This window comes from Cenococcum geophilum, assembly GCF_001692895.1.
Source record: "Cenococcum geophilum 1.58 unplaced genomic scaffold K441scaffold_22, whole genome shotgun sequence".
Taxonomy (NCBI): Eukaryota; Fungi; Ascomycota; class Dothideomycetes; order Gloniales; family Gloniaceae; genus Cenococcum; species Cenococcum geophilum.
Genome location: NW_027137580.1, coordinates 1122003 through 1192735, shown reverse-complemented (window position 1 = coordinate 1192735; position 70733 = coordinate 1122003). Strand labels below are relative to the sequence as shown.

General features: G+C 38.6%; 10 protein-coding genes across 10 annotated transcripts; 5 read left to right on the top strand and 5 right to left on the bottom strand.

Annotated features, from left to right (window-relative positions):
• Nucleotides 1–11162: 11162 nt before the first annotated feature.
• Nucleotides 11163–13446, bottom strand: K441DRAFT_636770 (WD40 repeat-like protein). Its single transcript, XM_067646489.1, has 4 exons — nucleotides 13328–13446; nucleotides 13185–13273; nucleotides 12955–13132; nucleotides 11163–12834 (listed from the first exon to the last, which is right to left on the bottom strand). The coding sequence occupies exons 1-4, from the start codon at nucleotides 13341–13343 to the stop codon at nucleotides 11291–11293; spliced, it is 1827 nt and encodes a 608-aa protein (XP_067503880.1). The 5' UTR covers nucleotides 13344–13446; the 3' UTR covers nucleotides 11163–11290.
• Nucleotides 13447–13875: 429 nt separating this feature from the next.
• K441DRAFT_696567 (uncharacterized protein) lies at nucleotides 13876–14675 on the top strand (the record flags this gene model as incomplete). Its single annotated transcript, XM_067652898.1, has 2 exons — nucleotides 13876–14390; nucleotides 14579–14675. 2 exons carry the CDS (start codon nucleotides 13876–13878, stop codon nucleotides 14673–14675), a joined length of 612 nt encoding a protein of 203 aa, XP_067503879.1.
• A 745-nt stretch (nucleotides 14676–15420) lies between these two features.
• K441DRAFT_561610 (uncharacterized protein) lies at nucleotides 15421–15666 on the top strand (the record flags this gene model as incomplete). The annotated part of the gene is made up of 1 exon (XM_067643539.1): nucleotides 15421–15666. One exon carries the CDS (start codon nucleotides 15421–15423, stop codon nucleotides 15664–15666), a length of 246 nt encoding a protein of 81 aa, XP_067503878.1.
• Nucleotides 15667–15837: 171 nt separating this feature from the next.
• On the bottom strand, nucleotides 15838–17995 carry K441DRAFT_677581 (uncharacterized protein; the record flags this gene model as incomplete). Its single annotated transcript, XM_067651081.1, has 2 exons — nucleotides 15838–17034; nucleotides 17753–17995. The coding sequence occupies 2 exons, from the start codon at nucleotides 17993–17995 to the stop codon at nucleotides 15838–15840; spliced, it is 1440 nt and encodes a 479-aa protein (XP_067503877.1).
• A 349-nt stretch (nucleotides 17996–18344) lies between these two features.
• Nucleotides 18345–19321, top strand: K441DRAFT_677580 (uncharacterized protein; the record flags this gene model as incomplete). Its single annotated transcript, XM_067651080.1, has 2 exons — nucleotides 18345–18645; nucleotides 18702–19321. The coding sequence occupies 2 exons, from the start codon at nucleotides 18345–18347 to the stop codon at nucleotides 19319–19321; spliced, it is 921 nt and encodes a 306-aa protein (XP_067503876.1).
• Nucleotides 19322–19773: 452 nt separating this feature from the next.
• Nucleotides 19774–21287, top strand: K441DRAFT_720913 (uncharacterized protein; the record flags this gene model as incomplete). The annotated part of the gene is made up of 4 exons (XM_067654052.1): nucleotides 19774–20003; nucleotides 20086–20371; nucleotides 20764–21140; nucleotides 21278–21287. The coding sequence occupies 4 exons, from the start codon at nucleotides 19774–19776 to the stop codon at nucleotides 21285–21287; spliced, it is 903 nt and encodes a 300-aa protein (XP_067503875.1).
• A 579-nt stretch (nucleotides 21288–21866) lies between these two features.
• Nucleotides 21867–23945, bottom strand: K441DRAFT_636761 (AP endonuclease). The gene is made up of 3 exons (XM_067646488.1): nucleotides 23383–23945; nucleotides 23286–23322; nucleotides 21867–23224 (listed from the first exon to the last, which is right to left on the bottom strand). The coding sequence occupies exons 1-3, from the start codon at nucleotides 23822–23824 to the stop codon at nucleotides 22225–22227; spliced, it is 1479 nt and encodes a 492-aa protein (XP_067503874.1). The 5' UTR covers nucleotides 23825–23945; the 3' UTR covers nucleotides 21867–22224.
• Nucleotides 23946–24062: 117 nt separating this feature from the next.
• On the top strand, nucleotides 24063–25494 carry K441DRAFT_118126 (dimethyladenosine transferase). The gene has a single exon (XM_067639995.1). It carries the CDS (start codon nucleotides 24126–24128, stop codon nucleotides 25281–25283), a length of 1158 nt encoding a protein of 385 aa, XP_067503873.1. The 5' UTR covers nucleotides 24063–24125; the 3' UTR covers nucleotides 25284–25494.
• Nucleotides 25495–25540: 46 nt separating this feature from the next.
• Nucleotides 25541–27324, bottom strand: K441DRAFT_561148 (imidazole glycerol phosphate synthase HisHF; the record flags this gene model as incomplete). The annotated part of the gene is made up of 3 exons (XM_067643523.1): nucleotides 25541–25630; nucleotides 25678–27123; nucleotides 27202–27324. 3 exons carry the CDS (start codon nucleotides 27322–27324, stop codon nucleotides 25541–25543), a joined length of 1659 nt encoding a protein of 552 aa, XP_067503872.1.
• Nucleotides 27325–28150: 826 nt separating this feature from the next.
• K441DRAFT_660230 (uncharacterized protein) lies at nucleotides 28151–29817 on the bottom strand. The gene is made up of 4 exons (XM_067648673.1): nucleotides 29406–29817; nucleotides 29064–29342; nucleotides 28785–29010; nucleotides 28151–28726 (listed from the first exon to the last, which is right to left on the bottom strand). The coding sequence occupies exons 1-4, from the start codon at nucleotides 29674–29676 to the stop codon at nucleotides 28636–28638; spliced, it is 867 nt and encodes a 288-aa protein (XP_067503871.1). The 5' UTR covers nucleotides 29677–29817; the 3' UTR covers nucleotides 28151–28635.
• Nucleotides 29818–70733: the final 40916 nt, after the last annotated feature.

Genomic DNA, 70733 nt, shown 5'->3' with positions numbered 1-70733 from the left:
ACTATTAAAGGAAGATAAATTAAGATGTCTTTTGATATCCTACTATTAGGATAGGATGAGGCAGTATTAGGTATGCCTTAGTTATAAAAATATAATCTAAAGATTAATTAGATTATAGGTTAAGTCGATATTAGAGATACTTAACGCCGCAAAATACAATAATAAGCTAAGTTAGTATAGTACTAAGTTAGAGCGATATATAAAGAGACTAAGCGAGGCTTAAGTTATATACTAAAGAGATACTATAAGTACGGTAAGAAACTATAGTTACTAGAAAGTAAAAAGCTGTTAGAGTATATAGTATAGGACTATAAGATAGAGTTAGAACTAGAAATGAGTTTAAAGTTCTTCCCAATCTATAAGCTTACTAAAGAGAAAGGTAGAGTACTAAAAGAGTTTATTTAGGAAAACTTATAAAAAGGATATATTAAACCATTGTAGTTATTAGCAGGATATCTAGTACTATTTATACTAAAGAAAAATAGTAAACTAAGGCTGTGTATTGACTATAGATAGTTAAATAGCATTACTAGGAAGGATAGGTATCCTTTACCCTTAATTAGCAAAATCTAAGATAGGATAGGTAATGCGCAAATCTTTATAAAGATAGATCTGAGATAGGCGTACTATTAGATTAAAATTAAGGAAGGCAATAAATAGAAGGCAGCCTTTAGGTCAAAGAAAGGACTATATAAACTATTAGTTATATAATTTAGGCTTATAAACGCACTAGTAACGTTTTAGAAGCGTATTAATAATATATTAAAAGAATACTTAAATAAATTTGTTATAGTATACCTTAACAATATTATTATCTATTTAATGACTAAGGAAGAATACAGGGAACACGTTAAATAGGTCTTAAAGAGACTATAAGAAGAATAGATGCTAGTAGCAATTAAGAAATATAAGTTCTTCACTAGGAAGACCAATTTTATTAGATTTATTATTAAACTAGGCCAACTTAGTATAGATCTAAAGAAGATCGAGGCTATAGTAAATTAGTAAGAACTAGAGAATATTACGCAGTTAAGGTCATTCCTAGGGTTTTGCAATTACTGTAGAAGGTTTATAGTATAATGGTTAAAGGACATTAAGCCGTTTACGCGATTAATAAAAAAAGAAGAACTATAGGCATAGGGAGAGGAATAAAGAGAACTCTTTAAGAAAGTTAAAGGGTTATTCACCTAGGAGCTAGTTCTTAAGATCTATTAACTAGATTTAGAGACAGTTATAGAAATAGATATATTAGACTATATACTAGGGGCATACTTTATATAAAGGCATTAGGATAGATAGCACCTAGTAGCATACTATAGTTGGAAGATAACACTACTAGAGTTAAACTATGATATCTATAATAAGGAGTTATTAGGTATAGTTATAGTATTAAAGGAATAGAGAGCATTCTTATAAGGTATAAAGAAACTATTTATAGTTAAGATAGATTATAAGAACCTAATAGGATTCTTAATAATAAAGGAACTTAACTAAAGATAGGTTAGATGGGCAGAGATGCTTATAGAATACTATTTTAAGATTTAGTATACTAAGGGTATAGATAATATATAGGTAGACGCTCTAAGCCGTAAAGCTAAACTATAAAATAAGGAGAAGCTATTAGGGGCTTTATTGCGAAAAGATATAGATGGATTAATTAGGTATAATTATCCGAAAATTGCAGTAATTTAAGAAAACGAGGAACTAGAGAAAGTCTATAAGATATTAGAGAGCTTTTAGGAATAAAGGATTTTAAAAGCATAGCTAGAAGATCTATAGTTAGATATATATAAGAACTGAGAAGTAAAGTATATCCTAAGAAGTATAGCAGAGTAGTTTATAGATGAGTTTTATAAGGGATTAACTTAAGGATATAATAGAGCTATAGGCTTAGTATTAAGACTCTAGGAGGAGTATATTATTAACGGAATCTAGAGGATAGCTAGGAGGGTTACTAAGGAGTATCTAGATTACTAGAGGAATAAACTAATAAGGTATAAGCTATATAGAGGGCTATAACCTATTAAAACACTAAAGAGACTATGGGAGGTTATATTATAGGACTTTATTATTAAGTTACTAAAGTTAAGAGATCCTATTACTGGATAAGATTATAATATAATCTTAGTAATAGTAAATAAGCTTATGAAGTGGGGATACTTTATAGCATATATAGAAGAAATCTTAGCGGAAGATGTTGCTAGAATCTATATTAAAGAAGTATTTATAAGATATAAAGCACTAAGTAAGATTATATTGGATAGGGATCTAAGATTTATAGTAGTATTTTAGGAGGTATTCTTAGCGGAGTAAGGAGTTTAAGTAGTAACTTTTACCATATATTATCTACAGATAGACGGTTAAACGGAAAAACTAAATTAGATACTAGAGCAGTATCTAAGGCATTATATTAATTATGTATAGAATAATTGGGTATCGCTATTATTAGTTATATAGTTTGCATATAATATAATACCTTAAGAAGGAATAGGCATATTACTATTTAAGGCGAATTATGGATATAAGCTAAGAATATTATTATTACTATAATAAGTAAAGAAAACGAGTAGTACAGCTAAAGAAAAAATAAAGATATTAATAAATCTTTATATAAACCTTATAGAGTTAGTAAAGAAAGTATAAAAGAGAATAAAAAAGTATTATAATACTAAGAGATCTAAGGGACCAGATCTTAAGGAGGGAGATAAAGTATAGCTACTATATAAAAATTTTAAGCGTTAATAATTAAGTAAGAAGTTAGACTATGTTAGACTAGGACCTTTTAAAATTATATAGAGGATTTTACCGGTTATATTTAAGTTAAACCTACTAGCTAGAATAAAGATCTACCCTATATAGTATATTGTAATACTAGAGCTAGTATACGGGAATATTAAGCTACCGGTTTATAAAGTAGACATATATAGAGGATAAGAAGAAGACAAATAGCAAGTTTCGAAGATCGTTAGTTATAAGGACGTTAACGATAAAACGTAGTATAAGGTTAAGTAGATAGGCTATACTAAGACTACCTAGGAGCCACTAGAGAATTTAAAGAACGCTATAGGAAAGGTATAGGAGTATTGAAGGAGATTAGGTCAGGTAGTATTAATAAAGAAGGATTACTAAAGAATGAGTTACCTAAGGGGGACCTAAGAAGAGCAGTTACCAAGCTACTTAGATCTATTTCCTTCTTTATTAGAGGAGAATCCGTTCTTTTATTACTAAGTTCCTGTAAACCTTATTCTATAAGTTTCTACTCCTTAAAACGAACCTTTTTATAAACCTTCTTAAGATGAATTAACTAAGCGGACGCCGCAAGACGAGATTTAAGGGCCCGTTATTAAGTATTAGCAGCTTCTCGTTTAGCATTATAAGAACGGCGTAATTCCGCTAGAGTAACAGACAGTTTATTATCTAGCCATATAGCAGCAGATTAAATATAAAACCCTAAGATAAATTAATTAGGGAACCAGACAACTATTAAGAGTAATAGGTCGCGTATATTTAGCATTAGAGATAGAGCAAACGTTATAGGACGAATAAATATTCGCTTTAGTGCACTTTAAGCAAAAGGACGGTTATTATAAAGATAGGTTCGTTAACGCAATATAAACTAACCCCTCTTTTAAATAGCGAGAATATAGAGACGGTATAATCTTACTAAGAGATAATATCGCAGTAATAGTGCGAGCACGACAGACGGTTAAAGAAGAAGAAATTGCTTTAGGTATAATAAGCAATAATATTAACTAAATTAATTAGACGGATATTATACCTCTAGTAAACAACTTAGAGATATTTTAAATCTTTAAGGACGAAGATAAAAAGGAGGGAGATGGTGTTACGGATGCTTTAAGTATGATGTTATAACTACTTAGAGAAGAGTTAGAAGAAGCTAGTTAGTTAATTTAGGCACAGTCTAGGATAGAGCCAATAAAGCTATATAATAAGGAATAGTAACTAAGGTTATGTGGGGTAATTTATATAATCTATAGGATCTATATAATCCGTAATAGAGTAGATAGAGCACACGTATATTATGTATAAGAAGAATTTTATAGGAGTACGGTTATATATTTAAGGACCCTTAATCCCTACCTAGATAGTTCCTTCCTTATAGTGATTCTTAGAATATAATTAGAGTTAATTTATTAGGCAACTACTCCACTAGTTATTATTACGTTATCGACTATTGTTACCTGCATTTCCTATATACCTAGCCTAATAATAAGCCTACCGTAGTTCTTACTATAAGGTTCCGTTATATCTAGTAAGGGGGTAACTTATTAAAGGCCGCTTTTAAAAATATATCCTTATAATCTATATAAATAGTAAAAAGAAGGCGTTTAACTAGTTCCTCGTTGGTTTCCTTAACTAGCTTTTCCTCCCTATTATTAATAATTTGGTTAATTTTATATAGGCTTATTATAAAGACCTTATTATCCTTTTAGTATATATTAAAGTAGAATGCTATAGCGCTAATTATAGTAATGTTTACTATAGGGGGGTTATATAATAATAGGGGTGTACGTAACCTTAGGGGCTTCTAGGGTACTAGTGTTATTATTACTCCTTTTAGCTCCTATTGCATCTTTTAAAGGTTATCCCTTATATCCTATTAATACGTTCCTTTCTATACCGGTTAAATCTGCGCGACTTAGACGTTATCTATGTTACTCTCTATGCCGCTTTTATATATAGAGTCCTCTTTAAATATAGCGCTTTAGGAGAGTATCTTTATTAGTATAAAGTTCTTTCTAGCTTCGCGGTAGGCGTCTTCTTAGGTAAAGGCTAGGTTATAGGCCTAAATATCCTACTAGTAGGTAGGGTTAGCCTTTGCGGCTAGTGTCTTATTATAGTGGGGTAAAATAGGCCACTACTTAGTGCCTTAGCATTTTCCTATATATATTAAGCCTTCGGCTTCTCTCCTTCTCTTTATTACGACCTACTAGAATATATTCTTTCCTTTTTTCTTACTGACTTCTTTCCTACTAATTAATTATAACTGACGATTGACTAACCGACCGACCGACAGATAGACGGCACTGTGACTTTCCTATCTAAGAGTAGTCGTACCCTCCCACATTATAATTAGTTTAGATTTCCCTAATAAATAAGGGTAGTTTTGGTTTATCCTCCGGCTAAATAAATTATCTTTATTATATATTTAGCTAAATATTAAAATAGGATATCTATTTTTGGTTAAGGATTATATTATAAGACCCTAGGTCTAGAATATAAAAAGGGATACTATATTAGTATTGTCCGTTAAGAGCGATATATAATTTTAAGATATAGGTAACCGGCTAACTAGCTTAACTATTATAGCCTTTTACCTAAATAGGCTTCTCTAATTGGGTAGCTTCTATATTTAAATTTTTGGCAATATTATTTATATATATAGTTGTCTGTACGAGTAGAGGTTACGTAGTTATATCTCTAATTAGTCATCCTTACGGTGACTTATCAGCCCCCTATTTAGGCACCGCGATCCTTACGATCCTCGGCGAAAGACACGAATAAATTAAAGAACCTGTTACCTTATATTGCAATTACAGTACCCCCCCAGGTGATACCGACACTAATCAGTTGATATCACAGATCAGCTAGGTGTTATTACGAAGAGAGGCACCACGCGATCGCTCCTACCAAGGCCCGTCGACCACGTTGTGTTTGCTAAGGAGAACCCTTCCTATATAGGCCCTGGGAACTCAAAAAACCGACTCCTCCAAGGCTTCGTTTGGTTCGCGTCCATCACGCAAATCAACCCCATACGATCTCTTCACTAAGTGCCAGTACCCCCAATACCCAAGAGAGGCACCACGCGATCGCTCCTACCAAGGCCCGTTAACCACGTTGTGTTTACTAAGGAGAACCCTTCCTATATAGGCCCTAGGAACTCAAAGAACCGACTCCTCCAAGGCTTCGTTTAGTTCGCGTCCACCACGTAAAATTAATACCCAGTACGACCTCTTTACTAAGCGCCAGTACCCCCTAATACCTATTAACCGCTTAACACGTAAGACCACGACCTACACCACGATCTACGCTAGTCAATTATATCTAACATAGGAACCCAACGTCCAAACTAGAGTAATAGAATTACCTTAACCAACGAGACTACCGCAGAAGACATTACCAACTATATTAACTTTAAAATTAATAAGTACACTAAATATAACTTTAAAGATAAAAGCCTATGGGAATTATACTAAGAGGACTTTAATAATTTTAAGGTATAGACATTTAAAGATGCTAATAGGCCTACACTTATAGGACTTAAATAACTACTCCAACGCAACGAAGTATAGGTCTTTAATAAAAAGAGTAAGTTAGTACCATAAGTACTATATAATGTCGCCTATAAAGACAACCCTACGAAATAGTTAGATATAGAAATTAAGCTATATATTAACAATAAAGGACGCTTTAATTTATATATTATTAACCACCGTCTTAAATCACGTTTATTAACTCCCTTAATAGCACCTACCCTAACCCTAGCTGTCTTAAATAACCTCCCTATAGCCGAGCCTCCCTCACCTATAAACGTCATGGCTCCCCCTATAGACGTTACGGCCCCCTCTATAAATGTTACAGCTCCTTTTACAGAAGCTAAAGCCACTACTTATAGCAGAGATTTAGTAACCTTAGTAAAGATATATATAAAGAAAAGCAAGTACAGCGGAGAGGATAATAACTTTAACCGCAAGCTTACAATTTTTAATAACCTTTATAACAGGGTTAATATACCACAAGAGGTAAAGATTAAAGGCTTTCCGATAATACTATGGGGTATTACTCTTAACTTCTACTATAAGAATAAGGCAACCTATACCACCTTTAATAGCATCTGTAATGCCGTATATAACTACTTTAAAGGACTAGAATATAAGTGTGGAATCTTAATAAAATAGAACGCTATAACCTTAAAAACCGTAATAATAAAAAATAAAGGCAAGTCTATAGGGGACTGCCTACAGCTACTGCTTAACGACCTCCGTTATTTACAGCATGGTCTTAACGCTAACCTCCGCAACAACGACTTCCTATATAATAAGCTTATTATCGCTTATTAAGACGTCACTACTTACTAGGCAGCTTACTCTAACCTACCTACTACACTTACTGGCCTTATAAACAGCCTATAATCGTTAATTATTACTTATAAGAAGATCAATAGTACTATAGGACAACCCGCTAATATGTTCTTACAGCCTACAAAATAGCCTACAGACGTATTCTTTACTAACTATCGCTACCACCGACCAACGTCTCAACTAAGTTCATTAAATAATCGTTATAGTAATAATACTAGGACGTGCTTCGTGTGTAAGAAAGGGGACTATTAGTTAACTAGGTATACTAAAGAAGAACGTAATAAAGTAAGAGAAGGATTTAAAAGACGTGTCCACTAGTACCTCGTGGATAATAATATTAACGACGACTTCGACAAGGATATAACGGCTATAATATTTAATACATTAACCCCAACTGCAGTTCCTACTAGCGGTAACTTCTTTTATAACAACTATGGTATTAAGCACTTTATAACCTTAAACGGACCAATACTAATTAAAACGGCTAAAAATATAGTCACGTCTATAAACAACGATGCCTTTACTTATAGCCTTACGGGTAGCATAGAGCCTAGTGGTACAGACCCTAGTGGTACGGAACCTAGTACAGTAAGGCGCGGTAATATCAATAATAAGAGTAGCAACGACAAGGGCAAGAGCGCCACCTACCTCTACGACAATAACCCTCCCGACCTTACCGTTGATATCGACTTCCTTAACTATCATTTCAACGACAATAGATAGGACTTAGCCCTTCTACCTGCTTCCCCTATAGTCTGCGACAACTTTTATACCTTCTAAAGCCGCCACACCTTCGGTTCTGACTTTAACTACGCTCTGTCATGGGACACCTCAGTAACACCTTATACGCGCCTACCTGTCTCCACCGCAATATCTAAATATTCACAATATCCGCAATATTCGCAATATCCGTAGCGATATCCGCAATATCCGTAACAATATCCGCAACGTCTGCAATATCCGTAATATTCGCAATACCCGAGACATTCGCGATTACTACCCTAAGCACCTGTTAACCTATATACTTCTCCTTTATACTTTCTTACCTTCTTTCCTTTTTATAAATGTCGCCAGTGTCTGTACAAGTAGAGGTTACGTGGTCATGTCTCTGATTAGTCATCCTTACGGTGACTCATCAGCCCCCTATTTAGGCACCGCGATCCTTACGATCCTCGGCGAAAGACACGAATGAATCAAAGAACCTGTTACCTTATATTGCAATTGCAGTACCCCCCCAGGTGATACCGACAATAGTATTTATAAAGGCGAAGCTATTTGCTCTAGTATTAATAAGGGCAGTTATATTTACTTTATATCTATTTTAAGATACTATATATAGAACGGTAAAATGCTTTTTACCTATTAACTAACTAAGATTAATCTCTTTAAGATTAATAGGGTACCCTAGGGGGGAGTCTTTCCCTAGGGCTTTTTTTTTCCTAACTTGTTAGACATTTCTTCTTCCTCTATTTCTTTAATATCGCTTATATCCTTTAGCTCTAGGCAAGATAAGGTAAAGTAATTCTCCTTATTATAGTTATAGCAAGTAGCCGAGGCGGGGTTAATTAGGGTATTGTAATAAGTACTAGTTAGGGGTGTGGTATATAGCTAATTAGGTAAGGCCCGCTAGTACGTAGATATGACCGCTTTTGGTATAAGAGCGGTTATAGCTTATTTTCCTACTTTAGCTCCTATAGGTATAGCTAATAAGTTTTAGTTATTTTAGGGTCGCTTCTACTAATTAGGGTAAGTGTTAATTCGCTTTAGTTCTAAATCTAGTAATAGGTAATAAGTTATAAGTCTATTATACGTTAGAAGGTTATTTAAGGTTATAGCGATCTTCTCTTATAGCTAAATTATTAGCTTATTATATAGGTCTAATTAGTAGTTCTTAAGGGGAACCTGGCCTTTCCCTATAAGGTATAGGAATTAAATCTAAAATTTAGTAAAGGGTTAGTTTAGTTTTATTATTAGGCGATTATAGTTATACTAGGCGTCCTGTACTTTATTTAGGTTAATATAAATAGCTACTAAGTGCTGTATTATCTTATTAACAGATATAAATTAGATAGGGAAATTGTCCTTAAATTTGGCTTAAAGGTGCCGTTAGGCATCCCCAGTAGTTCGACTAAAAAGGTAGAGTATTTTGGCTTCCTTAGAAAGGAAATAGTTATAGTTAACGCGGAGCTTTCCTTATACTTAAATTCTCTAATTCTTAAAGGTAGGGTTTATCCCATTAGACAGTAGTTAGGGGTTAGGGAGCTTAACGGACTTTAATTACTTCGTTATTATATCTATCCCTTAATACGGCAGGGTCCTTTACCAAGTTCGCTTATATTGACGACTAGATTTAATTAGATATTTATATTAACCTAGCTTTTCTAATTAGTTAATTCTTATCAATAACCTAAGGACCTAAATTGCCGTGTTAAGGGATACTACCTAGTATATCGCATTTAGTAGAGTAAGTATATCGGCTAAAGCTTTAAGAAGGAGAAGCTAGGCTATTTTATAGGGCCGTGAGGCTTTTTAGGATCTCTTATAGGGTCTCTTGTGTATTCCTTACCTTAAGATAATCGGCTTCCTAGCTAGCTACAAGGGCGTAAATCTGCTTGCGTATGTCTACGACGTTATTATTATCTTTAATTTCTAATCCTAATTAGATCTTAGGTTCCTCTTAGGTAAAGGCAACTCTCATATAACGGCTTATATAAATGCTTCTAAACCAAAGCTTATAGAATGCTATCTTACAAAGATACTAAGCTAAAGAGAAGGAAAAGGGGTCGCTAGGACCGATGTAAACAAATATATAGGGTAAGCCGCCAAGGCGCTAGCTTTAGGCGGGCCAATCACAGGTCGGCAGAATTTGGCAGAATTTGGCAGGTAATGTGCGATAGCGCCGTTACAACTATACCCTAGTTAATTAGCTTAAATATTAATCTTACTAGCTATAAGCTAACTTATAACGTGTCCCACCTTTACATCGCTATATTGGCTAAAAAGATAGTAGTACTCGCGAATCTATTGTGACTATGGCGGTATCTAATATATATAGTCTTATATAACTATAGAGGTAGAAAAGCTAGCTTAGTAAGTTATATTTAATAGAGTTTTATATTTAGTTAAATCTAATATAGAAATAGAGCTTCTAGAGCCCTTACTAATACCTTCTTTCCTTCCTTACTACTAATATTACTACTAAGCGTTCTACCTTTTTAAGTCTCTATAGGTACGTAGGACGAATTTGGCTATATTTAAATACTATATTAGGTAAATTAGAGTTAAATTTTAATTAGGTAACGTTAATATTTATATAGAGAGAGGTGCTGCTAAAAATTCACAATAAAATACTATAAAGTCTATATCACTTGCCTAATCGGGACGGCTAGCTGACAGCGTACAGTCAGCGTACGTTATCTTGCAGTCAGTCAACTATAAAGCTCCAGCTCGCAGCGAGGCTGACTGTTGGACACACTGCAACAAGGCGGGTTTGTTGTCTTAGTAGGTTATGGAGCTAAAGCGTTGTGTATTGCTTATCTTTTATATAGGTAGTCGTTGAGGATTGTCCTCATCAATCGCCGACAGGGTTTGCCTACGTTTCCAATCTATACGGATCTCAACCTGAACCAGACTTTTATTAGTAAGATCCGTGACCCTGCAGCAAACCCAAGGTGTGATTGGTGGCAATAATTCTAGTCGCGATTTAGCGATGCACGCAAGCGGGTTAAGGGATAGTGTAGATATCGAATTTTATGAGTGAGCTCCACTTAAATGGTTCTGAATAATATCACGGCCGGATTAGTCGCCAGGTTAACTATTTTCATACGTAATCTTTTTTTACTTCTATTGTACATAGAATTCTAGGCGATCAGTGAGTGATTTCGGTTTCTTAACGGCTTAGGGCATTGTTGAATGCCCAAATTCAAGGATAATAGAGCGATGCAAGATTCACCATGCAATGATCTGAACACGATATCGAACAGCCTATTTGGTCTCGGGTACTTCCATATTTTCTTCTTTATCGTTATCACAGCACGAGTTAGAGGAGTAGTCTCATTGGGCGATCGGAATTGCAATTGAACCCACAATGCAAGAACAACATTTATCTAAGCAGCCAACTTGACCAGTGGTAGTAAACCAGGTGGTCATTAACTTCATTGCAAGATTTGAGCTACGGATTTGACCCCTTACGCTAACCCTTCAAGTTTCCATACCTTGACAGTAGCATCTCCGCCGGTGCTCAGCACCTTAGCGCTTTCCCAAGCCACGCCTGTAACACCATCCTTATGCGCATTCAGCGCCTTGATCCTCTTTCCTGGATCAGTAACACTCCAAACCATAACGTTCGTATCCAAGCTTCCGCTCGCTGCAAAATCACCAGTACTGTTCCAATCCAAACACGTGATTCGCGCCGTGTGGGCGCTCCATCGATCCGTAATCAACTTCCAGTCCCCGCTGGCCTCAAAAGCGTATATCTTTCCATTTGCTGCGCCAACCGCGAGACGGGCCCCGGATGAGGAGAAGGAAAGGGCGGATATAGGCGAGGTTGCACGCCGGAGCTCTACACCTGTCTCTTGGACACCATGGCCAGAGAGTGAGTATATATGTACGAGCTTGTCGTCGCCACCCACAGCGATGGTGGACCCTGACGCCGCGACACAAGTAGGTGTGTATTTTACCGGAAACTCGCCAGCGGGTTTCCCATCGTCGTACAGCTTGATAGCCTCGGGAGATGCCACTACCACGATGCCCGAAGTAGTGGCAACTCCCTTGGGCTGAAAGCTAAGCGAAGTCTTGGAGCCGGTGAAAGTCTTGGTTGAGACGGAGACAGAGCGGAGGGTATCATCCCAACCAACGCTGTAGATTTGAGCCTCACCCTTATGAGTGGAGGCAGCCAACCCGGCGACATAATTGGAGTGGGCATCTCCATCTACCTTTTCAGCCAACCCAGAAGACACATCCCACGCACAGACGCGGCCCTCGTAGCTGCCAGTGAAGAATGTCGAGTCTGCGATCCCGGCCACAGCAACATTCTTTTGGTGGCCGCGCACAACCCTCGTGGGTTTTGGAGTGCCGCCAACTAGATAGTTCAGGTTACCCTCCAGATCCACGCTGATAACGAGGCCATCACTGCGCCCTGAGGGCCACACAACGCCCATCTGCTGGTCGGGGATACTGACAATACTCTCTTCACCCATCCGCCACGTCTGGATGGCTTTTCCCGCCTCCGAGTCCCATATCCTGACAGTCTGGTCCGCGCTCGCCGTGACGAAGCTCTTCGAGTCCTTCGCCCAGGAGATGCCGAATATGCTGCCGGTGTGCACGCCCTCCCCAATCTGCCCTTTGGCCTCCCCGGTCTTCCCGTCATACAGCCAGATCCGGCGATCCGCGCCCACACTGGCGAACACGGCGCCATCCGGGCTGAACGCAGTGCCGAAGACAAACTTGTTATGCTGGCCCCGCAGGCTCGTGTTGAACTTGAACGGCGCGCCGTGGTAGAAGACCAGGCTGGTGTCGTCGCTGCCGGTGGCCGCGCGGAGAGGCCGCTGCTGCCGTATTGAGACGCAATTGATCCGCGACGAGTGCCCGGATATCTCGCCCACGCTGTTGCCGCTGTCGGCCGTGATGCAGTGGCCGAACCGCTCCTTCCCGTCCCCGACGGCGATGATGCGCTGGGAGTCGCCGTCCCAGGCGAGGTCGTTGATGCGGCCGGCTATGATGTGGTATTCGCCTGTGCAGAAGCAGAGTATAGTTAGCTATGCTGGGAAAAAAAACTTTTTTTAATTTTTTTTATCAAGCCGCCTCTGCGGGTTTCTCGAGGCCAGGAAGAGTTTTGGATGAGATGACAGACCCTTTGTGGCTCCCTCTCCGGCGCAGTCCCATACCCGCACTATCCCAGAGACATCTCCGCTGGCAACATAGAAACCGGAGGGGGAGAATCGGGCTACGGTAGTCTGGGTTGTATGCGATGTGTACTGTTTGCTGATAGCGGGGTTATCGATGGAGCGGAGGAAGATAGACTTGTTTGACTGCGAGCAGATATTTAGTGTAGCCCTCTGCAAGAAAATACAGAATCCGTACCGCGTATGCTATCCTCTCGCCCTTAGGATCCGAGGACAAGGGGGTCGGCTGGCCACGAGTGGTGGTGGGTGAGGCGGCCCAGATCGCGTCTGCAATGTCTCGTCAGACTGTGACAGTGGTGGAAGGTGCCGCTGGGGGCCTACCAGAAGTTATGGACATTTTTTTTTGAATCGTATATAGGGTCTATTTTGAGGATAGGGAAGGTGGATATTTATATTTCTTCATCAGCTTCCACGTAGCTGGCATTGGTGGTTCACCGAAGGTTTCAGTATGCTGGGCGAGACGCGTTGCGGGGGTGGCTAGAGTGGCTGCTATGACTGCTGGCGGGGATAATCCCTTCCTAATGATGACTAGGACATGACGCTCGCTATTCTCGAAGTAGCATGTCAGCTATAGAGCCTGGCTTCAATTTTAACCGCAAAGAAAAGTCGAATGGTGGCGTTCGCGCAGAGTGAAATTTAATAGCCATCCAAATCTACCTGCAAAGGGCCACAAAAGGGCGCTGGCTGTGCTGCCTAGCGTCCTTCACCAGCTAACCCTACTTCCTCTTATCTTCCCAATTCCCTACTTCAACCCGTAGCACCATTCCCATTTTTCTTTTACTCCTTCTCCTGCTCCCGCTTCCCCTCTTCTCTAACTCCATATTTCCCTCTTACAAATATAAACACATTCTCATACCATTACACGCAACATGACCTTTGATACTAACTTCCCGATGCCCTTCGAAAAAGACAATGAGTATAATGCACCGGATGAAATTGACGAAAATACCAATGAGATTTTATTTTCATTTGAGAGATCTAACCCGGCCTATACCACTGGCTCGTACCTAGGTAGCACTTCAGTTCTCACCACGTCACCCGTTCATTTCGACTCACTGGGAGGACCTGATGGAACCCACTGGCTCGAAATTCAGGCAGATTCAATATCAGCGTCACCATCTCCATCTCCATCTCCATCCATTTCGGCTTCAGCATCGACACCGCATAACTACCATAGCGTTCCAGCCAGCCTTCCGGAGATTCAGCCTCGTGGCACACTCAAAGATTTCAACGAATATGTGCCGACTGGCATACCCGCAATCCGGGCATTGCCTAATTTTTTGGCCACGCCTGTGCTAGATCTGCCAGATGAAGGGAATGAAACTGGAAGCACAAAAGGTCCTAGACCTAATGTTGCTCTAAGCCTACGGGAGGTCGGGAACCAGTAAGTAGTCTGTGCGATCGTTCTTCACATCACCCAATCCGGGGCTTCTTCTTTTGAAACAGCTTTTCTTACCTTTAATACTACCTCAACGGTTCACTGTCCATGTCATGCAATCACGCAGTCTTCTTTCGCGGAACTTTAGCCCCACCGGCCACATCAACCCGCCTACTGTGCTGTATCCGGATAAGGCAGTCTTCTCGTCCGGCCGTTCCTATTTTCCAAGGGCTTTTCGAACATATCGTCGATACTTATCCGAAACCGTTCAAGAAAGGCTTCATTTGTTAGGATGCCATCCATAAGTTAACGATCGTATTATTTGGATTTTAGAATGAAAACATTGCACCTCCTATTTAGGTTCTCACCACTATTTTGGACATAATATTTGGTACATGACCTTTTTTTTTGGTACTCTGATATCCATCAGCCCTTTGGGTAAATCCGCCTTTTGGTATATTAGCCTTTCAGTAACTCAGTCTTTCAAATATTGGAAGACATAATAAATTTGGACAACCCATGCTTCAGAGAATGCCTCTTTGGTGTATATCTTCGGTGATGTCAGTAGACTGGATGCCCTCCTGTGCCTTGGAAACGGTGCTCTAGCTTATACCAATTCATTTCAACTATCGGAACAGATTTAATGCTTGCATTCATCTCCCACCACCGCTATCGCTCCTCTGCCACGGCCACACCGCATACTCACCAATTAGCATTTTTCTTGATCGCTTCGTAAACTCGTTAATCTTCACACTTTGTTCGGATCCGCCAGCTTTACATACATTTTAGCAAACAGCCCTCTTCGTCAAGGCCCATTGCTTTTCTTTTCAGTTGTGAGCAAATACCTAACCAATAGTCGTGCTAGGACCTTGCGTGAACCGGACAACTTCCCTGGAGCTCCGAATTCTCATTTCCTTTATCCCACCGGACTCCACGGACCATCACAAATGCTCCCGTAAGATCGTCACTCATCTTGAAAACCCTTCTCACAGCTCACAGATCCTACCGTATCTCTGCCGAACCCGAACCTATCGGTATGGTCTTGAGCGATGATCGATACATATGCCATAGCAGTATATGCTATGGTCTAACCTTCAATCGTTTAGCGGACCTCAAACGACATCACAACAGTCTCCATTCAAGCAACGGCGTAGTGTTTTGGTGCAGCGCGAATGGCTGTCGTCGTAGTCTAGGAGGGAAACCATTTCCACGAAAAGATAAGCGGGATGAGCATGTCAGGAATATGCATGGCGACTTGAAAAGACCACAAATGGGGATGTAAGGTACCGACGGAGGAGAGTCCCTTTGAATATCTATCGAATTGGTCGTATCGTGGGTTTCCGGACTAGCGAGGCAGGATAATGATTGCGTTAAGAATCTTCACTCGTTTTCTGGGACGGTATCTAAGCAGGGCGGATGTAATTTGTTGTTATTTTTCAGAATTCATAATATTTCAGGCGCTCTTGGGCGCTCTCTCTCGCTCGATGGCTCGATTACGCTCATCGTCACCCCTCTTGTATGCTTCAGCTTTCTCAGCCTCAAGTTCTTGACCAAGTTTAAAAATCTTCTCCTTAATTTGTGATATTGCAGAGCTATCTTGACCATCTTCCTCGGCCTGCCGTAGCTCATCTTCCGCGATCTCCCTCGTTCTTAGCTTCTTAAGCCAGTCATCCAATTTCGTCGCACTGCCAAAACAGATGCCATAGCCGTCACAGTAACAAGAGTGAGGGGCAGGGCAATGCTCCGGGTTGCGGGTGAAAATATATTGCCACATGTACTCAAAGATCCTCCCGCTATCCGAGTCTTCAAGCGGGGTATCAAGTAGCCACTTTCTCAGACGTTCATAAAAGCTTTTCGGGTTGTCCCTCACGCGTTCGCGGCTCACGGCAAACTGGGCGCAGCAAGGCTGCGACAAGACCGGCGGCGCGCGGTGTCCCGGGAAGAGCTCGTTCCAAAGCTCAAAGCTGAACTGCTTTTCCTCTGGCTTCTTCACCACGTCGAAGTCGACCTCGGGCCGGTCCAGATGGATCCAGTCGGGACAGCCAGGATCCAGGTGGCAGCGAGAGTTCATGTAGCCCACGCGAGCTATCCGATCATCCCGCATCCTTCGAATGGTGTTGGCCGAGTCGAGGCCAAGTAGAATGTTGTTGTGCCAGGCGACGCGGTGAGCGTGGAAAAAGAGAATGGAGTCGGGAAGCGCATCGTAGTGATCGATAATGTACGTCAGATACACCATGGCCTCGTGGCCTTTGTTCTTCGGAACCTGGAAGGGGACTGAAGGATCATCGACATGATAAATGGCAGTCGCAAGGTCAGGAAGTTCCTGGGCGATCCAGGCGACGCTCTCACTTTTCAGTTTGGGCACGACTAAGATGCGCGTGTAGTTCGAGCCTGGCGGTTTGGCGACGCCAGGGCCAAAGGTCTGACGACCGTGGGTTGTGGTGGTGTCGCCATTTCCGTGCTTGTTCGAGACGGTCCCGTCATGTCTGCCAAAGCTCAGCCAGAGGAAAACAAAGGCAACGACGGCGGCAACTGCTGCAACAGCCCGACGAGGGCTTGATANCATGCTGGCGCCCTCTCGGCGCGACCCCAGCAGGAATCGCAGGTAGACAGGAAGAGTCTTAGCGGCTCTGAAGGGGATGCTAGCTCCCTAGGTATGTTGGAGAAGAATAGAGTGTGGAGAGATTATTCCGGCCAAAACAGCAACGGACATTGCAGGTGTCAAGGAGTATTATTTTCGGAAATTATCGTAGGCGACGGCCAAGGCTTCTGTAAGATGCCGAGTAGCGTAGGCGGGGGCTTAACTAGGCGCCCAGTGGATGCTTGTACGTAGCCTCGAATAGCCACGTGCATGCACGATACCCCAGTTACAGTCGTTTAAGAAATATCGGTAAAAACCGCCAAGCCGCAGCAGCGCGCATCACCCCCCCATCAAAACAATACACCCCCTATAGCTTTACCAATATATCTCTATATTTTACAAATAGAGGCTTATTTTATAGCTCTATCCTAGGGCTATAAAATAAGCCTATATTTATATATTTTAGGGCTATTTTGGTAGAGTTATGGGGGGTGCTTATTTCTAGGAATAGAGGGGTCGGATTAGTCAGCGCAGAGCCTCAATTTAAGTTGCACAGCTGTTGCAAAGCACCCCCCATAGCCCCACTAATATTGCTTTATATTTTATAAATAAAGGTTTATTTTATAGCCCTAGGATAGAGCTATAAAATAAGCCTCTATTTGTAAAATATAGAGATATATTGGTAAAGCTATAGGGGGTATATTGTTTTGATGGGGGGGTGATGCGCGCTGCTGCGGCTTGGCGATTTTTACCGATATTTCTTAAACGACTGTAACGTAAGGCTGACTATCGCTGACCCCTTGGCCCCCATTCCGTTGCCGGTCCCTGGGCCGTCCTGCCCTCCTTGCCCTTCTCTCCTCACAGCCACTGAACCAGATGGCCAATTGCTAGGCTCTCTCACAGCCCGCAACATGTCCCATGTCCGTCTCAGGTTCACATTGGCTACAATCTTATCTCCTCCAACCGCTACCGCCTCTTCTTTCCTGCCCCCCCGATGTGCTATTTGTATTCTCCGTCGTTCTGGTCCCATAGCTGTATCTCTCAATTCGCTGCGTTTTATATAAGTTAGAGTGCTCCCAGTAGTCTATCATCGTCTTGTTAAATGACCGCAATCAGGGAAACACGGATCATAAACATTCCTCCGATATTACCCTTACTCAGCATCATAACTCAGCCCTAAGACATCACTTTACTAGCCATCGAAACGCCTGGCTGCAAAGAGGCCCGCGCTTTCAAGTCGGATCCTTCTGCACGCTAGGTATGGCTGTTCCACTCTCCATCGTTCAACCACATTCTGTTACCACTCTTTCCCTCTCGTTTTTCCATATTATGTTCACTGCGGAGAGCGCTGGCGTCTGACTCTGCGAGTAGTGGTGAAAATGTCGGTGGCTTCGCTGATATATCTTTCTTTTCTCTCTCTCCTCACATTACTATCCCTCTCCCACGCCGCGAGTTGCTACTTCCCTGATGCAACCGCAGCCTCGCATGACTTTCCGTGTTATCCTGACCGCGATATAAGCGTCTGTTGTGGGCCCGGCTTTGCCTGTCTTCCCAATGGCATCTGCGAAGTTACGGATGCCGCCGTCAATCCGGGGGTGTTATACCAATTTGTGCGAGGCTCATGTACAGACAAAACTTGGGCATCCACTGCCTGCCCGCAATTCTGCGTTACCACCGGATGTAAGTATCTTGGAATACGCCAAGCGTGGGTCGTCGCAAGCTAATGCCCGCAATAGATGCGCTTGATGGTGGCAATACGATGATGGCATGCGATGAGAGTGCCGGGACCTTCTGCTGCCTTGGTGGAAATGGAGCCGGTCAACCATCCGCTTGCAATTGCACAACGGGGGTTAATATCACGACCCTAGAAGGAGGGGTAGTCGCATTCACGACCATCGGGATAGTAGGTACATCCACCTCAAGTTCCTTGATCTCAACGACAATTCCTGCAACATCCTCCACACCCTCGCCCACGACTACTACGGCAAGTCCGTCGCCTTCATCGTCAACAACGTCTTCCGCTTCCCTCTCAACCGGCGCAAAAGCCGGCATCGGCGTGGGCGTCCCTGTTGGCGCGCTCATATTTGCTGGGCTGGGATATCTTCTGTGGCGTGACCGGAAACGGGGAAAGAAGATGAAAGAACTACAGGGCCAAACTGGCAACGGCGCATATGGCCAAACGGGGCAGTACTTAAAGCCTCCCGAGTATGCGCACCATAGCGAGGTGCAACCATTGCAGCACGCGCAGTATACGCCGACATACGAACTAGGGTCTACGGAGCAGTTCGAAATGGATGCGTCTAATCAAAGACCGAGAGAGTTGATGGATGAGGTTCCGAATTCTACTAGTAAATAAAGCTTAGCATCTCCGAATCGATGCGATACTTAAAATGACTAGCGTGGTTCATTGGCTGAAGTCTGGACCGAGAACTTAGCCAGTCTGCACAATCTGCCAAGAAATTAAGAGATATATTTATTTGAGCATCTCGAGGTTTAATAAATAGGTTGATGATAATCATACACCTCCCAATTAATATGCATACCTACTACAAAGCATTGTGTAGAGAAGAAAAGACAAAGAAACCGAGAGTATCTCGTTGTTCGTGTTGTTTTCGTAGGCGGGTAGCACAATGCAGTGCGAGTTCACACATAAGTTTTCACGATAAGTCTCTACGATTTACTAAACTTGCGTCGATACCCGTTCTCTTCTCCGAGTCTGCCAAAGACGATATACCACCAGATTTCATATACTTAGCCGGCCTAAGTATATCAATTTCATCTGCCTTGACAACGACACAAAGTATCACCATGTTTTCTTACTCATCTGCTGAGAGAGAGCTAGCAACTGTGGTTAAAGCCTCTGACTATGACAAGGCACCTGAACGCATGCTTCTGAGACCGTATTCGATAAAGCCATTTAAGTCAATGGCTGTCACAGGAGCAATCATGATCTACCGGTTCTTCACAGGGCAGCAGTCACTTACACCATCCAGGACCGACAAGTCATCACATGACTGCGATGAACAGATCAAGGACGGGTATATTCAGGATCTTGAAGAGAATAGAGCACTTTGGAAGCCTTTTCACGGATTTTAAGATACAGGCTCAAAAAGATATTAGGCAGCTGCAAGACGAAATCCTTGAATTGAAGAAGAAGCTCGACTGGAAGGACAGTTTGTCTGAAGAAGAAAAGAGGGAAGGTTCGGAAAATACCACTGCTCTCCGACAGGAAATTGATAGTCTAAAGGCTGAGTTAGCCACAGCGTACACCGGGGTTAGAGCAATGAACACAAAACTTCGCGTGTCGGAGGGTTTGTGGAAATCAGTTAAGGGCCAATGCATGGCCGCCGAGGAGAAGCTCGAAAGAGTAGAAGGGGAGTGGTCCCAGCTTGATCGCAAAGTCAAAGTCCAAAAAGCTGAAAATAGCGCTCTTGTCGACCCAAATAGGACTTGCTTACTATTTTCGGCTGCTTACTTTCGTATATCTCACCACTCAGCTGCTTACCCTCATAAGTCTTACCACCTGTCTCAGTTGCATACAACTACCTCATGTATATATAGAGGCCCTAGAGTCACATTTAATAGACAGAGTTCTCATTCCTGATCGTCCGTTCAACAGCTCTAGTGCAAGCTTTAGCGGAACGTCAGGATGAGCTCAGGGAACTAACTAGAGCTGCTGAACTCGAAAGACTGCGAACAGTCGAACGGGAGACGGACCTTAAGCTCCGTTTGGAAGGCATCAAAATTAAATTATACGTAGACCTAGCTGATAATGATGCTCTTATTGACGGCCTTCAGTGCCGTTATGACGCTGACAAGCTCAAGTTCGAAGACCGCCTAGCATCCAAGGACATCACTATCAAAGAACTGCATGAGGACTTCGGAAATGGTAACAGCAAATCCAACGAAGCCCTAGCAGCAAGCAGCTTAGAAACAGGAAAACTTAGGTTTGATCTGAGTGAGAAGAGCACCCAGATTGACATACTTCAGAGAGAGCTTCGGCAAGTGAAGCAACATCATGAAAATGCTGCCGAGGAGATCGCCAATCTCAAGAACCAAGCCCCATTCCCTTTTACCGCTATTGCCTGGAAGGCGGCAAAGGAGATCCAGAGCAGAGATAAAATCATCGAGAATCTCAAAACGGAACTTGCTAAGAAAACAACTCATATCAGAGTGTTAGCGAGTGCTGCAAGTACATCAAAGGCAGTTCCCTTCTGTCGATGCCTTTCTAAGCCCAGGAGCAGAGTCCATCAGCCCGCCAGTTATTCAACAATCCCGCAAACATGCGATGATGGAGCTGAATTGGGTGAAGCGGTGCCTAGAACCGTCTCACCAGATGTTAGCCGGACATACCAGGTCAGGAACAAACTCGTATGTAGATTGATCTACGAAGAAAATGAAGCTATATATACACGGTGGATGAGTCGCAGGCATCCCTGATCTAACCCTAGTATAGTAGTGATCGGCGCCAGGTCGACACCAGACAATGCTTCGGGAGATGAAATCTAGTTTCCTGATAGATTTTGATGCAAGGAGCCAGTAGTAGCGAGTGAGTACATATTCTGAGACTCGAGCCATCGTATGCATAGGTGAAGGACTGAGGGTGGCTGGGACCAGTGCGTGGCGTGGATCTGGGTACTCCAAATCCAATGCACCATACTTAGATAGGAATAATAATTACCTATATAGGCTAGCCCGCCATTTTGGTTCCAACTGGAACGAGTGTTCATGCCGGTCCAAATAAATCACTGTAGCGGCTGGGAGGACCGAATTAATGTATTTTTATTTGGGATGATTATTTTGGAGTAGAAGTTGCCAACTGCGTATATTAGTTGCGCTTGTTAAATTTAAAAGAGAGAAAATAGAATGAGTCGTTTTCCAAGCAATATGCAATATTATGTGTGGTTCATTGATCATCTGTGAGTGGAGAAGGGGCGCACTATAGCAATACATTACAAGACTTTTGATACGCAATTTCATTTTGAGTGCCTAATCTAATAGAGCCATGTGAGACTTTTAGGTACTGCTGAACTTCATGGTAAACGCCATCCCATAGTCCGAATGTCGGGAAACTTGAGGTCATTTAGTGAGTCCAAGGTCTCCACCATATAGATTGGTCCGGAGGAGATGCCACCAAATGCCCGAAGTTACACCTCAAAACTGGGTATCTTGTCCAAAGTCAGTAAAGCAGAAGGAAGGAATGCGGCCATCAGAATTTAATAATTGCTGAGGCCTACTGGTAGTAGCCTCCCCAGACCGCTACTCATCTTCACTCAGGCCTTCATCATCACTCTTCTGCTTTTTAGCTCTCTTTCCCTTGCCTTTAGTCTTTCCCTTTGCATCCTTGGCCTTCTTCCTTCCAACCTGGTCCTGCACCTTTTCCCTCTCCTTAATTCCCTGCTTCTGTAGGCTTTCCTCGAGCTCCACGAACTCCTTTGAGTTAATATCCATACCTACCAAACTCTCCAGTAATTTGATTTCCTTCGCCCAGATTCCTCTGTCCTCGTCTTTCTTCCCATCTGCAGCGGCAACATCAATTGGCGTCTCCAACACCATCGGCAAGCCCCAGAGCCGTGGCTCGTTGACGATATTATGAAAAGCACGAAGACCCAGAAAACCCGTTCCGATATTCGCATGCAAATCTCTGTGACTACCTAATGGAGCTTTGGAATCGTTTATGTGAAGCGCTTTGAGATACTTCAGGCCAATGACCTTATCGAATGCCGATATCGTCGTAGAGAAGGTCTCTGGGGTGCGTAAGTCATAGCCTGCAGCAAAGACATGGCAAGTATCAAGACACACGCCCACTCGAGATTTGTCATTGACAAGGGAAATGATGGATGCGAGATCGTCGAAAGTACCACCGATAGTGTTGCCGAGACTAGCCATAGTCTCTAGAAGTGTGATAACGGTACCAGTGCTTGGGTCTGCATGAGCGCGATTGAGATTGCCTGCGATGTGTGCGATAGCCTCCTCGTGTGTAGAGCTAGCCGAATTGCCGGGGTGGAAGTTATAGAGTTTTATGCCGAGTTTCTGACATCTTGAGAGGTCTTCAACGAAGGAGTCGTAGGCCTGGGTTGTACGAGCAGCGTCTGTGTGCGCAAGGTTCACAAGGTAGGAGCCGTGGGGGACAGCAGTTTGCGAGGGAGCGATGTTGTGCGTTTTACAGGCAGCTTTGAACAGAGTGATATGTTCAGTTGACAACGCTGGGTTGGCCCATTTGCGCTGAGACTTAAGGAAGACAGCGAAAGCATTTCCACTATCGCGCGTTAGCTAGGGTTATTGCCCAAACGAAAGAATGAGCGTTAAGGAGAACGAACCCGATCTTAACACAATTAGCAATGCTGTTGTGAACTCCTAGAGAATATCAAATATCAGCAAACGATATTCACGATAGCTTGGTATATGCGACCAGACCTCCAGCAGCACTAACATGTGCTCCGACCAACAACTTCGAACCAACTGTCCGCACAGCAAGCGGCATGGCTTCGGCCTCCAAATCTTCCTTTGCTTTGCGCTTTCGTTGAACCTTCTTCTTGGTGACTGTCACTTCGGCTTCAGTATCCTCTTCCATCTCAATCTCGTAAGGCTTCTTGCCCTTTTTGGGAGTGGCTTTTGGAGCCTCTTCTGCTTCGTCTGCGGGAATCCCTGCGTAGGGTACTTTTGCTGCAGCGCCCGCTCGCTTCGTTTTCTTTACTGATTGGGTTATAGACTCAGCTTTGCGTTTTCTACTGCCTGTCTTGCCCTGAATTGAGGTTTTCGTCCCAGCTCGTTCAGTGAGGTCCGCACTAGCTGCAGAAGTCAGCCCAGGAATGTCAGATGGCGCAGACGAGAGGCCAGACGAGGACTGGCGTCCCATTATTGCTTTTCCAGGGTCAATTAAGCTGACGCTATTCAGGAGCGGAGTCGGCAACCACTACTCCAAATGCGCACGATACTATGGGTGTGTAGGTGTGTAGGTAGGGTGAGTGAGGTGAGAGGTTGGGCAGGTGCTGCAGTCGAACGCGTCAAGACACCGGCACGAAGTCACGCCGCAGACGCAAAAGCTTGAATGCTTATCGATAACCTTAAATCTCAACACCCCAAAATTTCCCACTTGCTATTCTACTACTCTGGCGCGCCTCTCCTCCCCGCCGTGTTTGACGTCCCCAGCCTTCAAAATGCCGAAAGCCCACAAACGATATACCTCTTCGGGGGGTTCTAAAGCCTCCCCATATGCTAATCCAACCAAATCCGCCGCCGCCAACGCTATCTTCAAAATGAACACCGATTTGGGCCAGCATATCTTAAAGAATCCTGGTGTTGCGCAAGCTATCGTGGACAAAGCTTGTCTCAAACAATCCGACCATGTCCTAGAAGTAGGCCCGGGAACAGGAAACCTTACAGTGCTGATCCTAAAAGCTGCGAAATCAGTCACGGCGGTCGAGATGGACCCGCGAATGGCAGCTGAGTTGACCAAGCGTGTCCAGTCGACGCCTTCAATGAGTTCTCGTCTAACAATACTGCTGGGTGATGTCATCAAGACTGAGCTTCCGCCCTTCGATGTCTGCATATCGAATACACCTTATCAAATATCTTCGCCCCTCGTCTTCAAGCTACTGAGTCTGGAGCGCCCGCCGCGTTGTTGTGTCCTCATGTTCCAGCGCGAGTTTGCAATGCGTCTTTTCGCGAAACCCGGGGATAAGCTTTACTCTCGTCTCTCCGTCAATGCGCAAATGTGGGCCACCATCTCACACGTCATGAAAGTAGGACGGAACAACTTCAACCCACCGCCTGCTGTTGAATCCTCCGTCGTGCGACTAGTACCTAAGGTCCCCCGACCGCAGATAAGTTATGAGGAATGGGATGGGCTTCTAAGGGTGTGCTTTGTCCGGAAAAACCGGACATTAAGAGCAGCGTTTCTGGGAACACAGACTGTATTGGAGATGCTGAGTTCGAACTATCGTGTTTGGTGCGCTCAGAACGACATAATTATTGAAGATGGACCTTTGGATGCCGAGACTAGTGACGAAGCTGACGTGATGGAGGTTGATAAAATTGAAGAAGATGACGAATGGAGTGGAATTATGGACGATGAAGACGCCGAAGATGACCTGCCAGACTTTTTCAAAGAAGAAGCTGCAAAGAAAGCTGCATCAAGAAAAGGGAATCCGAATCGAAAAAAGAAGGGGAAAGTAGCGGAGATGGTAAGAGAGAAAGTGAGGAAGGTACTTGAGGATGAAACATATTTAGCGGACAAGCGGGCACGTTTATGTGATGAGGGTGATTTTTTGAAGTTGTTGTATGCTTTCAATAAAGAGGGCATCCATTTCAGCTAAAATGGCTCTGATATAGCATCTAGCGTTCGGTTCTTGGGGGCATAACATGGTGTTCAAGGAGAACTGGGCTTGGTAAAGATAATGTTGCGGAACGAGATTATGGTGCAAGCCCTCGAACACTGCAAAGTGCTGCATATAGAGTTGACCTTCGATGATGATACCAAGTTACCTAAGATAGATCTACAGTAGAAGTAGCCATCAGCAGTATCTATTACTTTTTGAGCATATTAGCACTGATAAGTCTACCATTCGCTTTGCTATATTGTCTCTTCAAACTGCCGCACAAGCAATCCTTCCTCCTGCAAGTATTCCTTCACCTGCTTCACGGTATATTCTCCTCTGTGAAACTGTGATTATCAGAAAGTGCAGAACCTATGGTGATCAGTAAACTCACCATTCCAGCACCCAGCGCAGCATCTGTAGTTGTCTTTTCAAACACTTCTCTGAAATGTTTCGGATTTCCGGCCCCACTACTTGCGATTACTGGAATCTTGATTGTTTGCTTAACGTCATTGATTAGTTCAAGATCAAACCCACTATTTGTCCCATCCTTGTCAATACAATTCAGTAATATCTCTCCCGCACCCATGGCTTCAACTGCTACAACCAGTTGCCGTACATCAAAGTCGCGGCCCTCACGTCCACCCTTAATTGTGCACTGATACCAACAGTATTCCTCGCCGTTAGGACCTAACGTTGAGGATTTGATTGTGTGGTGAGATGTTGATGACGGGGAGGAGACATAGACTCGCCGAGGATCCACACTGACGACCACGGCTTGGTTCCCGTAGGCAGCAGAGATAGTCTCGACGGCAGTGTTACCTGCCAGTATTTTCCCACGGGTATAATAGTCCTCTGCAGCAATCACGGCATCTGATCCAATACTCACTTTGTCCGCACCTGACTTAAAGTACATTGTAGCAATATCAAGAGCAGATATTTTCGTTCCGTCGGTGTCGACAGTATCCCGTATTCCACCGCCAATAGTCAAAGGAACAAATACAGTCTCGGAAGTTCTTCGTAAAATCTCGAGCATAGGTGTATCGGCAACTGGGCAGTTCCGGAACGAGGTGATGTTGAGGAATGTAACTTCGTCAGCACCTTGTTCGTAGTATTTCTTAGCCATGTCAACAGGTTTGCCCAAGTTACGCACAGCACCACCTGAAGACACTCCATCCTTTTCCCGGACATCATATTGATCGCCCTTCGTAACCACGAGATCCCCTTGGTCATTTGTTCGAACATCAAGGCATGCGATGACTCGACGTGTTAGACCTTCACTTGTTAATGCTGCTGACGGCTTCTCTTCAAGCTTTTCTAGCCGCCTCCCTTCCAAGAATGCCTTTATAACCCGCATACCGGCAGCGCCACTCTTTTCAGGGTGGAACTGAGTTGCGAAAATATTGTCTTTAGCAATTGCCCCCACGAATTCTTCATTTCCATAACGCGCGGTAGCCACGCTCCATCCGGACTTCTCCAGTCGTCCTTCATGGTACGGCACAGCATACGAATGTACATAATAGTATTTGCTGCTTGGCCTCAGGCCATATAGGCTCTCCTGTGTGACTTCCCTCGGGGGTGATGTGTTGGCGGAATTCCAACCAATATGCGGCACACTTTTATCCGTGTCCTGAAACTTCTTCAACTGTCCGGGTATAAGGCCCAGGCCAGGTACAAGGGCATCCTCTTCAGAGCCTTGAAAAAGTGCCTGTAAGCCCACACAAATTCCCATAAATGGCTTCCCGGCCTGAATGTATTCTTGTATAGGTTCCACATATCCAGCCTTCGCGAGTTGGCTCATGCAATGACCAAAGTGACCGACGCCAGGGATTATGAGTTTCTGAGCGTCTGTGACATCAGCACGGAGCCGTAATAAGCATCCAACCTACTTCTATGAGAAGTATGTAAGGGTCTTTACCTCAGCTTTAACAATGTCGGCGGGAGATTTCACCCACTCAATTGTATAGCCAATTTTCTCGATGGCATTAACCAGTGAACGAACATTGCCAGCGACATAGTCGAGTAAATGGACAGTCGGCATGTCGAGCAGAGTAGTAGATCACCTTCAATGATGTTAAATGAAATAATTGAAAGGAACGAGGAGCCAGCTGCGGTAACTTTTTGTGCCACCCCCACTCTGAGTCGGAGAAAAAGGTGGCCGATATTCGTCCATGCGCCCGCACTACAAAACACCGCACCGTTAAGGCGTAGTAAGGATCCCGGAGTCCGCAAAAAGCTTCTACGGGGGTATATAAGGGCGCGCGACTAATTTACGTACTGTAACTACCTTATAAGAAGGCATTATAAGGTGTGAGAGTGGTAATAAGTGTCTTGTTTACATCAAATAGACTGCGCTCGCTTAGTGGGCGCATGGACGAATATCGGCCACCTTTTTCTCCGACTGAGAGCCCCATTATGTGAGTATCCCATTTCGGAAGCGGTGAACTTACCTCAGCGAGCTCAGACGTGATTTTTTTTGGCTAGCGTCGGAATAACAGCTACGCCGTCTTCCTTCTTGCAAAATCACGTCTGAGAGCCTTTGGCGAGTTTTGTTAAAAGCGTAAGCAAAATCTTAGTTTTAGCGATTTTATAAGGGGATTTCCTCTACGACGTAATAAAATAAAGTCTTCAAAAGTTCATAGATATATTTCAGGGGGCTACTTTATATACTAACAGCTTTAGAATTATATTGTCCCCTCCTAAATCTAAGATTAATTTCGTTAAAGTTAAAATTCTTATTGTTAAAAGCGTGAGCACCTTTACGTACCCTTATATACGGGCCTACGTAAGGTATAAAAAGCCTAAAATCTTATAATCTATAGAGCTAGATCTCCTAAGTAATTTGATATAATTTTTACCTTAAAATACGTTGTGGGGAGATTAAATAATTTTGTTGGGGTTTATAAGTTTTCCTTACAAAAAAAGCTTATGCTTCCATACAAATCCCGCCAAAGTCCCTTAGACTAAGAAATCGATCAAATATCCGAAGGAGTTGAGCGCGCCAGCGCAATCGATTTCTTAGTATGAGTCCACTGAGGTAAACGGGGCATGTTTGGATGCCAAGGCGAACTGCTCAGCTCCACCAACGAAGAATCCCTGGTCGCCACCCGCCTTACGCCACCAGTTATTTTAAATCTCACCCCTCACCCACTTGCGGGGAAGGCCATCATGCCGACATTATGCCTAAACCCTCACCCACCGAACTACCATTTCGTCGGCTTGCCCAATTCGGATTTCCGTGAGAAGAATGGAGAATCAGCGCACAGCGCGGTCCCAAATACCAGTCCAAAGAACGCATACTGAAGACGTCGCTAATGCCGAAATTAACACTATGTAGCATGTCCAACCATCACTAGATCTGCCTATTGCTTTCCCTCGTCGTTCCATCTAGCTCCATTGGCTGCACTTGCGGGAAATGGTCTAGCGAAACAGGCAGTTCAGACCTGCCAGTCTTTCGTTAGTTGTTCTTCCGAAGCGCGCATTCACTCGTAGACTGTGTACCTAGCATATTTGATTGGACCGCTTCCAGCAGCTTCAATAATCCCGTGTTGCTCCGGTAGTTCCTGGGGCGTCATGTGAGCAGCCTGGTACTTCGCTCCCCTTCTGCGGCGGAAATACCACATAGCTGCCACGCCTGCTAGAACCAGGAGAGCTCCACCCACTCCGACACCGACACCAACTCCAATTGCGGTTGAATGACTATTGTTGCTCGGGCTAGAAGATGTTGCTGATTCGGAATTATCAGCTATGCTTCCAATTGGACTTGGCTTTACCCCATACCTATGGTTGTGGATGCGGCTGAGCTTGTAACACTGGCAGATGCGCTCGCTGGGCTCGATGACGATGCGCCTGATGATGTGGTAGATGAGGATGCTGAGGATGCTGAGGAAGTCGACACGTGTGTGTTGGTATACGCTTGGCCGATGATTGTCAAGGTATATGGCTCTCCAGAAAATGACATGGTTTCATAACTGGAATTGCATTGGCAATTATCATAACAGCAGTATTCGTCGACGGTGGTATTGCAGCTGAATACTGGTGTGCCATTATCGGCGGGAACTATACAAATATACGTCAGCGCTCATCGCAGGACCAACCGGAAGACTTCAGATTGTATCGTACGTTCGCAAAACCTAGGACATGCGGATGATTTAAAGTTTTGATCTGTGCAGGTGCCTCGGTGATAGGCTTTCAAAGCGTCGTTCAGAGGATCGGAAACGCAAAGCCCATTTGAGAGACAAGCCTGGTCTGAAAAACAGCAAGCGCTTACCAGCGCTGACGGATTGCAGGGGACATCAGAACCCGCTACAGAGCCATCTGGGAAGTGGCAGGACTGTGCAAGTGCCCAGGGCAGAAGGGCGAATATAGACAGAAGTCCTGAAGAAAGCAACATTCTCATCGAGAGCGAGTTGAGCGCAGATCCTCCATGGTAGGACCGCAGGATTATCTCAGTAAGCGACTCAGCCGGCAACCAAGACATTAAATCTCGCTAGTACTTAACTAGTATACTTTACAGACGAATTAGGGTTAGTTCAGACGAAATAGGGTTTTTAATAATGCTGTCTTAGTTGCCGTCTAAGGGCCTTTGGTGCGAAAATATAGGAGGGTCGATTCGAGACTGGATCTTTCTTCTACCTTTTTAATGCCCTACCTCTACCCTAAATAACGTGTTTTTAAAAATCTATTCGATTATAACTAAAGCTACTTTTTAAGAATATTTATTGACCCGAGTTTACGAGTGGTCTATTACTTTCAGGTCCCAAATTTAAACTCTGCCAAGCCTGCTTTTAATTAGGTTAAAAAAAAGTTGCAGGCGGTATCTACCTATAGAATACACGTGACGAACTTTAAAATATTTAAGATCTTACTATTAAAAATATTAATAGACCAATCTTTTTGTTAATATCTCTATCAATACTACTATACGCGTCTTAGCTATGGCGGAACCTACTTTAGTTAGGTATAGCAAGTGCTATTTAATACAACCCCATATTAATTTTATTAAAAACGGTCTATTTACTAAGCTTTTAAAGTTATATTAGGCGTGTCAGTCAAAGGCGCGTTTTCCCTATATATTACTTCTACTTTTACTTACTTTCCTAGGCTTCTAAATAAGTTTAAATAGGCGGAAAGTACAGCTAGGTTCTACTACTAAGACTTATCCTATAAAGCGCTAGTAAAATACTTTACCTAAAACCGATACTAAGGACGTCTTCTTACCTTACGGCCAGAACAGTTAAGATACCCCTAAAATAGCTTAATAGTAGAAGGGAATTAGGGCAATATAACGGGAGCACCGTATTCTTAATTGGCATAGTAAAGCTCACTTATTAACTCCTCCGCTATATATAATAGATAAAGCTAAAAGGGCTATCTAAGAGGGCCTAAATATGTCCTTACCGGAACTAGCTCTAATGCCTCCTCTAGCGCTAATACCTCCTCTAGCGCTAATACCTACTCTAGCACTAATACCTACTCCAGCGCCAATACCTACCTTAGTACTAGTACCACCTTCCTTATAATAAGCGACGGCTTTAGCTATACTACACCCTATTTTAGCTGTTAATTAGGAGCGAATTAAGAAGTTTAGAAGTATACTATAGGCTAAATATATAGAGATATATAGTTGTTATAAGGAGTAGTAGTTCTAAATAGGCCTAGCTATAGAGGGTAATAATATAGGTATATATAAAGCCTATATTAAGGACGCTAATAGCCTTAAAGATCTAACCCTTTCTCCCCTATTTGGTGAAAGTAACGAGCTCAATCTAGGGCCTATTCCTAGCTTCCTACCTATACTTACTATAGTAAAAGAGCTTCTAATTGCGCGCGTATACGTTTATTTATAAGTCGTACATATATATAGCTAGCAATATCGCTATACTAGCTATATCTACTGCTTTAGCCAGAATATATTAAAGACTTAAAGGCAGCTACCATAGCTACCTACTAAACTCGATATACTAGTTATAAGGCCTATAGCAGTAGAAGGTGGCAAATACCTAAGTTAGCGGTTTACTAAACGGTATACTATAAGGCGCTCTGCTATAGTACTATAGCTTTACTTTCTAAAGGTTAATTATCCTAATTATTATAATGTTAAAATATATAGTACTTAGCTTACTAGCTTACCTAAAAATAGCTTTATATTAAATTAGCTACCTTATATTAATAAGTTAGAGTTAAATTTTAGTAGCCTAATGGCTTACCTTACTGCTTCTATGCAACGTCCTCTTACTATTAATCCTCTGCATACTAAGCTTGGCAGTAATATACTAAACGGCTGTCATGGGACGGGGTAGTGGCTATAAGACGTATGTATTCGAGGAGTCTACAAGACGTTGCGCGATCGATCGTAAGGGTCGAGGGCGTAAGGAGGTGATATACCTACGCGTAGCTGACATAAGCTGTACGCGAGGTGTACGCGAGAGCACGGGGCTCTCCTATGGAGGCCCCTGCGGTAGGGTTCCGTGACACTACCCCCCCTCCTATAGAGGCGGAGCTCCGGCGACGCTGTGGTTACTATATATATATAGAAGGGACACTTAGGGTATAGAAAAGAAGAAAAGGGGGGTATTACTGAAGGCTTAAAACAACGTTATATAATAAGGCTTGGCATCTAAAAATCCGACTAATTAGATAACTTTAACCGCCGGTCGAAGTTCCTAGATATCTTAACAATATTCCGGTTACGTGATCGCACTTTACCGCAATTTAACGGTAATCTGACGGTAATTTGCCCCTACGTGGTAATGTATAACGGTTTAACTCTATAAGGGCTCCTATAGAGGATTAGGTATAAAATCTCTGCTTAGGCCCGGTTTCTATAGGTTCGCGTGGTAAAAGTCGCTAATTAGATCCTTTGCATTTTTAAAGTCTTTTTATAGTTGCTATTCTGGCTAGTTTATATTAAATCCTGTATATATAGCTCTATAGTAGAGCCGTTGTTCTCTGCCTTTGCTAAAGTATTTAGAGTTAATAATTCATTTAATGGTCCACTCCTCGTAGTTCTTGTCTTTGTTCTTATCTCGGATTAGTACTAGTAGGGGTTTAGGCTATATCTGCCCCAGTAAAAGGTTAGGCTGGTGAAGGTATAGTAGCTATAGGTAAAATATAGGCTATATCCCGCGGGTGGCTAGGGCAGGCGGGAGCTCTAGCTTATATGCGGCTCCCCTATTAATGACTCGTTTAATTGGGTAGGGGCCGAGGTTCTTATAATTAAGTGACTTTATAGGCCTCTGCGTAGAGATATTGCGTGTATTTAGCTATACCTAGTCGCCAACACGTATCTCTGGTAGTGGCGTTCTATAATAGTCGGCGAAGTAGGCCTACTTTACTTAAGCCTAGGCCATTTCTCCCTTATAGTAGTTGAGTAGATTTTTTATACGGTCTATATGCTGGTCGGTAAGTAGCATCTTAAGGCGTTTTCTATATGGCAGTTTCTTATTAATAGGTTCTAGTGGTTCTATACCGGATTAGGGGTAATATCCCTTATTCGCGAAGAACGGGGTAAGTCCTGTAGTAGTTAAGACATAGTTATTTGCTGCGAATTTACCTAGTAGGAGGTGATCTACCTAGTTATCTTAACTATAGGCGACTACCTGTCGTAGGTACGCTTTTATACTAGCATTAGCGTTTTCCGGTTGCCTAGTAGTTTTATAGTAGAAGGATGTAGATATCTTAATGGAGATGCCAAGGCGTTAGCAGATTTGTCTCTATATATTAGAGCCGAACTATATGCCTTAGTTGGACGTAATCGAGTTAGGTAACCTATGTAATTGGTAGATTTCGTAAAGAAAGGCGTTAGTAATGTCGCTGACGGTTACGCCTTTAGTTGGGACGTAGTGGCGCTCTTTTATAAGTTGGTATATTATTATAAGGATGTTCTTATAGGTACGGCCATGTCGCTTATAGGGTAGTAGGTTAATAACGAAATCTATNGCGATATCTGCCNATNGTNNTATAGGTACTAGTAGAGGGTNNAGTAGTNCTTAGTACTTTGTATTAAAGGCCTTAGCGCGCTTATAACTGTAGTAGGCGCCTATAAAGCGTTTAACTAAGTCTATTATTTTAGGCTAAAAGTAGTATTGGCTAAGAAGCTTATAGGTTCCTCCTTTGCCTGGGTGGCCGCTTAATTGGAGGTTATAGGCTATTTGGATTAGTTGCCGTTGTAGATTTTCTAAGTTAGGGATAAATAGACGGCCTCTATAATAGAGCCTGTTCTCTTTTACTTCTAAGGCTGTTATATTAATCTAGCCTAAGCTTTAGAGTTTAGTTGGCAGCGTATAGGCGCTAGCGGTCTTTACGGTAATAAGTTAATATAGTAATGGGTTAATAGAGGTGTTATATGCTGTAGTAATAAGCTCGTTAATTTCAGGAGGTAATTCTAGTTCTATAGTGTGGAGCTGAGGTACAATTGGCTCTATTGTAGGTAGTATACCTAGGGCCAAATTCCGTGCTTTTAGGATCGTTTATTATTGGAACTGGTTATAGGGGTCATCTTTAGACTAAGGAAGGTCTTATAAGCGGTGTGTTAGGCTATTAGGCTTAGTACCTTATACTCCTANCCTATATANAATTTTAAAGTTAAAANTAGANAGGAACTNGTTCNAGNNTNCTTNGCGTTAGTTTAGCTATTTTATAGTTATAAAGTACTTAAGGTTGCGATAATCCGTAAGGACTTTAGTTGGCTAGTTAGGTTCTGCTAAAAAGAGTTCCGGTTAGAATTCCTTAAATGCTTATATAATCGCGAGAAGTTCCTTATTATAGATCTTATAGTTACATTCTTATAGTATAAGCTTAGATGAATAGAATGCGACTAGGTGGAGGAGACCGTTATCGCCTATCTAGGAAAGGACGCCTGCGTTAACGTGGTCTAAGGAGTTAGTCTTAAGATAGAGTTGTTATCCTAGTATAAAGTAAGCTAGGATAGGTGCTTTGGTAAAAGCATCTTTAAGGTCTTAGAACGCCTTCTCGCATTTAGGCGTCTAGATAAAACGTAGATATATTTTTCTTCCTTTTGCGGAAAGGCCCTTTATTTGCATTATTGCTATAAGTGGTACTATAACACCTAAGAAGTTGTATATAAATTTTTAATAGAAGTTGGCGAAACTAAGGAAAGCTTATACGTCTTTAATGCAGTTAGGGGTTTACTATTTGGTAATTATGCGTACCTTCTTGGGGTCCATACGGACACCCTTAGTAGTAACGATTAGTCTAAGGTATTTTACTTCTATAACTAAGAATTTGCACTTCTTTAAATTAATATAAAGTCCTATGTCCCTAAGGCGCTATAGGACCTTTCAAACGTGCTCGGTATGCTTAGAAGGGTTATCGCTATAAATAAGTATATTGTCCAGGTACGCAGAGTAAAAGTCGTTAAGGTAGTCCTGTAAGGCGTTATTAATATAGCTTTAGAAGCTGCCTAGGCCGTTATATACGCTAAAGGGTATAACGGTATATTTAAATTGGCTAAAGCGCGATATAAATGCGGTTTTCNATTNGTTACCTTCTNNTATTTANANGCGGTTAAAGGCGGNNATAATATNAAGCTTAGTATAGATTTTNGCTTAGCTAAGCCGCTTAAGAGTCTTACGTATAAGCGGTACGGGGTATTAGTTCTTAATTGTAATAGCGTTAAGTCCTCTATAGTTAACGCAGAATTAAATACCTCCTCTTAGCTTCTTAATAAGGAGGATAGGGGCGGCTACTAGGGATATGCTGGGGCGAATAAACCCTTTGTTAAGGTGTTTGTTGATATACTTTTTAACAACTAGAAGTTTGTCTTTTAACATTAGGTAGGGTCTTTTATAGGGTGGCGTTTTTCCTTATTTAATATTAATGGCATAGTTATTAGGTTAATGTAGGGGGAGTATATCTACACTCTTTTATAAGCATATGTTAATAAAGTTATAGTACCTCTTAGGGAGGAGCTTGCGGAGTTCCTTATTAGTAAGTCCTTTTTTAAGCTTTATAAACTTCTTAAAGTCTAAAGGTGAAAGTCCGTAGAGTTCTACGGGGGCATTGTTTTCTAGGAGGTCGACTATATCTATCCTATTACTGTAGAGGACGTAGTCCTGTTCTTTATTAAGCTTATATAGTTGTAATTAGGAGGCTGCGGTAACGGTCTAGCCTTTTCTACGTGCTATATAGTAGAAGGCCGCGGCACTTACGTAGTGGTAGTTGGTTGTAGGTAGGGTAATAAGGGGTTCCTTGGGTTAGTATCCTGGGGAGTAGATAGAGGCGGCTAGGCTATATCCTAGGTAGGTCTCTTTACAGTATTTAGAGTTAAAGGTTACTTCTCTCTTTTTCTAGTTAATAGCAGGGTTGTGTTGTTTGAGCTAGTTCATTCCGAGGATAATAGGGTAGTTAGTAAGTGGTGTAATATAGGCCTAGAGTTCTTCCTGGTGCCCATTTATGTCTAGGTAGAGTTATACTATGTGGGTAATCTTCTATGCGGTATAACTACCGTCAGCGAGTTATAGGGCGCGGGCTTTAGTAAGGGGTAAGGTAGGTAGGTTATAAGTGCGTATAAATTAGGTATCTATAAATTTATTAGTAGCTCCGTAATTAATTATGAAACGGCTTTTATATTGTTTTTTGGCAGTAGTTCCTATTACGGGTAAAACTATCTATTTTCGTCCATTTATCTTTACTAAGTTATCTATTAAGTAGGCCGATATATAGATCCCCTTATTGTTAGGGCGTCCTAACCTGCGACTTAGGGCTAGGACTTAGCGTTTTCCGTTTCCGTATCTAACTCTACCGCTATTGCTGCGTCTTTATCTTGTATGGTAGTGGCACATAGCGACGTATTTGGTATTTAAGGTACTAGGTTAGGTATTAGGCGGCGGCTACTAAACCTAGCCATTGGGTAGTTTAGGCTATAGCTGTAATAGCCTTCTTAACGATATCTATAGCAACGCTTTAGCTTCTAGAGTAGCTCGCGTTCTCCGTCTAGTAGCTTCTACGGGAAGGTTGGTATGGAAAGGTTAATATTAAGACTAGTAGTATTGCTTAGGGTAGTAGGCGTTGGTAGTTTAGTAGGTCCGGAGGGCTTCTATAGGGAGGTCTTTAGGTGGGGGTTTGCAGTAGCAATCTAATTTAGTCGTCGTTTAATCTTCCGTATAGCTGCTACCATATTATAAATATTATTATAGTTATGGCTAGCGGCTGCGTGACTAAGGCGATAAGTGACTTTTTTAAGGAGATCTTTTTAGTCTTTAGTATCGTCTTAGGCGAGGGCTCCGGTGTATTTTTGGAATTTAATATAGAACTTATTAAATAATTTGGTAGGGCTTATCTTTAGGGCACGTAGTTTAGCTCGGTTAGTGGCCAGTAGGTTATAGTTATGGTATATTAGGTTGAGATCGTTAAGGACTTCTTAGTAGGACTGCCACTTCTAGGGGCCATTGGTCTCCTATTAGGCGAAGAGTCTATTAAATAGTGTACCCTTTATTCGCCCAATAATATAGCCAATCTTAGTATCTTCCGTAGGAAAAAGGTAGGTACTCTAAGTTAGTTTCTCGCGGATTTGTATCTTCTAGTGGCTGTATTCTTTACGGTCTCCCTAGAAAACTAGGGGATTAGGGTAACGTGCATTAGACCCTATAGTGGCAGCTTAGGTTCGGTTGTTATAGCTTTCGTTATTGCTTTAGTAGGGGTTCCCGTTAGGTAAGGCTACTTAGCACTAACTCTCTATTAAACGTTAAGTAGGTAAAGTTGCCGGGGGCGTAGAGACTTAAGTGGCGTTATATATAGTAGAGAGGTGTTTAGCGTTATTACGAATGTGCTCGTTAAGCTAAGATTATAGGTATTTAATTATACCTTCTCTTTTAGTGACCGTAGCAATAAGTGTAATCTTAGCCTTCTTTAACTGTTAGATGTCGCGTTTAAACACGCGGAGGTTATCTTTAGTTTCTTAACGCGTGTTATCGGCGAGCGCCTCGCGAGCTTATAGGTCTTAAATAATATTATAATCTTAGGCAGTACGCATCTCGGCTCGTGTAAGCTTTAGGTAGTAGTTCTATAGAAGGCGGTAGTATTTATTAGGTTCTTGTGCTACCATTTTTACAAATATCTTAGCGTCTCGTATTTTGATTTTAATAGGTAGTAGCCCTTCCGCTTACTTATCCGTAGTTATATAGTTAATAAAAAATAAGATATTATTAGTGTCTATCTCCTTAGGGGTTAAGGCTAGGGCTAATAAATCAAATTCTCCTGGGATTAATTGGCGTCGTAGGTTGAGTATAGGTATTAGATTATTCTTTAGGTTTGATATAGTGGCTAGTAAGAAATATCGTCTTATTATTGTAGGTTCCTTAAAAGTATAAAGTGAGGTAACTCGTAGGCACGCTACTTCTGGTAGCGCCTATAGTATTATAGAGACGTAGAATTGGTCGTAGGCTGGGTGTCGGTGGTAAAAAGGCGCAACGTAATGTCACGGGACGGGGTGGCTATAAGACGTATGTATTTAAGGAGTCTACAAGACGTTGCGCGATCAATCGTAAGGGTCGAGGGCGTAAGGAGGTGATATACCTACGCGTAGCTGACATAAGCTGTACGCGAGGTGTACGCGAGAGCACGGGGCTCCCTATGGAGGCCCCTGCCGGTGGGGTTCCGTGACAACGGCGAATTTAATAATAATATACTAGATACTTTAGTTCCTAATTTAGTATCTAACCTTAATAAATTAGAGCTTTTAGGTCGTAAGGTTTAATACTAATAAGACCTATAAGTGGGCCTAAAGGTTCCTACTATATAATAGACACCTCTCTCTAAGTAATTAGCCAGCTTTATTATACCACAGCGCCTTTCCTACTTTATTTCCTTATAATAAAGCCGATTTTAATATACTATGAAGCCGTACGGTTACCCTAGCTGCGTACGCTAAGTATATATTTAAGTATTAGGACGATTTAGTTTAGCCGCTACCCCTTATTTTGCTACTACGTATTTAATTAGATTATAAGAGAGTAAGCCTTTAACGCTACCCGCCTTCCTTTACGCCGATTAGATAAAAATAGTCTATTTTTAGATAAGCTTAGTAAATCTTATAAATAGTAATAAAGGTAACTAGGTTCTAAATAAGATTATATAATATATACCGGAAGCTTAAGGGCACTAGGCCTTATTAGAAGTAGAAGAGAAATAAGCTTACAGCTTATACTAAAAATATTAAGAGTAGGTCTCTATTCTTTACACTTAGCGCTGCTAATTTATATTAGCATAATTCTACACTTTTATATACCTCTATTTAATAAATATAAGGCTACTAATAGGCTTAGCGCTACTAGATTACTTCTTAGAATCTTAACAATAATCCGCATATTACTACTTACTAGCTATATTACCGCTTTAATCTATTTAGGAAGCACATACTTATAGGTCTATTTAATAGCACTAACTTTTAGTCCTAATATAAGTAGTAGGTGTAAGGTAGCCGGCTATAAATATAGCTTCCTTATAGAGTTTAATAGCCTAAGGCTAGACCCGTTAACTAGTAAATTAAAGGGCGGCCTTTTACTAAGTAAGTACTTAGGCTACTTTTATATCTATAATAAATCCTAAATAATCTAAACCTCTTAATCTTTAATATCCTTCTGCTCTTAACTATAAAGAATAGCTTAATACTAGTAAGCTTTTTACTACCTACCTTAATTAATTTTAACGGTACTATAATTGCACTAAATCTTACTACTTAAGATTAAAGAAAGGCTTTTGCTAGAGTAAAAAGAGTATTATTTTTAACTTTCCACGCTCTCTCTATAATAAGGCCGCTATATTAAAGGATTAAAATCTATATTACTAAACGTTCTATCCGCAGCGTAATAATAAGCTCCTTAATAGCTATAATGCAGCTATAATACTGGCGTAGATAGTAAAATATTAACACATCGCCCGCTATAAGTATATTAGTAATAGTTAACTATATAGGCAAATATTGCAGCAAGAAAGAGAAGAAGTTAACTTCTTACTAGGAGTTACTCTAATTAGTATAGCCGTACGCCAATAGTCTTTATGCCTTTAGTTTAGTAATAGCTAAGTTTATAAATAAGCTTATTACTAAACGCGATTAGTTGGCGTAGGAGGTATACTATCTACTTCTTAATATTCCCCTTTCTAAAGGCTTAAGGAATATAGTAACTTTAAACTACCGTTAGGAGGATAATTAAAGCGCTATATATAAGCTTAAAGATAGGCAATTAAGGGGGTACGGACTGTCTAACTATAAGAAATATAAGCGCCGCCTAAATAGGGTAGAGGATATTACTTTCCTTAATTTTCTACTCTATTTTAATTACTCTACTTATAAGCGTCGGCTAAAAGCAAGGCCTTAAGTTATATTATACTTTCTATAATATAACGGCGATCCTTCCTATTTATAGTATTTTAAGTTCTATTATATAAAGCTTATTCTTTATTACCCATAGAGGGAGTATAAGGAAGTAGCTACTTATACTAATAGATTTGGGGCCCCTAATTATGTGGCTTCCTATTAAGCTTACGTTAACTCTTATTAGTACCCGCCTAACTACTTCTATAATTAGAAACTAGAGGAAGGTTATAAAACTACTAATAATATTAATAAGTTTAAGGACAATTTCGTAGATAACTTAGAGCTATACTAGTCCTTTAAGGCCCTATATGCCCGCGTTTAAAATACTAACGAAGTTAAAATTAAGGATTCTAACAAGCTTGGTAATAGGGAGCTTAATTATAACTATAACTGGGGTATATATTAGGGTACGTACCCATAGCTTAATAAGAGAACTTATTAGCAAAAAGTATAGCTATAGCCTTTACTATAGAGCCGTCTATCCTAAATAGTAACTCCGTCCTCCTTATAACTAGGTTAGCGTTATATTTATAATATTATAGTTAATTACTATAGGCAGATCTAAGTAGGCCTTAGCCCCCCCCTACTACGGATTAATATTAATAGAGAGGCAGAAACCAGCAAATCGCATCTTATTACTATTCTCTCTACTACACTCTATAATATAGTAAGGGCTAATAGTAAGCCGTTACTACTAGCTTAAGCTGCCCCTACTAGGGTAGCTGCTTTTAGTATTAATAGCAGAACTATATATAATCTATTGCCCGCGAAGCCCTACTGCACGCGTCCACGTCGCCACAGGTGGAAACATCATCGGGAAATCATCCCTTATGATGGCTAAGTACAGAGGCGATAGAGGAGAGCCGTCGCAGCGCGCGCAGCGCGCTAGTGTTGCGACTCTGTGGTGTTAAGCCTGCGACGCATATATCGCCCTTAATAACACCAGGAGTCCTACTGCCCCTGCTTAGGGCTCTTGCCATACTATCTAGGGGGGCCATTAAGGGAAACTGGGATACGAAAACCGCCCGATATATAACTACCTGGCTCGCAGCTAGGCCCGAAACTAGCCTTATTTAGCCAGTTAACGTAAACGCGCCCTAGGCGTATAACAGGACACCCTTAGGCTTACACTAGCTCTGAGACCAAGAGGATACGGCAAGGGCGTAGGGAACCTCTTTTTATAAGAACTTGTTAAGGTTAACGCGTTATAGATACTTTATATAAAACTTATTAAGGCCCTAAGGCTACCGCAAAGAACTTATTAAGGCCCCTCTATAAGGGCCTATCTGGTATTTAATACACCTAGGTAACTCAGAAGAGGGTCTTAATAGGCGTGGTGCGCGCAACCTAGACGACGGCAATGCGCTAGCAACGCGACAGCAACGCGACGGCGACTAGACGGCGACTAGACGGCTTAACAAGGTGGAAACACAGGCAAAGCTCTAGGCAGCGGAAATATAGGCCAGCTTTAACGGCCTCATGGCGTTCGACTTATAGTCGACTTATGGTTAACTTACGGTTAACTTATAGGCGACTTATAGGAGGGTTTTAATAGGCGTAGTGTACGTAACCTAATGCGTATATACATAAGGCGATTTATAAGAGGGTTTTAATAGGCGTAGTATACGTAACCTAATACATATATATAGGGGAGGCTGTAGGGGAAATATAGGCTAGTTGGATAAGGACTTAACAGTTAGAGATATAGGCCAGCTTATAAAAAGGGGGGATATAAGCTTAGTTAGTAGGAGGGAGGAGAGTAGGTCGCCTGGTGCGGGACCTAGTCTTTATAGCCCCCCTCCTATAAGACACGGTTAGCCTATTATAAGGAGACTCTTATAGGTAATATAAAACGGGAACTAGTAGTATATAGGGTATTACGCCCCTATATTACTACTAGCTTCCTATAGGGCGTAGTACGTAGTAGCTACTACTAGCTTTAAGGACCTTATCCCTTAACTAGGCTCTAACCTTTAGTGTACCTAATAAGTAGGTAGGATTATACCCTAGCTAAAGAAACTACTATATAGCTTAAGAGAACGGATATACGTGTTAGTATATTAATAGACAGAACCGTTCGCCTTTAGAGCGGCTCGCCGGTAAGATATACTTAAGAAGTAAATAAAAGTTACTTAGGCGGAAGAGGCAGTGGCTTTGCCTTGTCCGTAAAAGGTATACCTAACTATATTATAGAATATAGCTACGACGCCTTTATAGGATTACGTTAGTAGGCGTGAAGATAGGAGTTGCAACCCCTAGAAACGGCAGCTTATACCCACACCAGCGGAAATAATAAAGAAGGCGTAAAACTAGAGGCTATAGAAGGCTCCTAAGCCGTGCAAAAGCGTACCAACTCTAGGAGGAAACTCTTATATAGACTACTAGGGGGTAGACTGGTACTTAGGTAATACCGTTATAAGATATCCAAAAGAACTAGTAAAATTCCCCACAATTAGTAGTAGCAGCTAATTGCTTATAGTTTGGGACTAAAGCACTAGAAAACTGGGGTAGAGGCCTAAATAAGTAGGTATATTAAACTCTACTATATTACTAGCTAATATATAACTACCTGGCTCTTAGCAGCTGATATAGAGAACTATAATACACTACTCTCAATATAAAAAGGCCTTAAGGCGGTCACCTAGTGGCTTATTAATTAAAATATGCTAAATCAGTTCCAGGTTGCAAGGGAAATGGTAATAAAAGGCAAGGGGGCGAGCAGTAGGTGCCCCCTAGTAACTCTACAGTAGTAGAGTAATAGTTTATAATACTAGCGCGTCCGTAGGCTTATTACGGCAGCAGTGGTTCCTAAGGAGATTAAATAGTAAGGTAGTAGAGCACTATAGGCGACTTATAGGCGCTAAGTAGGCGAGTCCTAAAAGGCGGGGAGATAGATTACGGGGTTTTCTCATTTTTCTTAAATAGAGTTTTCTCCCCATATGTAAATAAGGAGTAGTCCGCGTGGGCCTAATAGGGATCCGAATTGGACGTTAAGTAATGAATTATTATATATAATCTATTAAGGTTGCCAGTAAATTATCCGTTTAAGAAATTACCTACTACCAGTCTTACGCCTCTATAATAAGCTTTTAAGGATATTTACTATCTTATTCTTAATAAGAAATCTATAATTAGGCAAGTATATCTAGCCTAAATTAATTACTACCTCCGCTAGATCTACCCTATATATAACAATAACTACTTTAAAGGCTTAAACATCTTACTAGTAGGCAATTTTTATTAGCTTCCCCCTATAGGTTAGGCGGCCTTATATAGCAATCTACCTATTAGGCCGTTAGAGCTTACTAGCTATAAAAAGGGAGCCTATAAGGTGATTAACTAAATAGCTATCCTAGATTAAGTTATGCGGTAGGGTAATAATAACGCTAAAAGCTCTATATTTAGGACCGCCCTTATAAAGCTACGTAGTAATTCTATAAGTAATTTAACCTAAAAGCTTCTTTTAACTAAGTATAAGTAGGGCCTATCTACTAATAAGGTTACGGGCTTTAATAATGTAATTCGGCTATATAATATACGCGCTACTATAGGTAAGTATAACACTATTTGGCTTCGCGACCTTTTATAGCTAGTAGTGGCTATTAAGTTAGTTAACACTAGTGTAGGTACACGGAAAGTTCCTTCTAATTAGTGTAATACTATAGAGAATCTAGCCCTATATATTAGCGCGAAAGTAATAGAATATCTAGGTTAAACTAGGCTTAGTAAACGGTACTACTAGTATAGTTAAAGATGTTATATAAAAGGGACACGCGGATATTAAAAAGGATTAGCCTTAGTCACTACTAATTATGGTAGATAGGTATAACGGACCTACCCTATTTACTTAGTAGGATAGTAAAAAAATCGTCCCTATATTTTCCGTACTTTATAAGTAGGAGGGTATAAAAGGCTCTTACTTACGGCGTTAATTTCTAATTACTCTAGCTTTTGCTCTTACCGTATATAAAAGCTAGAACCTAATACTTAACCAGGTGGTTTTAGATATTAAAAAAAAAGGATAAAATAGCCGGGCTAACCTATATAGCAATCTTACGAATTAAAAAGCTTTTAGGGCTTATATTTAAATATAGGTTTAATATAGAATAATTTTAGTCATCTATATGTAAGACTAAAGAGGTATAATAAGAAGATTTTATATAGAGGTAGTAGTAACTACTTATAAACAACTTTTCCTAATTAAAAAATTATATACTAGCTTTAAAGGTAAGCGGAGAATATAGCATTTATCTTAGTTTCCTAACTTTTAAACAACTTAACTACGAAATCTAATTTTCTAAATTTTAACCCCCCTATTCGTCCTACCTTCTTACCGCCTTTAGAGCTATTAAATATACATATAGTAGTATATAAGGAGAATTAGTAGTATTACCGGATTAATATTACTACTATCTATAGCATTAATTAATTTTTAGAATTTTTTAGAATTTTTTAGAATTTTTTTAAAGGGCGGAAATATTACTTATATAATAAGTTACGTGACCTCTAAGAATATATGCTACTTAGGACCGTATATTAGCAGCTATAACTTCTCTATACTATAGTTAAGATTTTATATATACCGCACCTAGAGCTATTAAAAATAACTATTACCTATAGATCTACCTATTTACAAATTAAAAATTAGACGTAGTTAGAGCTATTAGTAGGGGTTATTAATTGCACTCCCTGTAATAAAATCTAACTAATAAATAAACTAATAAATTAAATTAAAAGTTTGGAACGTCTAAATAAGGTTCTAGTAAACCGCTAGCTAAACCCTAACCTAGACCCTTCCTAACCTATTAAATTCTAAAAATAACCACCTCTACTAAATTAAAAATTAACCTTATCCTTAATAAGCCATCCGATTAGATTTAATAGTTCTTTATTATCTAAAATATAGCTAAAACTAATAAGGTATAGCAGTATATTAACCTATCTAAGAAGAAAGACAATCTTCTAAAGCTAGAACTACTAAATTAGCCTATACTAAGGGATATACTACCTATAGCTATATTAATAGCAAAGCTAGACCTAAATTAGCTCTTTTACTTATTAACAGCCTCAGTAGTTAGTTATATTAAATATTTAAGGCGTCTCTACTACTATAGTAGCCACTATAGTAATAGAGATACTTTATATTTTGGTAAGCAATTAAGCCCATCTTATACGAGAATCTTATACTTATTAGTACTTACCAAATTATATACTCGCAGGGCCTCCTCCTATCTATAAATACTCCCTTCTCTATACCTTCCTCTCTTCTTTTCTTCTTCCTTATAAGAGCTAGAGGTGCTCTAATACTCCTCCTTAGTCCCTACTAAGGGATCTATTAATTAACGTAGCAATATAAATAGTATTAGATAAGGAGACGGGTAAGAAAGAAGATAAAAAGGACAAAGGAGCCTCTGGTATGTATTAGTTAAGTAACATTAATGGCTATATTATAGCTGTCTAATCTCCTATACTTATAGGCCTCCTCCTATCTATAAATACTCCCTCTATACTTTCCTTTCTTCTTTTCTTCTTCCTTATAAAAGCTAGAGGTGCTCTAATACTCCTCTTTAGTCCCCGCTAAGGGATCTATTAGTTAACGTAGTAATATAAACAGTATTAGATAAGGAGATAGGCGAGAGAGAAGATAGGAAGGACGGATAAGCCTCTAGTAGGTGTCAGTCGAGTAATATTAATAGCTAGTTTTCATTACCCAAAAATTGTATTACGTAATGACATTTGGGAACGTAAATATACACCCCCGTCCCATACTTATACTACTACTAAATATTCTAGATTTTATATTTAGAGCTACTTATAATAGGCATTCCTAAGATATCTACCGGTTTAAAGCTTTGCAATTAAACGTTATTAACGTTTTATATAGGGGTTATTAATTAAGCTCCTAGGACACGATTTTTAAAGTTTAACACTATACTAATATTATAACCTTCTTATAGTAGCCAAGCCACCCCTAATCTCCTCCCCTTTCTCCCCTTCCTCCTATTACTTAGCGCCGAGCTATTATATCGTCGCTAAGCCATTGCGTTGTTATACGTCCGAACTAGGTAGGCAATAACGTGGTTAATAGTTATTAGGTATTAAAAATATTTAGTATATAAAGCTTTAAATTAGAATCACAATCTACTATATTATATCCTACGTAAAGGGCTTTATATTAAAGCTCTGTAGTCTAAATATATACTATATTCGTAACTAATATAATCTTTAAGCCTAGCTCAAGTAGGGTGCCTTAGTTACTATAGTAAATCCTTACCTAGCGGTAACTAAGGCGCCTTAATCTTACTACTACTTCTAAATTAAGTAAAAGCTCTATATAGGGGGGTCCTAGGGGGTCTCCCCCTGGAAAACCTCATCTCTATATATATTAATTAAAGTCTATATAATAAAGCTCTAAGTTAAAGCTTTAGGTTATAAACTCGGGTCAAAATTTGCGTTGGGGGACTAACGTTCCGCATGTTATAAAAACCCCATAGTATAAAAGTAAGTTGTTAAAATTATAGGTAGAAAAACGTAGAGTGACTAGATTAGGTCGACTCGTGAACCTCGCCTAGGGACTTAGAGCCTCGCCTAGGCGCGATTTTGTCGCAAAACGTTGTAAAATCTACCTAAATTTTACCCAGCTAACAGCTTTATATTTTAATAAAAATCTAATCGATTATAAAGAAGACTGGTCTGATTCGACTCGTTAGCTTATTAGGTTAAAAAGGTGTTGTTATCTCTTATACAAAATTGCGAAAATTGAAGTCGAGCCTCACCAAAGCTCGCACCACAGGCCCTCAGACGGCAGGACAAGCCTACGTTACTAATCAAAATCATAAAAAAAACGCAGCTTACCTCAGTGAGCTCAGACGTGATTTTTTTGGCTAGAGTTAGAATAACAGCTACGCCATCTCCTTGCAAAATCACGTCTAAGACAGTTTGGCGAGTTTTGTTAAAATCCTAAGCAAAATCCGCAAAACGGAGATTGCGGATATCTAATTCATTTATTCACACAACGCGTTATTATTACCATACATAGTCACTTTTTTTTAAGACTTAGGGCTTCTAAATGGTATAAAAATTATTATACGGCTATTGCTTAGTCCTAATATTAATTTCGTTAAAGTTAAAAAAAGCGTTGTTAAAAGCCTAAGCATATACTATATCTTATTAAATAGTCCAATAATATAGATAAAACTATACAGATATATAGATATCTGCTACTCAAAGCTATTGCAACACCTAGTAGGTGCTATAGTTGGGTCCTTCCTTGAAAATATCCTCCCTTGGCCCAGAGCTACTACTAGGGGGTAAGCTTTGGGCAGAGCCTCGTGTAGAGCCTTAGTGGACCTTCGTGCAGAGCCTTAGTAGACCTTCGTGCAGACCTTCGTGCAGAGCCACGTGCAGGCGTGCAGACGTGTAGATGTGCAGACGTGCAGATGTGCAGACGTGCAGACGTTCGTACGGGCGATCAATTGCAGAGACGTTTGTAGAGACGATTGTATGGGCAATTGATCGATTGATTGTATGGGCGTTCTTACTTTGTACGGGCGTTTGTAAAACCTTCCTAGTATATTAGTGCTGCGTGTTAGTAGAGCTTTGGAGCTCTATATAGGGCTTCGGGCAGAGCTTCGAGCAGAGCTTCGAGCTTCGAGCGGAGCTTTGTGCAGAGCTTCGAGTAGAGCTTCGAGCAGAGCTTCGAGCAGAGCTTCGTGCAGAGCTTTTGTAGAGCTTTGGTAGAGCTCCGTGCAGAGCTCCGTGCAGATCTCCGTGCAGGTCTCCCCCGCAGAGCTCTCGCAAAGCTCCACAGCTCTACGCAGAGGGCTGGCGGTGTGAGCGTAAGCGTTCAGCGTTGGTGTTTACTACGCGGCTCGGCGGTGCAGAGGTAGAATTGGGGCCTCTACGGCGACGAATTCCTCTTAACGTCGCGCGCGTGTGGGGAGCTGAAGATCTCATAACTTATAGAGTAGACTTTTCTCTATAATTTGGTGTAATTTTTATGTCGACAGGTATTGTGGGAGGGTAGATCAATTTCGTTAAAGTTAACAAAGTCTTCTTATATACAGGGACCGGGAGGTTCGGTGTCCCCCCCCCCGTGCGCGCAGCAGCGATGGCATCTAATTTCGCTTAAGACTCGCCTAAATTAGTATGTACAGTGGGGTGTCATAAGTGTCCGTGCCCAGACCACACCAAATGTGATATTTTTTACTAAATTACCATATAGCAACCACAAAATTAATTCTAGAGCTTTAAAATAGTTATAAGGCCTATTACTATATAAAATCTAGCCATTATAACTTTTTTTAAAGTCTTATATTTTACAGTCCTTTATTAAAAGCCTCGATGTTTTACCAATTTTTTACTAAACTTACTATATTTAGCATATATTTTCTACTACTAGGGATTAAAAATATTTCTTAAAATTTTGATATTTTATAGATATTTGCTTTTACTAAGATCTCTATATTTAAAATTTTGTTTAAAATATATATAAAATTATTGTAGAGTTACAAAGTCAAAAAAGTAGAAAAAAAATGAAATTCCTCATACAAAATAAAATTTTTCAACTTTATAACGTTATAATAAACTTTTATACTTTTAAAATAATATTCTAAATATACTAAGTTACAATAAATATAAATCTTTATGCGATATTAAATTTTTTTTAAAAAAAATTAATATCTAGTAGTAGAAAATATATATTAAATATTATAGATCTTATTAGGGAACTAATAGGATTTCTAAAAGAGTTATAGGTTTTAAACTAAAAAAAAAAGCTGTAATAGCTAGATTTAATATATAATATAAACTTCAGCTATTTTTTAAAGCTTTAAAATTAATTATATGGTTGTTATATATAATTTAATGGGGTGGGTTGTCTTGAAAATTCGCTTAGCACGGACACTTATGACACCCAACTGTAGAGCTAGCAGAATTGGATGTAGTGGCCGCTAGGAGGAGGGCCTCCTTGCACTTTGAAGCTATTCGCAGCTTCTCTTCCTTACCAATATCGTGATATTTGCTCCAGATCTTGGTGTAATATAGCCTTCCTCTCGTTAATATGAGCTCCAAACGTACTGCCGCTGCCGCCGTTGGAAGTCCTTCTCGTCTACCCCTTTAAAGGCCTCGACTATCGCCACCTACCTTTACACAGAGCCTAAGTATAAGTACGGTCGTAACCCTACCGCCCGCATTTAGTAGCCAGATTAGCACGTAGCTTAACTTCTCTCTACCGACGGCGTTTAATGGGCTATTATGGCAGGTAGCTGCTTTACTAACGGCTGTTACGGACGCTTTAAGTACGATATTACAACTACTTGGGGAAGAGTCGGAAGAAGCTAGCTGGTTAATATAAGCACGGTCCAAGATAGAACCCGTGGAACTATATAACGAGGAATGGTAGCCAAGGTCATATAACGTGCTACGTATTAAATAAGAGGAACGAGAGGAACTTACGTACCTTATGTATAACACGTATATTACGTATAAGAAGGATTTTATAGGAGTACGGTTGTGTATTTAAGGACCCTTAGTCCCTACCTAGATAGTTCCTTTCTTATAGTAATTCTTAGAATATAATTAGAGTTAGTCTATTAGGCAACTACTCCACTAGTTATTATTACGTTGTTGACTTACTTATAATACCTATATACCTAGCCTATTAACGAGTTTACCGTAGTTCTTACTATAAGGCTCCGTTACACAATCACTACTATAGTTATAGTTTTAATAAGTTAAATAACATGCTACTAAAAGCAGCTACTATAACGCCATCGACGGCGGCAACTACGTTAGGATTAGGTAACGACACTAGTATAGTAGACACTAACTTATAACAACCTATAATAGTAAAACAGTTATAAGCAATAGTTAATTAGTTAATAGGAGATAATATAGCACTTAAAAATAGGATTAATGGGATAGGAGTAGTAAAGGTTAAGTTACTATTAATTAAAAGATTCTTAGGAGAAAGATCGAAGCTTAAAGGATTTTTTATGTAAATATACTTTAAGGTTACGCAAGAAGGAGTAAAGCTGGTAATAACTATAGATTAAGTAGCATATGCAGGATTATTTTTATTAGAAAGAGCACTTAAATAGTTTAAGCCTTACCTTATAGAGATATAAGTAAACGGAATAATAATAATAAACTAAGAAGTACGGTTTATATTCTTAAGCTAGAATAGATTTGCAGAGTGACTTATATAAATGTTTAGGGACCCAGAAGTAATAGCTATAGTAAAAAAAAAGCTTTAGGACCTAATATAACAAACTTTAGCAATTAAGTATATAATATAATTCTAAACGCTAGCTATATAACTTAAGTGGAATAATAAGGCGCTTATAGTATAGTATAAATAGGGGCTTAAGGCTAAAGTCTAGGACGTAATTATTCTAATAGAAGATATGGATACCCTAAGGGAATTAATAGATTAAGTAATTAAGATTAATAATAGGATCTTCTAAAGGGAATAGGCTAAGAGGGGCTAGGATAGAGTTCTATAGTTATATAAGATGTAAAGTACGTAATAACTAAAGCTAAATTAGAAACTATGGTATGGCGTAGAGCTAATAGACCTAAGTGGTACTAAAGAAACCTATAAGAGATGGAGTAAGAAACTATAGAAACCTAAAGGTTAAGGATTAAGTAATTATAGGACTAGGGAGTATAGGCTAAACCAAGGATCTTAGTAGTAGAAGATGTTTAAGCGAACTCTATAGTAAAAACAATGGTTTAAAGATAGAGCTTATATAAATTGCGGAAAACAGGGTTATTTTATTAAAGACTATAGAAGTAGTTAGAGTTACTATGTAGTAAAGCCCGCGAAGCCCTACTGCACGCGTCCACGTCGCCGCGGGTGGAAACATCATCAGGAAATCGTTCCTTTTAATGGCTAAGTGCAGAGGCGATGGTAGGGAGCCGTCGCAGCGCGTGCAGCGCGCTGTCGTCGCGATTCTGTGGTGTTGAGCTTGCGACGCGTACCACCGTATAAAGCATCGCCCTTAATAACACTAGGAGCCTTACTGCCTCCGTATAAGGCTCTTGCCCTACCACTTAGGGAGGCCTATTAAGGGATACTAGGATACGAAAACTACCTAATATACAACTACCTGGCTTGTAGCCAGGCCTAAAACTGGCCTTATTATCTAGTTAGTTAATATAGACGCGTCCTAGTCGTACAATAGGACACCCTTAGGCTTACACTAGCTCTAAGATTATAAAGGGACGCGGCAAGGGCGTAGGGGACCTCTTTTTATAAGAACTTATTAAGGTTAATATGTTATAGATACCTTATACGAAACTTATTAAGGCCCTAAGGCCACCGCGAAGAACTTGTTAAGGCCCTGCCTAGAGAACTTATTAAGGCCCCTCTACGAGGGCCTATTTGGTATCCGGTATACTTAGGTGACTTAGAAGAGGGTCTTAATAGGCGTGGTGCGCGCGACCTGGAAGATAGCGACGCGGCGACGCGATAGTAATGTAATAGCGACGTGACGGCGACTAGATAGCTTAACGAGGTGGAAACACGGGTAAAGCTTTAGGTAGCGGAAATATAGGCTAGCTTTAACGGCCCTATAGCGTTTAACTAGGTAACTTATAGGAGGGTCTTAATAGGCGTGGTGTACGTAACCTAACGTATATATATAAGGCGACTTATAGAAGGGTCTTAATAGGTGTGGTGTATATAACCTAATATATATATATAGGGGAGGCTGTAGGGGAAACACAGGCCAGTTAGATAAGGTCTTAATAGTTAGAGATATAGGCTAGCTTATAAAAAGGGGGGACATAAGCTTAGTTAGTAGGAGAGGAGGGAGTAGGTCGCCTAGCACGGGACCTAGTCTATAGCCCCCTCCTATAAGACACGGTCGGCCTATTATAAGGAGACTCTTATAGGCAACGCGAAATGGGAACTGGTAGTAGTATAGGGTGTTGCGCCCCTATACTACTACTAGCCTCCTATAGGGCGTAGTATATAGCAGCCACTGCTAGCTCTAAGGACCTTACCCCTTAGCTAGGCTTTGACCCTTAGTACACCTAGTAGGCAGGTAGGATTACACTCTAGCTAAAAAGACTACTACGTGGCTTAAGAGAACGGATGCGCGTGTTGGTATATTAATAGACGGAACCGTTCGCCTCTAGGGCGGTATATTGGTGAGATATGCTTAAAAAGTAAATAGGAGTTACTTAGGCGGAAGAGGGTTTGGCCCGGCCTTAACTATAGAGGTAGTAACGCCTAAAGGTAGAAATAAGCCACTAAAAACTGGGGTAGAGGCCTGGATAAGTAGGTATGTCGAACTCTACTATATTATAGCTAATATATAACTACCTACTAAATAGCCTACCTTTAGAGTATAATAGGCGGGTATAAGCGAACGGCCATAGTACTTCTTGAGAAGGAAGCCAATATTCCCCCCCTATAACTATATATTGAAGCCGCTATAATATAAAGGGCGCAAAATAAACATAACTTTAATGTTATAAAGTATATTAAGACACGCCTAAATAAACTATAGAGGGACCCTAGGGTACCCTATAGAAGAATAAACCAATAACCCTAAAGTAGGGAAGATATATTAGAGAAGTAGGTAAAGAAAGTAGAAGAAGAATAGTACTGCTTTAGGGCCTAGGCCTATATAGAGGAGGAAGGGAGATGTATAAGAGGCCAGTAAAGACAATAGCAAGAGAGAGAAAGGAGCTAAAGTAGAGTATAGAAGAATGCTGGGAAACCATCTACCGCAATATAATACTGGTTGGACTAACGCTGGAGAGGTGTATAGGAGTTAAAGGTTTAGAGGCTAACTTAGGTAAGAGAAACCTAAGCTATAGTATGGTTAACGCCATAGGGGGTAAATACTTAAGGGCTCCGTAAAGGCCTAATAAAGGTAGAAAATATAATAACAACATTTATAAGAACAGGAGTAATAGGACTAAAAGATTGGCTCTACTAGGTAGGTGTCCTAGTAGGTAGCCTAAGATGCAAATATGGCTAGCTAAAACAGACACTAAAATATATAATATTATTATACCCCTTACGCACCAACTAAAAGGCAATGCTCTTAGTAGCTGGCATAGAGAACTATAATACACTACTCTTAATATAAAAAGGTCTTAAGGCGGTCACCTAGTGGCTTATTAGCCAAAGTGTGCTAAATTAGTTCCGGGTTGTAAAGGAAATGGTAATAGAAGGTAAAGGGGCAAGTAGTAGGCACCCCCTAATAACTCTATAGTGGTAGAGTAAAGTATATAATACTAGCGCGTCCGTAGGCTTGTTACGGCAGCAGTGGTTCCTAAGGAGGTTAAAAAGTAAGGTAGTAGAGCACCATAGGCGACTTATAGGCGACTTATAGGCGCTAAGTTGTTAAGTCCTAAAAGGCGGGGAGATAGATTACGGGGTTTTCTTATTTTCTTAAATAGAGTTTTCTCCCCATATATAAATAAGGAGTAGTCCGCGTGGGCCCAACAGGGATCTATATCGGACGTTAAGCAATGAATTATTATTATTACTATGTAGTAAAGGGAACTAGACTAGTAGTATATAACATATATATATAGAGGGATAATAGTGCGCTATAAGAAATAAAAGAGTGTTTAATTAGAAGTTTTGCGTTTTGTTATAATAATATATGCCGAATTTATAAAGATGCTAAATATGGTATAAGCTATTAGCTATAAGAGCTAGAGTTAAGAGGACTTAAAGGAACTAAAGAGTTAGATAAAGAATAAGATTAACTCTATAAGCTAGATTAAGATATTATAGCAACATATAGATAAAGATTAGTAATAATAATAATGGAGTTAGAGTACTTATTAATTAATAGCGATAAGGATAGTAAAGGAACTAATTAGGGGTATTTAAATCTTAATAATATAATAAAAGTAAAGACTAAGACCGCTATAGAGCAAGGTTTAGTAACGGGTATTATAATACCGTTGGATATAGTATTTATTGCTTTATAAAACGGAAGGAGTAATATCTAAAGACAATTAAGTAAGCAGACAACTGCTAGTGCTAGCTTACCACTCGATAAAGGTAAAAGGCTAAAGGCTTAAGATTCTTAAGATGAGATAAAAGACGACTAAGATTCTTAAGATAAGATAAGGCATGCTTAGAGACCTATAACGAATAATAACTAATAGAGTAGAGTAGCAGCTTAGTTTAAGAATATACGAACGAGCTTAGGGTAAGTGTTCCTAATGGTATAAGACTTTTATAACGAGATAAGTAAGATCTAGGATTCTTAAGACGAGATAAGGATATTAGTAAAGCCTAGTTAGACTAAGGCTGGAGCTAAGCTTAAGTTAAAAGTAAGCTTAGGATTAAAGAATCTAAGGGATTAAGAATTCGGAGTATAAATTAAGACACCTATAAGCAAGAGGTAAGAGGCTTCTTTATAGATTAGAGAATCTATAATATAAACAGTAGTTAGATTAGGAGATAGATATATAGACCTAAAGGACTTACTAGTTAAATAAGATGTTTAGACTAAAGATTAAGAGTTTAATACTAAGATTAAGAAGTAAGAGAACTTTAAGGATTTAATTGCAAGACGTAAATAACAAGAAACCATAAAAGAATTTAGAGCAAGAATTATCGCATAGTAAGAAAAGAAACTAGATATAAGATCTAGCATATTAGGACGTATAAAGGACAGAGCACTAGTATAAAGAATTACTAATAGGCTAAGAACAGGTACACTAAGAGCTAAGTGGCTTACCGAACTAGAAAACGAAGAGGATTTAGGGATTCCTACTAGGTTCAAAGAACGATATATAAAGGGCTATTATAATGCAGTAATAAGAAGATACTTCCTTATGGATAAACCATATATACTCTAGCAGCTATACTAAAAGTGGTATAGGCAACGACACAACGATAAGTAGGAAGATTTCTATATATAGTTGGACGAAAAGGTTATCTAAGACTACCTAATTACGGAAAAAGCGATAAATTATATTAAGGGAGCCTTAATTATAATATTAAAGGATCTAGAGGAACGATTAGAGGACTAGAGAAGTAAAAGACGCGTCTTAGTACCTATAAATAAAGTTATAACGTTTAAATTAGTGCGATAGAGGTTTAAACTTAAGAATAAAGACGAGCTAAGGGTTGACCTAAAGTACCTAGCACACTATACGCTATTATAGATTGTATATATAGACGATATATATAAAATATATAAAAATCTAAAGGAAAAGAATTGGAAATACCCTATAAGGATATACTAGATAATAGATAAATAATAGTATAGGAATGCTAAGTATATACACGGCTGGCATCCGGCAGAAGTCTAAAAGGAAGGAAATTTAATACTTTAACTAGGAAGATTCCTTATAGAAGAATGCTTAGATAGACGACAATAGTAGGAATGTTTAGAGAATACCTATTTATAGTATATTAAAGATAAAAAGCGAACTAAGCATTAGCTAAAGAGTAAGCTAAGTATAACAGGATTAAATAGCTAATAGTTGGGAAAAGTAGAGGCCTATAGGACTAGAGGGAGCTAGTGGTAGAGCCTTAAACCCTTAAAGGAATTTAAGGATAATACCTAAACCTAAGAGTTAAATGGCAAGATTAATAGTTTAAAGCATTAGTAGATAGTAGAGCAATAAGGAACTATATCTCACTAGTAATAGTTAAAAAAAATAGAGCTACTACATAGATAAAAGGAGTACTTTTATTTATTAGTAATAATTTTAGGAGATCCGATAGCCTATAGAGGAGGTATTATTAACCTTAAAATAGGACCACTTTAGATAACCGTTAAAGAGAGATAAATTAAGATGTCTTTTAATATATTACTATTAGGGAATAATAAGGTAGTATTAGGAATACCTTAGTTATAGGAATATAATCTAAAGATTAATTGGGTTATAGGTTAGGTTAATATTAAAGATATATAATAACATAAGATGCGATAATAAACTAAGTTGGTATAGTACTAGGTTAGAGCGACATATAAAGAGACTAATTAAGGATTAAGCTATATATTAAAAAGATACCATAAGTATAGTAAGAAGCTATGGTTACTAGAAAGTAAAAAGCTGTTAAATTATATAGTATAGGACTATAAGATAGAACTAGAACTAGGAATAAGTTTAAGGTTCTACCCAACTTATAAATTAATAGAAAAGGAGTTATAGGCACTTAAGGAGTTTGTCTAGGAAAATCTTTGAAAAGGATATATTAGACTATCGCAGTTATTAGCGGGATATTTAGTACTATTTATACTAAAAAGGAATGGAAAACTTAGACTATGCATTAACTATAAATAGTTAAATAGTATTACCAGGAAGGATAGGTATTCTTTACCCTTAATTAGCGAAATCTAAGATAGGATTGGCAATGCGCAAATCTTTATAAAGATAGATCTAAGATAGGCGTACCATTAGATTAGGATTAAAGAAGGCGATAAATAAAAGGCAGCCTTTAGGTTAAAGGAAGGACTATATAAACCACTAGTTATATAATTTAGGCTTATAAATATACTAGCAACGTTTTAGAAGCGTATTAATAATGTATTAAGAGAATATTTGGATAAATTTGTTATAGTATACCTCGATGACATTATTATCTACTTAATAAATAAGGAAGAATATGGAGAACATATTAAATGGGTTTTAAATAGACTATAAGAAGAACAGATGCTAGTAGCAATTAAGAAATACGAGTTCTTTACTAGGAAGACTGATTTTGTTAGATTTATTATTAAACTAGGCTAACTTAGTATAGATCTAAAGAAGATCGAGGCTATATTAAATTAGTAAGAACTAGAGAATGTAACGCAGTTAAGGTTATTCTTAGGGTTCTATAATTACTGTAGAAGGTTTATAGCTTAATGGTAAAGGATATTAAGCTACTTATGAGATTAATAAAGAAAGAAGAACTATGGGTATAGAGAGAGGAATAAAAAGAACTGTTTAAGAAAATCAAATAGTTATTTACCTAGGAGCCAGTTCTTAAAATCTATTAACTATAGTTAGAGATAGTGGTCGAAATGGATGTATTAAACTATGTACTAGGAGCGTACTTTCTATAGAAATATTAAGATGGATGGCACCTAGCGGCATACTACAGTCGGAAGATAATACTATTAGAACTAAACTATAACATCTATAACAAGGAGTTGTTAGGTATAGTTATAGTACTAAGAGAATAAAGATTATTCTTATAAGGCATAGAAAAACCATTTATAGTTAAAATAGATTATAAGAACCTAACGGGGTTCCTAATAACAAAAGAACTTAATTATAAATAGGTTAGATAGGCGGAGATGCTTATAGAATACTATTTCAAGATTTAGTATACTAAGGGTATAGAGAATGCACAAGTAGACGCTCTAAGTAGAAAGGCTAAACTATAAAATGATAAAAAGCTATTAGGGGCTTTATTGCGGAAAGATATAAATAGACTAATTAGATATAATTATCTAAAGATCACAGCAATACAGGAAGAAAAGATCCATAAATTACTAAAGAGTAATTAGATATAAAAGATCCTGGACATATAAATAGAGGATTTAGATTTAGAATAGTATAAAAATTAAAAAGCAATATATATACTAAGATCTATTATAAAAGAGTTTATTAAGTTATTTTATAAAGGACCAACTTAAGGACACAACGGAGCTATAGGCTTAGTATTAAGACTTTAAGAGAAGTATATTATTAATAGAATCTGGGGACTAGCTAGGTAAGTTATAAAAGAATATCTAGATTACTAAAGGAATAAACTAATAAGGTATAAGCTATATAGAGAGCTATAACTTATTAAAATACTAGAAAGACTATAGGAGGTTATATTATAGGACTTTATTATTAAGTTACCAAAATTAAGAGATCCTATTACTAGATAAGATTATAATATAATCTTAGTAATAATAAATAAGCTTATAAAGTAGGGATACTTTATAGCATGCACAGAAGAAATATTAGCGGAAGATGTCGCTAGAATCTATATTAAAGAAGTGTTTATAAAATATAGAGCACTAAGTAAAATTATATCAGATAGAGATCTAAGATTCGTAGCAGTATTTTAGGAAGTATTCTTAGCAGAGTAAGGAGTTTAAGCAGCAACTTCTATCGTATATTATCTACAGACAGACGGTTAAACGGAAAGATTAAATTAGACACTAGAATAGTATCTAAGGCATTATATTAATCATATATAGAATAATTAGGTATCGCTATTACTAGTTATATAATTTATATACAATGCAACACTATAAGAAGGAATAGGAATATTACTATTTAAGGCGAATTACGGATATAAGCTAAGGACATTATTATTGCTATATTAAGTAAAGAAGATAAGTAGCACAGCCAAGTAAAGAATAAAGAGTTTAATAAATCTTTATGCAGACCTTATAGAAATAGCTAAGGTAGTACAGCAAAGGATAAAAAAGTACTACGATGCTAAGAGATCTGAGGGACTAGATCTTAAGGAGGGAGATAAAGTATGGCTACTATATAAAAATTTTAAAAGTCGATAACTAAGTAAGAAGTTAGACTATGTTAGATTAGGACCTTTTGAAATTATATAGAAGATTTTACCAGTTATATTTAAGTTAAACCTACTAGCTAAGATAAAGATCTACCCTATATAGCATATCGTAATGCTAGAGCTAGCATATAGAAATATTAAGCTACCGGTTTATAAAGTAGATACATATAGAGGACGAGAGGAAGACGAATAGTAAGTTTTAAAGATCGTTAATTATAAGGATATAGACAATGAAATATAGTATAAAGTAAAGTGGATAGGCTATAACAAGACTACCTAGGAACCACTAGAAAATTTAAAGAACGCTATAGGAAAGGTATAGGAGTATTAGAAGAGAAAAGGTTAGGCAATATTAATAAAGAAGAATCGCTAAAGAATAAGTTACCTAAGGGGGACCTAGGAAGAGCGACTGCCGAACTACTTAGAGTTATTTCCTTCTCTATTAGAAGAGAATCTGTTTTTTTATTACTAAGTTCTTACAGACCTTATTCTATAAGTTTCTACTCCTTAGAACGAACCTTTTTACGAACTTTCTTAAGACGAAGTAGACGGGTAGACGCTATAATGCGAGTATTTAGAGCCTTTTGTTCCGCATCCCAAGAACGCTTAAGCTTAGTAAGGGCCTACGCTAGGTTACTATTAAGCTTTATAGTAGTGGATTAAACACGAGACCCTATAACAAATTACTTAGGGAACTTAAAGACTATTAAGAGTTATAGGACGCGTATACTTAGCGTTAGAAGTAAAACGAACATCGTAGGACGATTAAACGTTTACTTTAGTGCACTCTAAATAAAAAGAGGGTTGCTAAGACGAAGGACTCGCTAATGCAATATAAACTAACCCCTTTTTTAAATAATAAGAATATAGAGATGGTATTATTTTACTAAGCAATAATATTGTAGTAATAGTGCGGGCACAACGTTACGCATATAAGGAAGAAGGTGCTTTAGGCATTATAAGTAACAATATTAACCAAATTAATTAGATGGATATTATACCTCTAGTAAATAACTTAGAGATATTAGGTATCTTTAAGAATAAAGATAAAGAGTGTTACGGACGCTTTAAGTACAATGTTACGACTACTTGGAGAAGAGACGGAAGAAGCTAGTTGGTTAATACAAGCACGGTCTAGGATAGAGCCGATAGAACTATGTGACGAGGAATGGTAACTAAGGTCATATGATGTAATCTATGTGATCTGTGTGATTTGTGTAATCTGTAATAGAGTAGATAGAGCACACATATATTACGTACAAGAAGGATTTTATAGAAGTACGGTTGTGTATTTAAGGACCCTTAGTCCCTACCTAGATAGTTCCTTCCTTATAGTAATTCTTAGAATACAATTGGAGTTAATCTATTGGGCAACTACTCCACCAGTTATTATTACGTTGTTAACTTTTATACTTGCATTTCCTATACACCTAGCCTAATAATAAGCCTATTATAGTTCTTGCTACAAGGTTCCGTTACATAATCATTACCTAGTTACGGTATTAATATAAGAAGTCAAACAATATGCCACCAAAAGCAGCCACTATAACGCCATTAACGGCAGCAACTACTTTAAGGATAGGAGGTGATATTAGTATAGTAGATACTAACTTATAGCAACCTATGACGGTCGGACAGCTATAGGAAATAGTTGACTAGCTAACAGCTAATAATGTAGTATTAGAAGAAAGACTTAATGGGATAGGAGCAGCAAAGATTAAGCTATTATTAATTAAGAGATTTACAGAAGAGAGGTTAAAGCTTAAAGGATTCCTTACGTAGATGCACTTTAAGGTTTTATAAGAGGGAGTAAAGTTACCTACACCCGTGGATCGGATAGCCTACATAGGACTATTCTTATTAGGAAAAGCACTTAAGTGGTTTAAATTTTACCTTACGGAGATATAGGCAAACGGAATGATGACCACTAACTAAGACGTGCGATTTATATTCTTAAGTTGGGAAGGATTTATAGAACGACTTATACAGATATTTGGAGACCCGGAAGAAATAACTATAGTAGAAAGAAAACTCCAGAACCTTATGTAACGAACTTTAGTAATTAAGTATATAATATAGTTCCAGACACTAGTAATATAAGTAGAGTGGAATAATAGGGCGCTTATGGCACAGTATAAATAGGGACTTAAGGCTAAAGTCTAGGACGCAATTATTCTAATAGAAGATGCGGACACCCTAAGGGAATTAATAGATTAAGCGATTAAGATCGATAATAAGATCTTCTAAAGGGAATAGGCTAAGAGAGGCTAGAATAGAGTTCTATAGTTATATAAGGCGCAGAGTACGTAACAATAAAAGCTAAGTTAGAAAATATAGTATAGCGCAGAGCTAATGGACCTAAGTGGTACTAAAGAAGCCTATAAGAGATGGAGCAAACTATGGAAACCCAGAGGACAAGGATTAAGTAATTAAAGGTCTAAGAAGCAGAGGCTGAATTAGGGATCTTAACAGTAGAAGACATTTAGGCGGACTCCACAGCAAGAGAAATGGTTTAAAGAAGGAGCTTATATGAATTGCGGAAAATAGGGTTATTATATTAGAGACTGTAGAAGTAGGCAGAGTTACTATACAGTAAAAGGCACGAGACTAGTAGACGATATATACGTATAGAGGGATAATAATGTGCTGCGAGGAACAAAAGAATGTTTAATTAGAAGTTTTGCGTTTTGTTATAACAACGTATACCGAATTTATAAGGACGCTAAGTATAGCGTAAGCTATTGGCTATAAGAGCTAGCACCTATAGGATGTAGAGGAACCAACGAACTAGTTCGTAGATCGGATATTAAAGATGATAAATTCAATATAGGCGAAATATTCCGTAATAATGAGGTAATAAGGGCCGCTTACTGGGAGCAAGTAGACCTTGGAGATGTTATACTAGAGGCAGAGGATGATTCCACTATAGAATAGGGAATATTAGTAGGGATCGAAACCCCACTAGACACGATGTCTATCGCTTCACAAGATATAAAAGAAGTAGGATAGTAAACCACTTTGGCACTTAATAAAGGCAAAAGGCTAAAGGCTTAAGATTCTTAAGATAAGATAAGGCACACCTAAGGACCCACAATGGACGAAAACCGATAGAGTAGGGCAGTAGCTTAGTTTAGAAATATACGAATAAGCTCGGGATAGAGTTTCCTATAGGCATAAGACTCTTAAGACAAGATAAGTAAGATTTAAGACTCTTAAGACGAGATAAGAATACTACGGACGCCTAATTGGACTAAGGCGGGAGCTAAGCTTAAGTTAGAAGCAAGCTTAGGATTAAAAAATCTAAGGGACTAAGATTTCGGAGTACGAATGAGGACACCTATAGGCAAGAGGCAAGGAGCTTCTTTATAGATTAGAGAATCTGCAATATAAACAGCAGTTAGACTAAGAGACAGATATATAGACCTAGAAGACTTACTAGGGGAACGCGGTGTTTAGCCTAAAGATTGAAAGTTTAATACCGGGATTAAGAAGCAAGACGACTTTAAGAATTAGAGCGCAAGGCGTAAACTAAAAGAAACTATAGAAGAGTTTAGGCAAAGAATTATTGTATAGCAAGAACAGAAACTAGATAAGAGATTTAGTATATTGGGACGTATAAAGGACAGAGTACTAGTATAAAGAATTACTAATAGGCCGAGAGTAGGCATACTAAGAGCTAAGTGGCTTACTAAACTGGAAAATAAAGAGGATTTAGGGATCCTAACTAGGTTCGAAGAACGATATATAAAGGGCTGTTACGATATAGTAATAAAAAGATACTTCCTTATAAATAGACCGTATATACTCCAGCAGTTATACTAAAAGTGGTATAGGTAAAGGCATAATAATAAGTGGGAAGATTTCTATATATAGTTGGATAAAAAAGTTATTTAAGACCACCCAATTATAGAGAAGGCCATAACGTATATTAAAGGAGCCTTAATTATAACGTTAAAGGATCTAAAGGAACGTTTAGAGGACTGGAGAAGCGAGAGACGCATCTTAGTATCTGCGAATAAGGTCGCAACGTTTAGATTAGTACGATAAAGGTTTAAACTTAGGGATGAAGATAAGCTAAGAGTTAACTTAAAGCACCTAGCATACTACATGTTATTATGGATTGCGTATATAGACGATATATACGAAATGCATAAGAATCCAAAGGAAAAGAATCGGAAATACCCTATAAGGATATATTAGATAACAGACGAGCAATAGTATAAAAATGCCAAATATATATATAGATGGCATCCAGCAGAGGTCTAAGAGAAAGGAAGTTTAGTACTTTAACCAGGAAGATTTCTTATAGAAGAATGCTTAGACGGACGATAGTGGTGGGAATGCCTAGAAAACACGTGTTTATAGTATATTAAAGATAAAAAGCAAACTAGGTATTAGCTAAAGAGTAAGCCAAGTACACTAGGATTAAGTAGCCAATAATTAGGAAAAGTAGAGGCCTACGGGACCAAAGGGAGCCAGTGGTAGAGCCTTAGACCCTTAAAGGAATTTAAGGACAATACCTAAATTTATAAGTTAATTGGCAAGATTAGTAGTTCGAAGCGCTAATAGATAGTGGAGTAACGCGAAACTATATCTTACTAGCAGCAGTTAAGAGAATAGGACTACCTTATAGATAAAAGGAGTAACCTTACCTATTAGTTATAATTTTAGGAGATCTAATAACCTATAGAGGAGGGATTATTAATCTTAAAATAGGNCCTATTTAGATAACTATTAAAGGNAGANNAATTNAGATGTCTTTTAATATCCTACNATTGGGACAGGANNAGGCAGTATTANGTATNCCTTAGTTACAGGAATATAATCTAAGGATTAATTGGATTATAGGTCAGGTTAATATAAGAGATACTTAACGCCGTAAGATATAATAATAAGCCAAGTTAGTATAGTACTAAGTAGGAGTAACCTATAAAGAAATAGAAAAAGGACTAAGTTATATACTAAAGAGATACTATAAGTACGGTAAGAAACTATAGTTACTGGAAAGTAAAAAGCTGTTAAAGTATATAGCATAGGACTATAAGATAGAGTTAAAACTAGGAATAAGTCTAAAGTTTTTTCTAATCTATAAGCTTACTAAAGAAGAAGGTAGAGCATTAAAAGAGTTTGTCTAAGAAAATCTATGAAAGGGATATATTAGACCATCGCAGTTATTAGCGGGTTATCTAGTACTATTTGTACTAAAGAAAAATGGCAAACTAAGGCTGTGTATTGACTATAGATAGTTAAACAGCATTACTAGGAAGGATAGGTATCCTTTACCCTTAATTAGCGAAATTTAAGATAGGATAGGCAATGCGCAAATCTTTATAAAGATAGATCTAAGATGGGCGTACTATTAGATTAGGATTAAGGAAGGCAATAAATGGAAAGCAGCCTTTAGGTTAAAGGAAGGACTATATAAACTATTAGTTATATAATTTAGGCTTATAAATGCACTAGCAACGTTCTAGAAGCGTATTAATAACGTACTAAAAGAACACTTAGATAAATTTGTTATGGTATATTTTAATAATATTATTATCTACTTAATAAGTAAGGAAGAATACGGAGAATACGTTAAATAGGTCTTAAAGAGACTACAAGAAAAATAGATACTAGTAGTAATTAAGAAATGCGAGTTCTTCACTAGGAAGACCAATTTTATTAGATTTATTATTAAACTAGGCTAACTTAGTATAGATCTAAAGAAGATTGAGGTTATAGTAAATTAGTAGGAACTAGAGAACGTTACGCAGTTAAGATTGTTCCTAGGGTTTTGCAATTACTGTAGAAGGTTTATAGCGCAGTGGTTAAAGGATATTAAGCCATTTACGCGGTTAATAAAGAAAGAAGAACTATAGGCATAGGGAGAGGAGTAAAGAGAACTCTTTAAAAAAGTTAAAGAGTTGTTTACCTAGGAGCTAGTTTTTAAGATCTATTAACTAGGACTAGAGACGGTTGTAAAGACGGATGTATTAGACTATATACTAGGGGCATATTTTATATAAAGGTATTAAGATAGATAGCACCTAGTGGCATACTATAGTTAAAAGATAACACTACTAGAGCTAAACTATAACATCTATAATAAGGAGTTATTAGGTATAGTTGCAGTATTAAAGGAATAGAGAGCATTCTTATAAGGTATAAAGAAACTATTTATAGTTAAGATGGATTATAAGAACCTAATAGGATTCCTAATAATAAAGGAACTTAACTAAAGATAGGTTAGATAGGTAGAGATACTTATAGAATACTATTTTAAGATTTAGTATACTAAAGGTATAGATAATATAAGGGCAGATGCTCTAAGCCGTAAAGCTAAACTATAAAATAAGGAGAAGCTATTAGGGGCTTTATTATAAAAAGATATAGATAGATTAATTAGGTACAATTATCCAAAAATTGCAGCAACTTAAGAAGATAATAAACTAGAGAAAGTCTATAAGACACCGGAAAGCTTTTGGGCATAAAAAATTCTAAAAGTATAGCTAAAAGATCTATAGACGGATATATACGAAAATTAAGAAGCGAAGTATATCCTAAGAAGTATAGCAGAGTAGTTTATAGAGGATTTCTATAAGGGACTAACTTAAGGACATAATAGAGCTATGGGCTTAGTATTAAGACTCTAGGAGGAGTATATTATTAACGGAATCTAAAGAATAGCTAGAAGGGTTATTAAAGAGTGTCTAGATTGCTAAAGAAACAAACTAATAAGGCATAAGCTATATAAAGGGCTATAACTTATTAAAATACTAGAGAGACTATAGGAGGTTATATTATAGGACTTTATTATTAAGTTACTAAAATTAAAAGATCCTATTACCGGATAAGATTATAACGCAATCTTAGTGATAGTAGATAAGCTTATAAAGTGGGGATACTTTATAGTATATACGGAAGAAATCTTAGCGGAAAATGTCGCTAGAATCTATGTTAAAGAAGTATTTATAAGATATAAAGCACTAAGCAAGATTATATCGGATAGAGATCTAAGATTTATAGCAGTATTCTAGGAAGTATTCTTAGCAGAGTAAGGAGTTTAAGTAGTAACTTTTACCGTATATTATCTATAGATAGACGGTTAAACGGAAAGACTAAATTAGATACTAGAATAGTATCTAAGGCATTATATTAATTATATACAGAATAATTAGGTATTGCTATTACCAGTTATATAGTTTATATATAATGCAACACCTTAAGAAGGAATAGGCATATTACCATTTAAGGCAAATTATGGATATGAGTTAAAAATATTATTGTTACTACGGCAAGTAAAGAAAACAAGTAGTACAGCTAAAAAAAGAATAAAGGATTTAATAAATCTTTATGCAGACCTTATAGAATTAGTAAAGAAAGTATAAAAGAAAATAAAAAAGTACTATAATGCTAAGAGATCTAAGGGACTAGATCTTAAGGAGGGAGATAAAGTGTAGCTACTATACAAAAATTTTAAGAGTTAATAACTAAGTAAGAAGTTGGACTATGTTAGACTAGGACCTTTTAAAATTAAGTAGAGAATTTTATTAGTTATATTTAAGTTAAATCTACCAGCTAAAATAAAGATCTACCCTATATAGCATATTGTAATACTAGAACTAGCATATAGGAATATTAAGCCACCGGTTTATAAAGCAGACACGTATAGAGGTTAGGAAGAAGATAAATAGCAAGTTTTAAGGATTATTAGTTATAAGGACATTAATAACGAAATATAGTACGAAGTTAAGTAAATAGGCTATAATAAGACTACCTAGGAGCTACTAGAGAATCTAAAGAACGTTATGGGAAAGGTATAGGAGTATCGGAAGAGATTAGGTTAGGCAGTATTAATAAAAAAGGATCGCTAAAGAATAAGTTACCTAAGGGGGACCTAAGAAGAGCAGTTGCCGAACTACTCGGATCTATTTCCTTTACTATTAGAAGAAAATCCGTTCTTTTATTACCTAGTTTCTGCAGACCTTATTTTATAAGTTTTTACTTCTTAGAACGGACCTTCTTATAAACCTTCTTAAGACAAAGCAGACGAGTAGACGCCGTAATTTAAGTATTTAGGGCCTTCTGTTCCGCGTTATGGGAACGTTTTAACTTAGTAAGGGCTTATAATAGTTTACCATCTAGCCGCGCAGCAGTAGATTAAACACGAGACCCTAAGATAAATTAATTAGGGAACTAGACGACTATTAAGAGTAATAGGTCGCGTATATTTAGCATTAGAAGTAGAGCGAACGTTATAGAATAAACGAATATTTGCTTTAGTACACTCTAAGTAAGAGAACGGTTATTATAAAGATAGGTTCGCTAACGCAATATAAACTAACCCCTCTTTTAAACAGTAAGAATACGGAGACGGTATAATCTCACCAAGAGACAATATCGCAGCGACAGTGCGAGCACGACGAGCAGTTAAGGAAGAAGAAATTGTTTTAGGCATAATAAGCAATAATATTAACCAAATTAATTAGACGGACATTACACCTCTAGTAAATAACTTAGAGATATTTGGAATCTTTAAGGACGAAGATAAAGAGGAGGGAGATAGTGTTACGGACGCTTTAAGTACAATATTATAACTACTTAGAGAAGAGACGGAAGAAGCTAATTAGTTAATACAAGCACGGTTTAAGATAGAGCCGATAGAACTATATAACGAGGAATAGTAACTAAGGTTATATAATGTAATCTATATAATCTATGTGATCTGTATAATCTATAATAGAGTAAATAGAGTACACGTATATTATATATAAAAAGGATTTTATAGGAGTACGGTTGTGTATTTAAGGACCCTTAGTCCCTACCTAGATAGTTCCTTCCTTATAGTAATTCTCAGAATATAATTAGAGTTAATCTATTGGGCAACCACTCCACCAGTTATTATTACGTTGTTGACTTTTATACTTGCATTTCCTATACACCTAGCCCAATAACGAGCCCATCGTAGTTCTTACTACAAGGTTCCGTTATAAAGAGGAGGGAGATAGTGTTACGGACGCTTTAAGTACAATATTATAACTACTTAGGGAAGAGTTAGAAGAAGCTAGCTGGTTAATATAAGCACGGTCTAAGATAAAACCCGTGGAACTATATAATAAGGAATAGTAGCNAAGGTTATATAACGTGCTATATATTAAATAAGAGGAATAAAAGGAACTTACGTACCTTATATATAACACGTATATTACGTATAAAAAGGATTTTATAGGAGTACGGTTATATATTTAAGGACCCTTAATCCCTACCTAGATAGTTCCTTTCTTGTAGTAATTCTTAGAATATAATTGGAGTTAATCTATTAGGCAACCACTCCNCCAGTTATTATTACGTTGTTGACTTACTTGTAATACCTATATACCTAGCCCATTAACGAGTCTACCGTAGTTCTTGCTATAAGGCTCCGTTATAACGGCAAACTTAAGGAAATATTGAACGATTCTAAGGCAGCGGAGGAGGTAGATTATAAGGAGGTTTAACGCTTCTATTAATTGCAGAATTGTAATACAATAAGGGTTCCTCCGCAGCTGCTATATTTTATATAGCTTTTAAATATAGGTTCCTATCGTCCTCTAAGTTAGTAATAAAACTATTAGTTACTATACCTCCACCTAGAGCTTAATTTAGATAATATTAGCTACTATATATAAACCCCGCGTTAATTATAGAGACCCCCTATACTTCCTTTATAAGTATTTAAGCTAATACCTAAGGATTTAATAGCGGAAAGTAAGGAGGAGGAGCTACTACTAAGGCTTTAATTTAAGCACGAATTAGAGTAGGTAAAGCCAAATAATAGAGGTATCTTCTTTAACTATTGTCTTTTATTATTAGCTAAGCTTAAGAAGGGCGTCTAGACTTAGAATATAGTTATATATACTTTTACTAATTCTTACCTAAGCCTTTTACTTATATATAGTGGTAATATACTATCTATAATTAATAAGGCTATTAAGTAGTAGCTTTCTAGCCGCTATATTATACGAAAGTTATATAATACGTTAGTTTTATATATAGAGAAGAATAAGACTTAAGTAACGTTTAAGATTAATCCTAGTTAGGAAGCTAGCTAGAGCTTAATTAATAGTAAACTTATAAGCTTAGCAAAGAAGCACTAGAATATTAACAGCTCTACTAAGTAGCTTTTAGTTAAAGTCAGCTTTATATATATTAAGGTAAATAATTAAGCTAAATCTACCGCTTGCTTTACTAATCGTTCTATAATAGCCGCGCAGTTATTAGCACAGCTAGTAGCTACTATCTCCTTATAGGATATACCTCTAAGTATACCGCAATCCAAATAGCGTAAGGTTAGTAATATTACTTATTCTTTAAACCCCCGCTTAAAGACTACTAAGCTCTAGCTAAAGCTATATAAGGAGTAAAAGTATAAGAAGAGGTACCTAGGCTCTTTTTAGTATTAAATTTATTGCTAAGTTAATTATAAGCCAACGTAGGAGGACCTTAAGAAGTGGGCGCAGGCTATTAAAGATGGTTTAGTTACTATTTGCACACCTTATAGTAAGCTATTTAAAAAGCTTTAAGGTCAGAAAAAGGGAGGTAGTAAGAAGTTTTAACTTGCCTTTACTAAATTGCCTACACTAAATACTCCTAGTGTTGTTAATTATTTCTATATTAATCTAACTAGTAAGTAATACGGGCGTTTAGTTATACTACTATTAGGGCGAGACCTAACTATAAGATTACTATTTATAGTTCCTCTACCTTGTCTATAAGGCCTAAATCGCGTAGCTAATCTATAAGAGTATTTTAACTAGTAGAAGCTCTTAGTATAAGAAGACCTAAAGTAGGAAAGTAATCTTAAAACTGCCTATTAAGTTGCTTGTAAAAAGCGGTAGGACTTAAGAATTATTAAAGAGTAGAAGCCAAATAAAGAAGGTAAAATATTAGTTAACGTAATAATTAATAAGGGAGTACTAGAGGCGATTACTAAATAGGTATATTAAGATATTAAGAACTAGAGGACTTTATAAGTTACTTAACTTTCTAGTAGTATTAAGGATTTAGAGAAAAATAAGTAGTAAAATTTTTAGACTAGTGTAGCTTTGTTTAAGATTTTAGGGTAAAATATAGATTTTACTAGTAATTTATATAAGAGTTCTATAATATACTAAACTGACTAAGGCAATATCTAACTTCTACTAAAAAAAATACTACGCTAAGGATTATAAGGCTTAATTTAGATCTAATAACTTATTAACTCTTTTATTAATCCTTCCTTATATATATCCGCTATAGCTAAAGTAAGCTCTAGCGTTATTACTTCTTCTACCTATAGTATCTATATACCACCGTAGGAAGTCTCTAAACTTATTACCCTAGAGCTCTAGCTTACTCCTCTATAACCTAAAATATTATTAAATATACTTCTTTAGCTTACTAAAGAACTCCTTAATTAGATTTAGATTAGGCGAATATATAGGTAGATAGATAAGCACTATATTACGCTTAGTAAAAAGAGACCTAATCTATTCTAAGTAGTGGAAGCTTATATTATCTATAATAACTACTAACCTTAGAGCTAGATAAGGATTATAGTAAAATAGAAAGTAGTATTTAATCTAGTAGTTATATCCTTCCGCGTTTATTAAGCCGCTATATACTAATAATACTAGTATACCGTCAATAGTATATATAAGTAGAATATTAACCCACTGCTCGCCGCAATTATATAGAGTATATAGGATTAGCGTTATGCCTACTAGCGCCTAAGCCAACTTTTATATACCCGTCTTTAAGTTAGCGCTAGATTTATCTATAAAGACAAGTTGCTTAATAGTGAACTATAAGATATTAGCCCAGTATTAATTACTGTCCTCTTAACTACGCTCTAAAGTAACGCGATAAGCCTTATATATAAGTAAGTTATTTCCTTATCTATATATTTAGAATATAGCTTACTAGCTTCCTACTCTAGCCGGCAACTCTTAGCTCTATAGTAATCGTCTATAGGCTTATTAACATATGGATCGTTAGCCCCCTAACGAAAATTTTAACCCAAGGTTATAAGTAATAAGCCAATCAATTAACCCAAAGCTTTAATTTAGAGCTTTATTATATAGACTTTAATTAATATATATAGAGATAAGGTTTTCTAGGGGGAGACCCCCTAGGACCCCCCTATATAGAGCTTTTACTTAATTTAGAAGTAGTAAGGTTAAGGCGCCTTACGTTCCTAATTGTCATCACGTGACGCAATTTTTGGGTGACAAAACCCGCCATTAACGTTACTCGACTAACACCTACCGGAGGTTCCTCCGTCCTTCCTATCTCCTCTCTTACCCGTCTCCTCGTCCGATGCTATCTATATCGTCATATTAACTAATAGATCCCTTAGTGGAGACTAGGGAGGGGTATTAGAGCGCCTCTAGCTCTTATAAGGAAGAAAAAAGAAGAAAAGAGGAAGGTATAGAAAAGGGAGTATTTATAGACGGGAGGAGGCCTGCGAATAGGAGATTAGGCAGCTATAATATAGACATTAACGTTGCTCAACTAACACCTACCGGACGCCCCTCCGTCCTTCCTATCTCCTCTCTTACCCGTCTCCTCGTTAGATACTATTTATATCACTATATCAACCAAT

What these genes read in the sequence shown, in the direction of transcription:
- K441DRAFT_636770 (XM_067646489.1), bottom strand. An exon ending in GCGAGAGGATAGCATACGCG is followed by an intron (nt 13,133 to 13,184) that starts GTACGGATTCTG and finishes ATCTGCTCGCAG; the next exon opens with TCAAACAAGTCTATCTTCCT. An exon ending in CGGAGAGGGAGCCACAAAGG is followed by an intron (nt 12,835 to 12,954) that starts GTCTGTCATCTC and finishes GCTTCTGCACAG; the next exon opens with GCGAATACCACATCATAGCC.
- K441DRAFT_636761 (XM_067646488.1), bottom strand. Translation starts at nt 23,824, where the DNA reads ATGGGACGCCAGTCCTCGTCTGGCCTCTCGTCTGCGCCATCTGACATT. An exon ending in ACATGTTAGTGCTGCTGGAG is followed by an intron (nt 23,323 to 23,382) that starts GTCTGGTCGCAT and finishes GATATTCTCTAG; the next exon opens with GAGTTCACAACAGCATTGCT. An exon ending in GCTAATTGTGTTAAGATCGG is followed by an intron (nt 23,225 to 23,285) that starts GTTCGTTCTCCT and finishes AACGCGCGATAG; the next exon opens with TGGAAATGCTTTCGCTGTCT.
- K441DRAFT_118126 (XM_067639995.1), top strand. Translation starts at nt 24,126, where the DNA reads ATGCCGAAAGCCCACAAACGATATACCTCTTCGGGGGGTTCTAAAGCC.
- K441DRAFT_660230 (XM_067648673.1), bottom strand. Translation starts at nt 29,676, where the DNA reads ATGTTGCTTTCTTCAGGACTTCTGTCTATATTCGCCCTTCTGCCCTGG. An exon ending in ATGTCCTAGGTTTTGCGAAC is followed by an intron (nt 29,343 to 29,405) that starts GTACGATACAAT and finishes ATATTTGTATAG; the next exon opens with TTCCCGCCGATAATGGCACA. An exon ending in GGTCCAATCAAATATGCTAG is followed by an intron (nt 28,727 to 28,784) that starts GTACACAGTCTA and finishes AAAGACTGGCAG; the next exon opens with GTCTGAACTGCCTGTTTCGC.